This window comes from Electrophorus electricus, chromosome 20, assembly GCF_013358815.1.
Source record: "Electrophorus electricus isolate fEleEle1 chromosome 20, fEleEle1.pri, whole genome shotgun sequence".
NCBI lineage: Eukaryota > Metazoa > Chordata > Actinopteri > Gymnotiformes > Gymnotidae > Electrophorus > Electrophorus electricus.
Genome location: NC_049554.1, coordinates 4,455,315 through 4,525,052, shown reverse-complemented (window position 1 = coordinate 4,525,052; position 69,738 = coordinate 4,455,315). Strand labels below are relative to the sequence as shown.

General features: G+C 48.4%; 3 protein-coding genes across 13 annotated transcripts in view; 2 read left to right on the top strand and 1 right to left on the bottom strand.

The window, feature by feature from the left end:
• Positions 1–9,195, top strand: part of srpk1b (SRSF protein kinase 1b) — a 22,800-nt gene extending 13,605 nt beyond the window's left edge. For 5 of the 6 annotated variants that reach the window (XM_035520418.1, XM_035520415.1, XM_035520420.1 and 2 more), the window contains 14 exons: positions 643–761; positions 892–1,000; positions 1,380–1,467; positions 1,748–1,835; positions 2,194–2,300; positions 2,636–2,801; positions 3,531–3,556; positions 3,775–3,991; positions 4,392–4,832; positions 5,741–5,841; positions 6,125–6,232; positions 6,796–6,865; positions 7,384–7,476; positions 7,783–9,195. In XM_035520418.1, the coding sequence (XP_035376311.1) occupies positions 643–761; positions 892–1,000; positions 1,380–1,467; positions 1,748–1,835; positions 2,194–2,300; positions 2,636–2,801; positions 3,531–3,556; positions 3,775–3,991; positions 4,392–4,832; positions 5,741–5,841; positions 6,125–6,232; positions 6,796–6,865; positions 7,384–7,476; positions 7,783–7,967 (1,918 nt within the window). In that variant the 3' untranslated portion in view covers positions 7,968–9,195. The remainder of the gene's footprint in view (positions 1–642; positions 762–891; positions 1,001–1,379; positions 1,468–1,747; positions 1,836–2,193; positions 2,301–2,635; positions 2,802–3,530; positions 3,557–3,774; positions 3,992–4,391; positions 4,833–5,740; positions 5,842–6,124; positions 6,233–6,795; positions 6,866–7,383; positions 7,477–7,782) is intronic. The other variant, XM_035520419.1, reaches the window with a different exon arrangement.
• Positions 9,196–10,268: 1,073 nt separating this feature from the next.
• On the bottom strand, positions 10,269–12,697 carry lhfpl5a (LHFPL tetraspan subfamily member 5a). Its single transcript, XM_027023093.2, has 3 exons — positions 12,271–12,697; positions 10,815–11,054; positions 10,269–10,456 (listed from the first exon to the last, which is right to left on the bottom strand). Exons 1-3 carry the CDS (start codon positions 12,680–12,682, stop codon positions 10,446–10,448), a joined length of 663 nt encoding a protein of 220 aa, XP_026878894.2. The 5' UTR covers positions 12,683–12,697; the 3' UTR covers positions 10,269–10,445.
• Positions 12,698–18,427: 5,730 nt separating this feature from the next.
• On the top strand, positions 18,428–64,710 carry kif21b (kinesin family member 21B). 6 transcript variants are annotated; one of them, XM_035520185.1, is made up of 35 exons: positions 18,428–18,777; positions 33,711–33,933; positions 34,162–34,344; positions 35,065–35,214; positions 35,716–35,850; positions 36,087–36,278; positions 36,809–36,924; positions 37,640–37,835; positions 39,709–39,898; positions 40,082–40,145; positions 40,295–40,522; positions 41,549–41,681; positions 42,040–42,178; positions 42,346–42,534; positions 42,652–42,851; positions 43,175–43,282; positions 44,222–44,529; positions 44,916–45,066; positions 45,267–45,467; positions 45,572–45,673; positions 45,830–45,995; positions 46,264–46,324; positions 46,418–46,466; positions 46,752–46,957; positions 47,082–47,156; positions 47,339–47,452; positions 50,303–50,341; positions 54,472–54,608; positions 55,261–55,441; positions 55,701–55,865; positions 56,255–56,372; positions 56,594–56,764; positions 59,891–60,090; positions 60,419–60,570; positions 61,353–64,710. In XM_035520185.1, exons 1-34 carry the CDS (start codon positions 18,737–18,739, stop codon positions 60,516–60,518), a joined length of 5,031 nt encoding a protein of 1,676 aa, XP_035376078.1. In that variant the 5' UTR covers positions 18,428–18,736; the 3' UTR covers positions 60,519–60,570; positions 61,353–64,710. The 6 variants fall into 6 exon arrangements, with proteins under 6 accessions (XP_035376078.1, XP_035376077.1, XP_026878861.2 ...); XM_035520184.1 differs by having other exon boundaries at positions 44,913–45,066; XM_027023060.2 differs by lacking the exon at positions 50,303–50,341 and having other exon boundaries at positions 44,913–45,066.
• The last annotated feature ends 5,028 nt before the right edge of the window (positions 64,711–69,738 follow it).

Sequence of the window (69,738 nt, the reverse complement as noted above, 5' to 3'; positions counted from 1 at the left end):
GTATGAGATAACTAGGTGCACCGATAACAAGTCAGATTCGCCGTAACGGTACATTTACACTCCAGTGAAGTGAAACGCTTGTCACCAAGCAAGCAACTTCATCGGTCCACAGCAAGTGTGTGTGTGTGTGTGTGTGCGCGCGCATGTGTGGAGTTGTAGGCAAATCCTGTGTCCCATATAAAGCCAGGTCTCTGCATTTGTGCAGAGTCGTGTTGAGAAGTACAGGAAAACCTGACACACCAGTGATAATCCCCATCCACACAGCACAGATTTAAGCCTGTAGCATGACGGAATACGCTGTAGAGCCAATTGGCTGTTGTCCAGTGAAGTTTTCTTGTCATTTGCATAGAGTTGAGAAAAGCTCAACTTTTCAGTGCTCTCTTTGCTTGTTTCACAGTGCGCTCACTCCCATAATGCTTTTCTTCCCAACTGCCGCCTGTCTTCACAGAAATTACTAACGGCTGAACCGAAAATGGGCTGGGATAGCTGTTGTTTTTAATGTGGTGAAACCCGCTGGAAACCCGGCTTGAGCTGCATGCAAGTTCTCTCCGAGCTCTGCTCCTAACGAACTCTGATTGCCTGTTGGTCAGGACGTGGCTGCTGGGGTCGCTGCGGTAATGATGTGCGCTCTCCGCCCTGCAGGACCGAGCCCCACCCACGGGGCACCACCCAGCCGCTGGATTCCACTCTGCAGGAGCAGGAGGAGGAGATCCTAGGCTCGGACGACGAGGAGCAAGAGGACCCCAACGACTACTGCAAGGGTAATGGGGCGAGGAGGAGGAAGAGTGTGGAGACACCTGATCCTTCAGACACCAGGCCATGTTAGATGCACTGTATAAGACACAGAGGTGGGCTTCTCAGTAGTTATGATTTCATGGTGATCTTCTGCAGGCGGTTATCACCATGTGAAGATTGGTGATCTGTTCAATGGGCGCTACCACGTGATCCGCAAGCTGGGTTGGGGTCATTTCTCCACTGTGTGGCTTTCATGGGACATCCAGTGAGTTCTAATTCCATTTGTGAGGATCTGCTGGTTACTCTGGTCTCTTTCGGTCAGATCCGTTTGCACCAAAGGACTGTTTTTGTTTAGTTTTTTCTCCCCCTGTACACTCTTAGTCTCTGCATACATTAAAAAAACCAAACATTTTTATTACACACAACTAACTTTTATCCTGTTGTACTGATGGCAGTTTACAGTGCCTTCATTTATGTCTATGTAAAGTAGCTAACGTACGTTTTAGGAATTCTTTATGAAGTACGCAAGTACTTCATAAAGTCTAAGGAGACCCCTTACACCAAGGGGATACCTTATTTTAATAGTTGGACAGTGAGTATGGACTTAATTAATAAAACTATGGCCGCCTGTGTATGTGTATTAGAGCAAAGCGCTTTGTGGCTATGAAGGTGGTGAAGAGTGCAGAGCACTACACTGAAACAGCCCTGGACGAGATCAAACTCCTGCGTGCGGTGAGCAGCTTCCAACACCCTTGCTGCCATGGTGATCGTTGTGATGAATCACTGTGTTACATGCCTTTTGCGTCAGCACATTTCTAGAAAATATTCCACTCAGGTTTGGAAGTAATAAATGATTTTTTTTTCCCCCCCTCCCCACATAACTGAAGGGAGGCAATTTCCTCTGAATAGAAAAGCTCAACATTTAAGATGTAATAAAAAGGAAATTGTGTTAGTGTTTCGTGACTTGAAAGCTGTCTGAGAAATGTCTGAACTTCCTGTTGGCCTCGGTTAGGTGCGAAATTCCGACCCCAACGATCCCAGCAGAGAGAAAGTGGTGCAGTTGCTCGATGACTTTAAAATTTCAGGCGTCAATGGTACTCGTATCCTTTGATTTGCATATATGACGACGCTTGCATATTAAGTGCGCTTGTAAGTCATCTTGCACAGATGCTGCACTCGCCCATCATTTGCATAGGAAACACACACTACGAGAAAACGGCTGTGGTGTTTGTATTTTTGTTTTTATTTGTTGATTTTGAGTGTTTTGCATGCAGCATCTGCTCAATCAAGCCACTATTACGGCAGTGTTTCCAGAGACATGCTACCACACCAGTGTACCACTCTTTTGTGCGAGATAAGAAATCTACTTTATCGTTTAAAGTATTGTTGTCGCCGCCCCTTTCCTGGCGCTCAACGCTGTTTGTCTGACCTTCTGACCTTGACTCTGGCCACTCCCAGATGTGTGCATGGTGTTTGAGGTCCTCGGTCACCACCTGCTCAAGTGGATCATCAAGTCCAATTACCAGGGTTTGCCCCTCCCCTGCGTTAAAAGCATCATCCGTCAGGTACTGAGCTCTCACACCTCACGTCCCGTAACGCAGCGGTACGGTTTGGAGAGCCACCTCGTCATAGCCTGTAAAGACTCCTCATAGCACTGGTCACTTAGGCCTTTGGAGAGCAGTGATTAGAGCATTTCAGTATGACAGTACAGATACGCACTGGTGTGAAAAATCCCACCCCCCCACCTCCATATACAATATTTGATGTTTTGGCCTGCAGTGTATTTGACATCATTTACACGAAGGCTTTAGCTTCATAACTACTGACTCTGTTGACTATGGAGTGTAAGGGTCTTTTGCAGAGAACAGGTTCCGATTTAGGTTCAACCTTTCTCCTGTAGGTTTTGCAAGGCTTGGACTACCTGCACACCAAGTGCAAGATCATCCACACAGATATAAAGCCGGAGAATATCCTGATGAGCGTCAACGACTCGTACGTCAGGAGGCTGGCGGCAGAGGCGACTGAGTGGCAGAGGTCCGGAGCCCCGCCCCCTTCCGGCTCTGCAGGTGACGCCCACTCGCATGTATTTGCCGGCAGTGCCCTGCGTCCTGCTTTCGAGGCTCCAGGGCCCTGCTGAGCTTGGCTCCAACCCTACTGCAACACCTCCAGTGGGGCAAAAGGTGTCATAGTGTGCTATTGAAGGCAGGTGGGTGAGGTCTCGCTTGCTGGAAGCTGAGCCTTCAGGAGCAGAGCTGGGCTGTCCTGTAATTTTTTTTTTTTTCGTTTTCATTTCCCTTTGTTAATTATTTTTTATAGTCAGCTTGTACGTACGTGTTTGTGTTGCCCTTCACAATGGGCTCGGGGCACCTGCGGAGCTACGTTTGTGAGATCGTTACTGTGCCGGCTAAGGAGTTCAGACAAACTCCCCACTGTGCCAGCATTTTGATACGTTGTTTTAATCAGCGAAAATACCTCATCACGCCTCTGTGGAGAGAACCAGCCAAACCACCCAAACATTAAATTCGAGTGTGCACATCTAAAAAAAGGAAGCTGTGAGTCATTTGGTTGGCTTTAGAAATAAACATGTCCCCCAGACAAGTGCATGATAATGAGTCCCAGTGGTCTGAATCTCTGCAAAGAGCTACAGTGAAGTAGCTTTCGAGCTTTTTCAAGGCTGCCTCTCAACATGCTAATCACTATAACAGCACTTTGTGTTTGTTTTGTCTGACCGCATGGTGCTAAGCTGAAACTGATAGCTGGATTTTTTTTTTCTTTTTCTCTCCCTTATTTTACAGTAAGCACGGCTCCGGTCCCTAAGCAGGTAGGATTGGTCCATTTTCAATTTTAATTCCTTCTTTATTTTTGTTATTTGTGACTTGGGTTTGATTTTCTGCTGGAAATGCTCGATGGGCTAGGAGGTTTGGCTGTAGCAGAAGGGTCTTGCATGCATCAGAGGACAGTTTGTGCTGCTGTGTACCTGGTTGCCGTTACGTAACGAGCGGAGGTGCTCTCACTCACCCCCCCCCCTCCCCCAACCAGGCAGCGAAGATGTCGAAGAACAAGCGAAAGAAGCTGAAAAAGAAACAGAGGAGGCAGGCGGAGCTGCTGGAGAAACGTGTCTTGGACATGGAGGGGCTGGAGAGAGCCAACAAGGGGGCGGAGGACGAGGAAGACGAGGACACAGAAACCCCAGACAGCACGCCGTCGGCTCCCAGTAGTCAGACCCTGCAGGAGATCCCAGCTGAGACCGCCCTGGGTGCGTGGGGGAGTAGAGAGGGAGAGAGCAGGTGCAGAACGGAAGTTAGCACAGAAAGCATTCAAGTAGCGCGTGCTGCTAATGAAGTCTTTGTGGTGCTATTGACGTGACGGTGACATCTTGGGACGTCTGGCTTGGATGACAGAAATAGCACTGCAGCACGCAGCTGCACCTGAAACCTGTTCAGCTGTGAAGTTATTCAGCCTGGTGACTCACAGCTGGCACGAACAAACCCCATGCATCATTTGTGTTGTATTTTCACATTAGTAGCAACTACTACATATTTAAGTGGGTTACTTTAGAAAAAGGGCATGTCTAATATATAGAAATTGGTTTCTGATATACTTATTGGCTCGCAGCCAGAGTAATGCGATCAATGCTTGACTCATGCTTAATGCAGATGGCGCTCCAGAAGGCTGGCCTCAGCACAGAGAATGTGCCATGGATGGCAGCTGCCTCAGCCACAGCAAGGCCCCCGATGACGAGAGAGCCCCCGACTCTCAGCAGCAGGCGACGAGCGAGACCCCCACCAACCCTTATGACAGCGGCGCTGAGGGCTTGGACCCGCATCCCGTTAACCCTTACCCAGCATGCAATGGCACGGCACAGGGCGGGCCCGACTGCCCCGCCCCCACCGCAGATGGTAATGGACCTTCGCGTTGTGATGTGCTTGAGTCGCAGGGCCCCATGGTACAGCAGGAGCGGGCTGCACAGGAAGGGGAGGGCCCCACGGCGAAGCTGGGCCCCGCAACGCAGGAGCCCCTCAACGAGGAGGCGGTCCCTACCATGGAGCTGGACCCAAGCTTGCACGCAGGCGCAGAGAAGGAGAGTTTGAAGGACGGTCAGTGAGGAGACCAGTGGGAGGAAGCCCCCTGACCCCCATCTTGCCTTGTGTGCTCCGTACTAACCTCCGCCTCTCTCCTGGTCTGTGTTGTGTGTCTACACCCCCCCCCCCCCAATGGAGAAGGCCTCCAGGTTTTCTAACTGTCCTTGGGTCTCGTGGGTTTTCTAACACACTTCTAACCGATTCCTTGTTTTCTGTTTGTGGATTTGTATTGCACTTTTGTTTTGTCTATTTGTGGTGTGCTCGCAAATCATTCAAAGGGGTAAATTAAACAAACCTGCCTTCTCAGGAGTGGGTCTACATGGTTAGAAATCAGCTCTGTTGTACTTAGGCCAATGCCAGAAATCATCTCGTCATTGTTGGGGATTGGACGTGCTTCACTCTCCTGCTTGAACGAAATAATGCAGCCTTTACTGGCCTTGTAATTGATATTTATTAATATGGGTGTTAATTATGTTGAATGCGTCACAACATTCATCAGCACGTTTCAAGATCAATATCTTCTACCTGTCAGTGTAGTTAATTAATTAGTCATTGTGCTGTCTCATTTATGCCCAGGGATTAGACGTGCTATCCTTGCTTGACCCCTTTTAAATCTAATTAGAAACTGGGAACCAATTCCTAATAGTCTTGTAGAAAAGAACTTGTCCTATCGCCGATCTCTCATACGTGTGCTTTGCTGAGTCTGCCGATTCTGCAGTGCCCGAGTCCTAGACGGCCAAGGTATCTGATGCCTTATCGTGGCCCTTCGCTGATCCGTGTCATGATTGGCAGGAAATTTCGCACCAAAAACTCCCCATCTGATTTTAAACTGCGGACTGTCCCGCAGTCCTTCTGTGGGTGCGTGTAGTGCGGCACTGATCGTAACTGTGCCTCTGCCCTCTCCTGTATGTGCTGTCCTACAGCGAAACTAGCAGCAGGGAACCTGTTGGTCAACCCCCTGGAACCACTGAACGCAGACAAGATCCAAGTCAAGATCGCTGACCTGGGCAACGCCTGCTGGGTGGTAAGTGGGGCAGCCAACAGTGTTCCTCCTGCAAGACCCTGTTCTCCAGTCACTCCTTTAGAACCTTTAAGACCCCCTCCCCCTGCTTGAGGGTCTGTGTCTGTCTCTCAGTAGTACCTACAGCACATTGGTTTTGTTTAAGGTTTTTTCTCTCACACTCACTCTAACTCTTACACACCCACTCTCACACACTCGCTGTCTGTAACCCTCTCTAACTCACTCTCACACTTTCCCTTTCTAACTCTCATTTCCTCCCTCGCTCTGCCCTCTCGACTGTGTTCAGCACAAACACTTCACAGATGATATTCAGACACGACAGTACCGCTCTCTGGAGGTGCTGATTGGAGCAGGTTATGGCACGCCCGCAGACATCTGGAGCACAGCATGCATGGTGGGCACAGCACACAACCCCCCCCCCCCCGCCGCACATTATACACACACAATCACAACCTTCAAAAACCCCCCCCCCCCCCCCCCCCAAAAAAAACCCCACCATTTCCAGTCAGAGTGCAACAGTAACGTTATTTCAGTTAGCATTGTTGTTGTTGTTGTTGTTATTGTAGTTCAACAGGGGCCTCGTGCGGCCTCGGCCCACGCTGCCAGTCTGCCTCGACTCGGTGCCCTGACTCAGCACTTTCCCTTGAACAGTAACAGGCGTCCCTTAGAGGGAGCCGAGTCCCCCGGCCCCGTCTGCATTTCAAACCCACTCCAGATAACAATGGAGAGAAAACAATGTCACAACCTCGACGGGGCGGACAGCGAAGGGCACAGAGAGCAGGCTGAACGTCAGCTCGCTGCCTACCAGCGCATACACACACACGCGCGCGCGCACGCACAATCGCATCATGCTGTCAAACGTGTATTTTTTTACTTGTATGCATAGTCACGTGTTTTTATACTGTAATACATGTGAACATAGAGACTGACTGGTAGTTTGGTCGTGCGTGTCTCCAGGCATTTGAGTTGGCGACAGGCGATTACCTTTTTGAACCGCATTCTGGAGAGGATTATTCCAGAGATGAAGGTAATTTAACCCTTTACATTGTTCTGCCTGCTATGCCCCTGCTCCTTTCCTCGGTGTCGCTGTAGTTAAAATGGCAGAGGCCCTTCCTTTCCTTCACTTCAGTAGTGAACATATAACCCAGAAAACCTGGCAGGCAAGCCAGCTCTGATCCCCTCTCGCTGCTCAGCCCCAACTGCACGGTCCACGCTCGTTTGTCATCCCTGACCCAGTCCTGTCCGTGCGAACACGTTCCTGGGTCGGGCGCTGGGTTCCTCCCAGCTGTGGAGCAGCCTGCAATGGTGGCAGAGCGCCGTTAAATATTAAACCATGTTGTGCTCATTAATTAACACTTAGGCGAGAGTCATGCAAGTTTAATAAGGGCACTTAATGCATAAACCCGTGGGCCTGTGAAGCCTTTATGCTGTGTGTGCTTGTTGTTAGGGACAACACGTGCACGTGTGTGCGCATGCGTTAGATTTATTAGAAAGGCTAAAATATCTGCATCATAATCATTATTTTTGTCTCCCTCTCATGAACAGATCACATTGCACTGATAATTGAACTTCTGGGAAAAGTTCCACGCAAGCTTATTGTGAACGGCAAATATTCCAAGGAGTTCTTCACCAAGAAAGGTGAGCCCAACTCCTGCCCTGTCTTCACCTGCATATAGCTCTAATAGCCCAGCTAATAGCTGCTTCACCTGCACGGTGTAGGTGTGTGATGTGTGTGGCTAATGATTTATGAATGGGCTCTGCGATGCCAGTCTGTCCTCTTTGTTGTGTGAGTGCACCCGTATGTAAGCGTGCAATATCCAACTGTCCAAGTGCGTGCCAGCTGCTAATTAGCTGCTAACTCTTCTCTGGTTGTGCATGCATGTGTGTGCGCGCATGTATTTGTGTGTGTGTACCTGTGTATGTGCGTATGCGTCCTGGCCCCAGGCGAGCTGAGACACATCACCAAGCTGAAGCCGTGGGGTCTGATGGACGTCCTGGTGGAGAAGTACGAATGGACGCAGGACGAGGCCCAGAGCTTCACCAGCTTTCTCCTCCCCATGCTTGACCTGATCCCCGAGAAACGTGCTACAGCTGCCGAGTGCCTCCGCCACGCCTGGATCGCCCCCTAGTGGCCAAAAGCCTCCAGCACAACTCGTACACATATGTGCGCGCACGCATGCACACACACACACACACACACACACAATCTCACAATTTCTGTAATGACCTGGTCAGACTTTGAGCTCACTCTCATAGGTACCTTTGTTAGAGACTGCCAACCCTAGCTGCAGAGTCTGGTGACGTGGCACATCCCGGCTAGTTGAAATGTGAGCAATTCAAACGCACCAATCTATCTATTTATTTCTCGTGTCCCTTTTCCATGTGCTGGGTGTAACTCGAGTTAACCCGCTGTTTCAATCGATTGCTTTCTCTCTCTTTCTTCTCTGTGTACCAGTAGTAAGTGTCTAACCAGATGTTGATTTGTTGGAAAGGTCTCTTGGCATAAAAGTGGTCTCTTCCTTTTTGATTTGTTTCAAACGCTCATGCTCAGATGGCAGTACTGAAGGATGCAGGGACCTTGTGATTGCTCTGTGCTCTTTTTCCAGAAAGAGTTATTAAACCACTGCCTTCTTTGAATATGTTTTGCTCAATTCAAGGCAGGTAGGCAGGTTGTCAGACATGTGAATGATAAAAGCCTTCAGAGATGGCACGGCAATTTACTGGACATTTATAAGAGCTCCAAGAACCTGAACTGCTAGTTTACTGACAGACGAACTGTTGCTCAGCACAAGGAAAAAAAAAAATCCATTTCATTGTTAACAGCATAATGTGGACTAAGTGTTTATCATAGAAATTCTATGGCATTTTCACCGAAGACAGACAGTTAAATCTTTAGATCTCACATTTTGTATATAATTGTTACAAAGTTGGCTCTTTTCTTTGCACACAGTGTCCGAATTGTACAGTTTTAAGGAAACTTGCTTTGCATTTTCTGCCAAGGCTTTGTTGAATGGCTAGAGGGCGACGTGTGAGTAACCCAAGGAAAAATGAAATGTGCTTCTGTGAATTCGTGAGATGTTTTCTGCTGATCTTGCTTGAGGCAGAATCAGTTTGGCTCTTTTTTAACGTCTAAATGAGGGCAGAGGGAGTCGTTTGTACTGTGAAGGGCCCTGGCCTCTGGTTGCTCTTTTGTATGAGACACTTTCACCTTTGACCTTTTCCAGTCCCCACAAGCACAGTTCTTCTTCTCTTTTCAGCTTTCTCTTTTTCACAGATGCTCTGCTGTTGTTACTGCTGAACTAAAACCATTTCTGTAATTATTCTGTAATTATTATGAATAAAGGTTTTGAAAAGGTGCATCACTTGTGGCGCTTATTTTTTTATCGTTATTTGCTGGCAGCCCACTCAGTTAGCCCATGAATGAGCTTCAACCAGTACATAGTAGCTTTTAGTACTACAGGGACCGAGACATTTGACTAATGTTGAGACCAACATGTGTACCGTGTGTTTTGGTTGTATGTTCAGGGGTGTGTGGCCAATGCTGCCTGTTTCCTCATTACGCAAGTGCTGATTACAACCCTAATATTGCATTTTGTGTGTAGCATTGTTGAATACTTGTTCCATATATTGAACTTCTAGAATTTAGTTTTGAAGAACATTCATTGAGGAACATGACAGGAACAATAATCTTGGTTAAGAGTCTATGACATGAACAGGAACTGACTGCCATTGAACGCTACTCTAATCACAGTTAAACACATCGATAGTCCGAGCAGTGTAAAAACAATGGGAACATTTTGCTTCAGTGTGTGTTTGCTTTGGTGAGCTTTGATGTAAAAAAAACCCCAAACAAACCTGTAATTCACTTTTATGAAGCATAAGCACTTTGCATTGTAATAAGCCCTTTACAGTAGTATATACAGATCAGCTACAACATGAAAACCATTGACGGGTGACGTGAATAATAATATCCCAGTTACAATAGCAGCTGTCAAGGACTGTGATATATTAGGCAGCAAGTGAACAGTTCTTGAAGGAAACGCAGTTAAGACGTGGGCAAGTGTAAAGCTCTGAGTGACTGATGAGGGCTAAATTGTGATGGGTCAGAACACCTCCAAAATGGTGGGACTTTTAGGCTCTTCCCAGTATGCAGTGGTTAGAGCCTACTACCAAAATTGGTCAAAGGAAGCTCAACTGTTGAACAGGGTCACAGGTACCCAAGGCTCACTGGTGTGTGTGTGGGGAGCACTGGCTATGTGAGGGCACAACTCGCAGTGCAGCTGCAGTTTTTGTGGATTGAGGAGGACCTACACAATATCAGGCAGGTGGTTTTAATGTTATGGCTGATAAGTGTAGGATAATATGTACAGTGTGAGCACTGAGTGATCATAAATTTACATTTTCGAATACACTTTTGGCTAGTCAAAAGTGACATTTCCCAAATCCACAGACGATACTCAAAGAGAGAACCAAGGGAAAAAGGGGGACATTTGGGCTACTTAATCCCGTTACGGTTCAGGTGTCCATTATGGTTCAGATGTCCTTTTAGTGTTCAGATAAGTTAGGGTTCAGATGTCCCGTCAGGGTTCAGATGTCCATCAGAGGTGTCATGCTTCTTCTGAAACAGAGCATTTTGCATCAGTCTTGCAAACCACATTTGTTTACATCACAAAAGTTTAAAAGGTTCTTTGTGGATCAGCAGACACTTCAAAAAAGCAGCAATGCTTTGCTCCCTTACATATATTAGCTCTTATGTCAGGTTAGTTGTGCTAGATAATAATGCAGTACATAAATAAAATTTAAATGATTTGTCTGTGCTTCAGATTCTCATCTAGATATCAGTATTAAATAAGTGGCTGTAGAATGCAACCAGCCATTTTGAACTGACTCATCTGGCCAAGGTAAAGCATACAAATGTGTCTTTGCCTTGGTCCTACAGTATATGAATCCCGTACAGTGCCTCGGTATTTTGCTACCTTTGTTCTCTTCCACCTGGAAGTCTTCTGGCAGCAGTTTGTCCTGCCGGTTGCCCAGTATGAAGGCCAGGATGGAAAGGGTGAGCGAGTCCACGATGCTGATGATGGCAAGGATATAGGCCCAGCGCACCGTGCAGTTCCCCAGCGTGTACTTGTCCGTGCGCTGGCCACACATGCGCTTCACCTCCTCCGAGTCCCAGCCGTCTGGGTAGATCATGCACCCTATCACCATGCACGTGGCTGGGGAATGAGGGGACCAGACACGTCGCTGTTTCTCGGACAGGGAGAAGCGATTTCTCATGGCATATTAAGGTAGGCCCGAGAGCACAACGAGAGAGATGTTATGCATGCTGTTGGTGTCTTGCAGAGTTTTGCTCTCGGACGAGCCTTGAAACGCGTGTCCCGAACTAAGGCCAAAAGGCACTTTGAACTGTCTAGAAACAACTATTAAAGAAACGTGACTTGGATGGATTCTGTCATTTTTTAAATTGCTGTAGTGCTTAATTAGCTGCTTGTTATTTATTTTGTATAAACAAGAAATGGAGCCTTGTGGTGTGTCCCCAAAATTAACTTTATTTCTCTCAGAGTTGCCAGGCAACTCTAGTCAGGCATGCATTGCACGCAGGGAACTGGATAAGCTGTTATCTATTATTTACCTAGTGCACTGTTAGACTATATTTGTTACTCTCTCCGTTTACCAGAATAACCGCCTGGGCTTGGGTGTTGTCTTACTGGACACTTTGAGTCTGGCTTTCTCCTAATAATGCCATGCGATGTGTTGTTATGGAGTTCCTAGAGATGTTTCACACCTAGTCTAAACATTATTTATATGGCTTTTGCAGGTTTTGTGATGTACGTTTAGGTTTTTCTCTCTTGTGCAATGTTCTGGACTTTGTCCTGGGATTTGGCACAGACTGATTCTGGTTTCCAACACGGGCAAAACACAGCAAAATCCCCAGTGCTGGAATAACGCCTACAGTACATCCATTTCTTGAATAAACATGGCAGAAGTTAATGCAAGATTGCATGTGTTCAACGGTGGAGATTTTTTCACTTGCTTGAGTCAAGGGATCAGTTATCTAACCCTTCAGTTGTGTGGCTCCACTGGGAAAATGTTGCTCCTCAGAGTAGAACAGACAGGGTCCAGTAAGCAGCTGTCTGTGTAACATTTAAGTCTAGATCCAAGGTCTTTACTAAACTGTTAACTATTTTTAGAAGATAGCAAGCTATTTTTTTAATATCAGAACTGGAACTAACCATGGTGCTGAATTTCAAAGGCCTAGTTTCGTGTTCTCTGTAAAAGAGAGTGTTTTATTTCACTCGATTACTCTTAATTTGGCATTCTTACCTATTTAAGGACATCATTTTAAGGCACTGGACAGCCCACGCCGCATATAAAACTGTCAAAGGAGACCGTCCGCGTGCCAGGGATATGATAAAGCAGTAAGCAGCTTACCAGACGCGAGCTGCATCCACGCGCAGATCTTGTAGACACTGGCGGCATTGCAGAAGAAGAATAAACCAAAGCAACCGATCGTACCAACGATCAGGAGGAACGAAATACCCACAAAAAACATAGCAGTCTTGAATGCTCCAGACGGAATGGAGCCGAAGTCCAGCGCGCTTCCTTTGCATACCAATTCTCCAGTGATAGGGTTCCCAATACAGTAGTGAAAGAGTCCGAAGTAGCCGGACTGAGGGGTGTCCACGCTGTCTCCAATCCAGTAGGGCTGAATGAAGACAACCATGGAGATAATAGCGAAGCAGATGGTGAAAATCGTCCAAAGCACGCCAACCGCCCGCGCGTTTCTCACGTAGTTCGTGTGGTAAATCCGGGCGGCCTCTTGGGCCGGGATAAGTTTTGGCATTTTTGCAAGTGATGGGAGCGCCGAAGCGTGTGCAGTCTAATGAAAAGCAAAACAAAACAAATAAAGAAGCAAAGATGAAAACTAGGCTTCTTACACTGTTGCTGCGTCCGTTCGTTTCTTTGCTCCTAACCCATGCACTCAAACTGCCACAGCAGCCGAAGTTCATTTCTCACTACACGGCGGCGCGCTTTTTAGTGGACAGCTCCTGGTTCTGAACGCGTTTCCAAAGTAATACCAGCCAGTAGCCATTTTCCAGAGGTGTCTTTATTCTAAAAGTGGCTTAGAAGTAGCGATGAGCAATCAGCGTCCTACCAGAAGCGACTGATTTTAAATTTGTGGAGGCTCGTTTCTTATACACATACAACTTTCACTGTGTCACAACTTTCACTGTGTCCCTGTTAAGAGGAATGACTAATTCATGGTAAGCCTAGCCGAAGAATTCAGTTACATCTCGTATTATCCAGTCGCCGTTGAGCCGGGTGGTGTGTTTGCATTTTGAGGAGGTTTTCGTTGTGGGTTAAGGGGTTTTGTAATGGATGCGCTGTGGCTTGTTGTTAACTTGCAATGATCATGATTAATGCTTTGTTTGTTTGCTTGTACGTATACTCAAAATCGGTGTTTGACAGCATTAAACAATTCTAGCCCCATTTCTGTATAGTCAGTTTCTTCGGTAGGACAATACGAAAAGGAATTACGTATCTTTAAGTTCCAAACATTTTTGTCTTACCCAAAACGTTTAGCCCAAGTTAAAAGGGACCTAACAAAATCACTGGAGGCATTTGGGGTCAAAAATGACAATTATTTTCTTATCCTGTATCCTGTACCGGGGTTTAAACATGCCGAGATTCTTTAGGCTCAAACAAAAAATGTATTTAACCCAAATGCGATACACTGTCGCGCGAATTGCTGGTTATAGGCTATATTGGACGGTTAATAGGCTATATACTACAGTCTCACCATGTAGTCATAAACAGATCTGGACTATTCTCTAGCACTTACCCATTCCCACAACGTTTTCTTTATCGCTGAAGAAAAACGCCGCAGTGGTTAAAACAGCGCACAGGTCTAATTGCCGAACTTATCCAGTAGGCGGCGCTGTAATATTGTAAGAAGCACAGTAGCAGTACACGAACGGAGCTGTCGTGTTTATATTTTAAGGTTCTAGCCACTTCTACCGTGGAAAAGCTGAACATTACTACAAAAAAAAAAAAAGCATTACTTCACAAATCTTTTCACCGTAGACTTGTAGCGGGAGTCTGAGCTGTACTCACTCTTCGACTAGTGACTTTAAACCCAAGCTGTCAACACAGTTTCAGTCTCGAATTCCATTTGTCTCATCATAAGCTACCTGACTGTGGTATATTGTTTGGCTATTGTATGGTGTAATTACATTACATTCACTCATAATCATTTGATTCCGCGTTGTGAAGAATCATCTTGTCAGTTTAAATAATTGTTGATGCCGGTACCATTATTAGAAAAATAAAGGGACAAATAACATTGACATTTAGGGGGAAGTAATGTCACAAGTGCTGCCTCCATCACCTGCCACTGCGCATAATTTCTCAATAATTCATGATTATAATATGTGAATCAACGTCAGTTGGACAACAGGACAATGCAGTGGTCTCGCGGGGTCGCCTAAAGAAATCAATGAAGCGCTCATGGGCTCAGTTGAACTGTCTCGTGGCCTTTGTCATCAGTGAGCGCCCAGCGACCATCTGTTTCTGCTGATAGCGTGCTTTCTGTAAGCGAGTCACTTTATGGCTAATTAAAACTAAGTGGCTATCTGACACGTTACGGATGTATTAGGTCTAAACGACGTATCAGCATATTATATCTAAGTGACCTGTCATTACCTGTTATTCCTGAGTTCACCACTTCGGCAGTGGTTTAAAACTGCACAGTAGCTGTGCAGTAAGTAATGTCTGCTTCTACCTCACATTTGACACAACTGTACCAAACTCATTTTGCAGATGTAATGGCCGGCAGTAAGCCGAACTGCTGCGGCTTACTCATTACCACAGAGCCTGGTGTGAGGACCTAACTTGCCATAATGCAAAGCAGTTGTCCGTCTACCAGCCTATTGTATAACAGTTTTATAGAGGGACCCCCCCATCTGACCTCTTTATCTATATTCATGTAGCTCCTCACTAAGCGCGTGGCACACTGCCACAGAGTTTTATCCCGCAATGATCCAGTGACCCAGTTTATAGAATGTACCCACAGGGGTGAGAAGTGTCAAGAGAGGCTGTTATAATTAAAACTGTTATGATTAACAGTTAGGATAGTGAGTTTCTTAAAACCACTCAGACTCAGCAAAGGCTGATGAATTATACAAACATCACACATTAACAGCAGCAACCAAATATGTAATCAGGTTACTGGGTAGGGTTTGAATTGTAGTGATTATAAGTTAAATATTCATTCACAAAATGGGCTGTTTTTTTTGCAGTGCTGGTCGGAAGTGCCTGCATACACACTAATCATGAGCTCAAAGATCTAAGACGAGAATGCTGTATGTGGAGGTTTGGTATCAGTCAGCCCAAACAACGGAAACCTTTCTGCACTGCTACGCTCCAGCTGGTTCAGCTTAAAGACTTCGTCGACGACCCTTAACGAAGAAGAGCGCTCTCACGGTGTTTGACACGGCTATTTACGGAGCTTTTAAATGGCGACTCAGAGTGTTGCTGAACGTTTTCACCCAGCAGCAGACTGTTCCGAGGATGTACCGTGTCTCAGGTGGAACAAAGACTCGGTCGTTGAGACTGGCCCATGTGCCAGACATCCTCAGGATAAATGGGTAGCTTTAAAATGGCTTTCACACAAATGAGCCACAACAGCCAATGAAACAGTGGCAGATATCAGCTCACAGCAAAGGTGTGTATGATCCTAACCATACACTAACGGAGGGGCTGTGAATTCTTTAAAGATGATTTTCTATTCTTTTAGGATATTTTGTCTTTTAAGATCTTAACAATGCATGATATGTGTAGTATATGTTTCACTGTGTAATGGTAGTGCTTGCCATTTTTACTTATGTCCCCATCATCATAACAAGCTGTACTTGCGTTCTGGCTCTGGGAATGGTCAAGGGAGTAGTGTACATCACCCTGTCGTGGTCCACTGAGAGTCCAGCAAACGTCTGCTTTGCCCACTAGAGCAGATCTATTAAAACTCCACAGCTGATCCTCTGTGACCTCAGAGTCCCACCCCTTCCATATGTGTCCTCTTTATCCGGCATGTTGGAATAACCTAGTCAGTAAGCCCCACCCTCTGAAAGGCCCCGTGGAACGCCTCACCCTCTCTGACCGCAGCACAGACAAAGCAGACCTTCGCGAGCCGTGCCTAAAGGCTCTCGGTCATCCAGCACCTCACACATCAACCTCACGTCCACTGTCTGGGTACTGCTGATGTGAGTTTCTTTTGCTGCAGGTTAAAATAATCCCTTATGCATCGAGGAAAAGCAAATAACACTCTAATAGAGACAGCCTCCCTGTAAAAAGGATACCGATAAGAAGACCTTTACCCGGGGCCTGTGCATTCTAACAACATTAGAACATTTTGCCACATTAAAGAGAACAAATTTATGGACTGATGAAGCACCTATTTGAATGTCCTAAAGCAGAATGTATCATTTGTATATGTGCACTAATTGTAGAAACTAAATGGTTCAATATTCACACAGACGAATGCAAGGAAGCAGTAGATAAATGATATGTAAATAGTGCACTGAACAGGCAAAGTGATGAGTGCTGGCTTCAAACCTGCACCTACTGGTGGGGCTGTCTTCCAGCACAGATGGTGGTATGGATGTGTGAGACAGGGTGCGTGGGTGTGTGTGTGTGTGTGTGTGTGCGCGCACTCTGGAGTGTAGCCCAAGGGCGCAATCATCACACAGATGACCTAGATGAAATCAGAACCAGCTGACCCTGGGCCTGCTGCCACTCTCTCTTGTCTCTTGTGTTTCTGAGCTCACAGCAAAGCAGCAGACAGACTGCTGTAATAATGGTTGTGAGGCTGGTTTGTGTATTCTATCCTCCAAATACGCTTACACACACACACACACACACACACACACACACACACTTTGTCCAGCTTTTTAGTCTTGGTTATTATGTAACTAACTTGGTGATGCAGAGCACAGCAGGAGATGTCCACTGCGCAGAGTAGAATACGTTATTGTTGCTATTGTTGACCAGTGGTTTGGAAAAACACACACACACACACACACACACACAGACATGCAATGAGCCAAATGATGGTACAGTAAAAGGCTTTTGAGATATTAGGTATTTGTCCCATTCCCATGTTTATTCTTGACCAGTGATTTGGCAAAAAGCAGTTGCATCATCTAACCTAATTCCATTTAATTTTGAACAAGGTTGATTAAAGAACGTGAATCTTAAAGCCAAAATTAGAAACTCTATGGGGGGATTATAGGAAGATGAAAGAAGGATTAAGTAAAAAAACGCTACACTGTCTGTGCTCTGCCACTGCTGCTCCTCTCTGCGTATCTTTGTGCTTGACCTTCTCAGCACAGGGCTGTAGTATTGCCCCTTCCTTATTCATCCATGGCCTCCGACACCTTCCATCCACGCAGATCCTGAACGGGTGCCGCATTGTATACAAATAGACTCGAGAGAAGTACAAGACGCAAATTGGCTGCTGGCTAACACCTTCAACACACTGAACAGCTCCAGCAGACGCTCAGCGACATGTGGTCAGATGCAGACACACAATATGTAAGGAGCAAAGCCGCAATGTTCTCCAGCTTCTGTTCTAAATGACCAAGCACACTGATTTCAAAAGATGCCCTCAATAGCACGTGTGTGTGTCCACGCGCGCACACACACACACACACACACACACACACACACACACACAAACATTATTTTCCTTCAATATGTTGTTTAATAATAGAACATTAAGGTAAACATCAATAACCAGCCTTGAGCCCTAGTTAGTAAATCCTGAAAACCACATGCCTGTGGGTACATCCGCACCATGGTTTCAACCTGAGTTGGCTAAACAGCTCTGTGTGTGGAATGAAAATTTATCCTAGCAAATTACTCTGCTGGGGAATTTGGTATTCCCATCACCGTGTGAACCAGGATGCTGGGCAGAGCGCAGCTCTGGATCTTGCAGCAGTCAGCTAAAGCCCCGAGCCCCTCAGGTGTTGCAGACATTCACATGGTAACCTCATTTATGGTTACAAAGCAGAGTGAGTCATGTTGTGAAGCTTAATCTTTTATGGCATGTTTGCTGGGACTATCCTGCTTTTGCTACCAACAGGAGTGAGTCTCCACGGAACAGGCCTGGCTGTGAGCTTGCTTAGAGGTACTTTGTCAAAATGCTAGTTTTTCAGAATTACGGGTTGTAAAACCTGTTTTACTGTAATAGCAGCAGAGAGCTAATTTCTGTTCCATATTTCTTTTTGCATCCAGCCCTTAGACCCAGAAGGTGTTTTAAATTCTGACCTTTGAACTTTCCTACTTCTCAGAGGCTTTCTCAATTTCCAGCCGTGAAATGCGACTCAGATGCTGGTTGTGCTCAATTCATGACTACTGGGTCTGGTTCCTCTGGAAAGCTGCTGCGGCGCCTGATTGGCCAATTGTTCCTCGGAGTGGGCGGGAACAGCGGGCATGTGTGGCTGGACGACCGTCAATCTCCCGCGTATAGACACGCCCACTCCGCTGTCCGCACACACACGCGCTCTAGGCGTGTGCAGACGCCAGACGACGGGTGAGAGGTTTTGGTTGTGGAGCGGCAGCTCCTCTCATACTCGTACGACACGGCGCAGCGAAGGAGATAGGCAGAAGGAGGATGTAACAGGCCCGGCGCAATGCTTTAGAATGCGCCATTTACCGAATTCCTGCAGCGACAGTGTTTACAGCGCCAGACGATGCCAGGGTTTGTGTTCGTGATCGTTGTCCCGACGTGACCGACAGATGCTGTGGTGCGTTTGTTGGGCACAGCAAACTATCTTTCTGCGAATAAAAATAAACAGACTCGCGGCACTTCTCTGAAAGACGATCTGTGCAAGCGGAAGCTATGGCAGCGCAAAACGACTGCTGTGTCAAGGTCTCCCTAAGGTAAGGCAGACGCGGTTTTTGGAAACTCTGCGTACTAACGCACCGGCTGCACTGGCGGCGTGCAGCGAGCGTCTCTTTAAGTCCGTTGTACAATATGACCTTATACACCTTAGCGGAGTGTAGTACTTATACAGTCGCGAAATTGCGCAATAAGGGGTTTCAAAGACAGGCGGTTGCTGCGCAAGGTAATCCGTGAGACGGGGGGTTGTAAAAGCGTGCGCGGGTTGAAGCCTGTGTCAAATGGCACATCATGGACTAGAGAGAAATATTGATCTAACGTCCTCCTGCAGTGTTTTCTCATGCATAACCCCCCATAGACCGTTATGCCTAGTGGCGCTTCAAATCATTGCAGACTTCGCCTGTTATATGCACCTCATGATTTTAGTAATGTGTAATGAGTTGTTGTTGTGTTTTTTTTAAACTGATACATATTTGGCAGTAATGAGTTGCAGTGTGAAGCGTTGACACATACACTGTTCGTGTCCGTTTGTGGGGGACAATGGAATGTCCCATCCTTTGTTAATGCCCGGTAGCTCAGCAGTGTCCAGGATTGATCCGTTATTGAACGGTGTACGATGTAATTACCGCTCCCCGCTTTCGCCACGCGCCAACGTCTGGGTGAATATATGATATGAACTGTCGTCGCGTTTGTATTTCTAATCAACTTAGTAAACCGGGGTGGACGAGTTCATAAATTTGCGTGGCATGTCAGCCTCCACGACACGAACAGTTAACTAGAGTCTGAAGCTGTAGACAGGAGGCGGTGGTCTGTCTATTGTGTCCTCTGAGGTCTGGCTCGGGGGAGAATTAGCGCAGTTTAGTCTGTTTTGTAAAATGAGGTGTACTAGTCTTTTGAAGCGGAGCGTGACGGACAGCCCCGCGCCCCCGGGCTACAGGCCCCGTCCGTGGCTCCCTTTGTGCAGGGATCAGTCCCTGCTTGCTAAACGCAGAAAAGGCAGAAAACGCTGCCCCGCGTCCGCCGCCCTTCTAATTCGGAAGCGAAGGCGCGGGCGCTCGCACGCGGAGGAACTGCGTTTGTCTGTGCCGCGCGCCGCACGCGGCGGAGGTCACACCTGCAGATGCGCGGGGCTCTGTCCGCTGCGTCCGCTGCGTCCAGGCACGAAGAGGGGCTCACGTGCTCTGATGGCTACGACAAAGGCGTGCCGGTGCCGCTCAGCTTAAAGGTTTACGTCATCTGCTGTTGCATTCTCGCGTACACCGTCTTGTAGAGGAGAGGGACCGCGGTCTCGTGTAGTCGTAACCCAGACGTCATCTGTGATGAATAACCCAGGAGTTGCATGTTCGCCGGTTCTGGTTGTGGTAATATCTTATCGGGACCAGACCCAGAAGGATGTTGGTTAGTCGGACTGTTCACATCATTTGCTCTTTTGCGTTAAACATGTAGGCTTATACATTGCAGTGTAATTGAATTTACAGTTCTTGCAAACGTCTGCCAGGCCTCGCCATCAGGAGGTAACAACCTCCCTACAATCCCGTGCCCTACATTTCAAACTTCCCCCAGAGCCCCTGTCTCCAGAGCCATGCATGCTTATCGCTGAGCCAACCCTCTAGTGTGTAATGTAATGTAATTCTGAGTGTAAATCTCCTTCCATGTTTTGCTAAATTCAGCACTTTCTCACCAATCTATCTGTCACCAAATACAAACTGAATTTGCTCTGCCAACCCCAGAACCCCCCCCCAACCCAAACCCCCCGGGATGGGTTATTATTGGAGTGTGTGTGTGTGTGTGTGTCCTCTCCCCAGGGTCCGAACATTTAATGTGCCATCACCCTCACTGTGTACATGACAGGTTCTACAGAATGCGTTGACTCGGCAGTGAGTTTATAAGCAGACATCAGAGATAAATGTGTTTGGAGGGAACTATGGATGATTCTAAGGGATGGTGGGGGTGGTCCATAGTGTCTGAAGTACGAGACTTCTCTCTGTCTCCAGAAAAGCCTCTGGAAACCAGATATAAAAGTGTATCCCATGATTCTTTTGGGAATTGTCTAAAATGTATAATCATGTATTGCTAAAATAACCCCTCTTTCTTGACACAGATCCTAGTGTAACATTTGTGCGATGCCACATATCAGTGATGAGGGCAGGGGGCTGTTGAAAAATGCATGTCCTGTTTACGTGTCCTGTCTGCTTCCTTCGGACATGCTCTGAACTTCTCTCAGGCCAGACTGAGAGTGCGTGGGGTGACCTTGGGGGAGCTGGTTTTAAGAGGTGGACCGTGTGGGAACCAGCCTCATAATGGCCCCGGTTATGGGAATGGCCCCTTCCTCAAAGCTGCAAGGCTGAAGATGAAGGATTACAGCTCGTTAAGATCTCCACTTGATTAAGGGCCCCGTGGTCTTTACGGACACACTCTTTATTTCCTCATTGAAGTCACATGTTGAGGCCAGTTCGGAGCCCTGGGATTTCTCTCTCTCTCTTTTTTTAATTAGTATTTTTTTTTTGTTTGTGCTGACCTGGAACCGGCTCGAAAGCGAGCCAGATTCCAGCCTTAACTATTAGAGAAAAAAAAACTGGCATGGCCGTTTTCATGTGGCCACGGAGGGCCGCGACCTGTGAGCACCGCATTGCGGTAAAGATGTCTACTGGGCTGATTTGTTGTTTAATCTTCAGGATAATGTGCTTATGTAGCTGTGCCGCCCAAACACAGGAGCAGCAGAAAGAGGAAAGGGACAGAAAAACGTGTATTTACAAGCATCTGTAGCCCTGGCAAACCTCAAAGCTCGATAGTCACTCGTCAGGGCTGTGCCAAATGGGGCGATTAGGAAGTCGAAGCGTAATATAAGATGAAGAATTAAGCCACTCAGTGGGGCACGACTCGGTATATGGGTCAGACCTTTTTTTTTTTTGAAGGGGGGGTGGGGCTTCTTTTTTAATGCTGTGTAATGATACGTCTTGTGGCACAGTACATTGTCTGTCGAAATCTCTTTTGTAGATTCATAAGTGATTTTGAACTGTGTGCGCAAGCAGAATGACTTCCCCTCGGCCACGGGGCCTGGAACCACTCCTTAGCGCTGCTTCCTGTTGCCATAGCGTTCCGAGTCATCGCGCCTGCTTCGGGGGCAGGAGGGGCGGAGCTTGCCCTGAGCGTTCTGAGAGCTTGGGTTGCCTTCTCCAGAGATGGAGGAGCTGCTTCTGACGCTCAGCGGCACCCGTGTCAGGGGCCGTGTCAACAGCGAGTCTGACACAAGCATCGCATTTCAAGCTGGAGTTCTTCCTTTAAGACAGTGGAGGTTTATGTCTTCGAAAAGTCCCAGTAGTGGTCTGTAAAAACCCTTTGGTACTAAAACACTACCAGTGATCGGACAATACGGCACATTCTGTGTCTTTAAAAAAAAAAATTTTTATGGAGTGCAATGCAGCGTGCAGGAAATAAAGGTCAGAGGCCCAGGGTTATGTTTTTGTGAACTACTTGTCACTAATCTTTCCTGTAGTGCGCGTCTACTGTAGGCAGCTTTCCTGTAGCCTACAGCAGCCGCGCAGGCCTTGTGTAGTGATGGAGGCTGCACAGTAACCAGCTGCACATACATGCGCACACACACACGCACACATACACACACACACACACACACACACACGCATGCACACATATACACACATACACACACACGCTCATACACATACACGCACACGCACACACATGCACACGCATACACACACGCACACACACACACACACACACACACACACACACACACACACACACACACACACACACACACGCACGCACGTACGCCAGTACCGGCAGGACCGAATTTGCTCTCTTTTTGAATGCTGATGTAAAGTGACCTCCCCTGGCGTCAACACTTTCAGCAAAATGGCAGAGGGGAGGAGGAAAAGACAAGCAGGAACAGGGGATGTGTATGTAGAGAGAGAGAGAGAGAGAGAGAGAGAGAGAGAGAGAGAGAGAGAGAGAGAGAGAGAGAGAGAGAGAGAGAGAGAGAGAGAGAGAGAGAGAGAGAGAGAGAGAGAGAGAGAGAGAGAGAGAGAGAGTCAATTGATGATGTCCTCCTGCTCGGTTAATTAGATGCTGTTCTTTTGGAGTCTGCTGAGTGAAGATGAAAAGAGCAGTTGTGTTTTGAAAAGGGAGCAGGGTAGGGGGAGGGAAGGAGAGAGAGAGAGAGAGAGAGAGAGAGAGAGAGAGAGCGAGAGCAGGAAGTCTCTCTTTCAGTCAAAAGGTTGAGTAAAAATAAACATTTAGCTCGGACTGCAAGCAGACAAAGAAGATCATTTTGTTAATTGTCATAGAGGACAGACGTGTGTGTGTGTGTGTGTGAATGCATAGATGACAGAGATGTACAGCTGTGCCTCCCACAGACAGTGAGACACAGAGGGCAGAACAGTACAGGACTCACTACTGCAATCTGGAAGCAGGTGGCAACCCCTCAGGAGACCGATCTCGCTCTCTTTCTCTCTCTCTCTCTCTCTCTCTCCCTCCCTCTCTCTCTCTCTCTCACACACACACACACACCAGTAGATGCTCCTAGGTGATGATGAAGAAAACAATGTTTTAATTTTGTGGTGTCAGACTCTAGTTTCTGTATTAATGGAAGGCTGGGTATATGTGTGTTGGGGCTACGCAAACACAGACTGGATCTGTGTGTGAAATTTCGAAGCTTGTCCTTCTGAAACACACGTCCTTCTCATGGAGGCAGTGACCCCTGCCGTCTTTTAATTGATCCACACTCTCCCTGGCGTATGACGCGCCACATCTCAGAACTGTTTTGCTGACCGTGGCCCATTTGCCGCAGCTTTTGAAGGTTCGCTGAGTTTCAGTGAGGCCTCTCTTATTGGAAATTCAAATATGTTCCAATATGGGCCATTCTCCTGCCTTCACGCTTGGCTGCTGGGGTCCAGAGGACTGTGATCCCACAATTTCTCAGCATGGCACCTCCACTCTCGCCCCTCAAAACAAACCCTGATCCCCCCCCAACTGATTCCTGCTTGCCCACCGCTGACCACCGTTAGCCCCTACTAGCCCTGACGCCTTCCTCCAGAAACTCCATCATTCTCCGCCCGGTGCCGAGATTTTGAACAGCGGGACGAGGGGTGGCGCCTCGTTGTTGGCTCTACACACTGCGTAACTGGTATGACTGGCACGGCGCAGGGCCAGCCAGAGCTAGCCCGAGCGGGTCCCCGCGTTGCATTACAGGTAAAGAACAATAAGGGGCTGGTCTCTGGCAGCTGGGTGACCGGGTGGTAATTTAACCCTTTCCTGTGCTAAGAGGCTTGCGTGCTTAAACAGAGCTCAGGCTTGAAGCGGTGTGATCTGTGGGGGAAGGAGCGAGGGGGTAAGTGTGAGTGGAAGTACTGACGTAGTCGCTGGCTGCCGCATGCGGGTCCTGCGTGCTCTGTGTTGGAGCAGTTCGGGCTGGACTCACTTCTGCCTCCCATTTATTCTGAATGTAGAGTTTGCCCATCTCACCTTGAACCACTGTACCAGACACGATGTTTTGAATAGTGTGTGTGTGTGTGTGTGTGTGTGTGTGTGTGTGTGCGCGCGTGTGTGTTTCTCATTTCATTGCCACTTAAACCAACATAATAGACTCTCTTCATCGCACACACGCACACATAACTCAAATCTCCGGCGCATATACAGAGTCGGCGTTTAGCTGTTCTGGCAGGTTGTCCCCCAGGGATGTGCTGCAGGTCGTCCTTTGTCTCTGCGCCTCAGAGGGGGCCATCCCGGGCCACACAGCACAGCCGAGCTGGAGGGTGAACGCATGCAGCGGCGGGTCAAGCGCAGAACTTAATTACTGTCTGTCCGAGACGTGCTTTTCCGTGTTTGATGGATTGAGGCTAGCGCATAGCTTAAGACTGACTAGCTCTGTCTTCTTACAGGGACAGCGAAGCTGTTTCGCTATAGTTTAGGCTAAACATCTTCAGAGAAAATGGTTGATTTGGATTAAATGTTTGGATTTATTTATAGGAGATGCAGTGGAAGGACTGTGTTGTTCTTTTTACACCCTGTCACTCACACACACGACCATGCCCACAAGCGCACACACACACTGAGTGCCATGCCTTACTGTAGTTCAGTGGCAGTCTGACCTTGACACAGGCGGTGAGAGGAGTAATTGAACTTGGCCACAGGGAATTGCCTGAGGCTCCTTAAATGTGGTTGTGTGTGTGTGCGCGCGCGTGTGTGTATGGGAGCGTTCTTTTTCTGGAATATGCATTTCCATAAATTGTTTCCTGGTTTAGCCTCCACCTCATGGGCTGTTTACACACTGGCTGCTCATGTTTGTTTTGAGTCTGTGCATGTCTGTGCTTTGTCAGCATCTTGGAGCAGCTCTGCTGAAAAGGATCCTCTGTTTCCTCAGAAGGACCCTGTTCTACCCACTCCTACCCTTCCTGTGGTGTGGAATGTGTGTGTGTGTGGGTGGGTGTGAGTGTGTGGGTGTGTGTGTGGACAAACCCTCCACTCTGTGCTTTTATCGTTAACAATTAATGAGACTCATCTCTAAAGTGGCCAAACCAGGTGGAGGACACTGCGAGTTTGGATTGTGTGCGCTTATCTCCTTCCGCAGTGCAGGGAGGTTCTTCTCATATACACACCTGCGCACACACACACACACACACACACACACACACATACATGTCCCCATACACATGTGCGCACACACTTATCCCAGCACATATAGCACACACATGCTCTTTCTCTCTCTCTCTCTCTCTCTCTCTCTCTCTCTCTCTCTCTCTGTCTCACTTTCTCCATCACATCCTCACTTCCACTCCAGTCCAACGGCCGTGACCAGTCTGACACAGCGTCCGTAACATGCGCCGCTTTTGCACTCTGTTTAGATCCCTGTAATGGGCGTAATCCCATCCTGTAGAGCCTTCTCGGGAATCAGCCGCTGAATGGTCCTCTGGGAGCTGTAGTTCGCCAGAGTCTGAGGGTGTGGAGTGGGAGCAGGTCCCCCGTGGAGTCCAGTTATTTGATTGCGTTAGACAGAAGGAAGGACTACTGTATTGAGAGTGAGGTGAGCAGGGTGTGTTCTAGTGGGAAAAACTGCTAAAAAACAAAAAAAAAAACCAAATAAGCATTAATAGGGGTGGGTAAACATAAAGGCCTTGTAGGTGTTACTCAGGGAAGCAATCATTTTAGTTTGTGTGTGCGCGCGTGCATGCCAGTTTGATGTCTGCAGGTTTCGTGTGTACATGCGCTAGTCAGCCAGTGAGTTATGGACACACGACAGTGCAATCTAACAGAGTAGCTCACAAGGCAGAGAGGACATGTCTGGCAATCTTTTCAATTGGAGCCCAGCGCTGTGCAGTAAGACTTACGACCAGATCCCACAGGCTGTCGTGCTTCACGCAGGTATCGGGGAAACCTGAGCTCTTCCCTTTCTTTGTCTCTCATGTTCGCTGGTCCTGGCATGAGCTGGGCACAACAGGCAGGCGGCGGTACAGACCCCCGGGGCAGTCCTGGCCACCGCCCGTACCATCCGACTGCCTTCCAGCTAACGAGCGCTATCGGCCGTCTACCTGCTGCAGCCTCCGCCACAGACAGAAGACGACCTGAGCCCAAAGCATTTCCTCCACCTCCTCTCGGTTCATCAGAGAAGTGGCCTGTGTGGGTTTTTGTTTAATTATTATTATTATTATTTTTTTTTTAAACAGGTTTACAATACTTTTTCAGCACCTGAAAGTTCTCTTTACTGCAGCGTATCTCTGCATCTGTACTCCCTGCTCGACTCCGCGCGGTTCCGTGACCGCAGGTGTAGCGAGTGCTGAGATTTCGTCCAGGCCACGGAGAAGCAACGACTCTCTCACCCTCCGCCCTGTGCTTCGGCGGGGTTTGATGTCTGCGTTGCGCCATAGAGGGCGTGTGGTGAAACGGTCCCACTGACTGACCTCAGAACAGCCCTAACTACACGGTCTCTGTGAAGAGCCGTGAGAAAGCAGACTCGCCCGAGTGTACGCGCGAGACGCCCTGCTCTCTCCTGCGAGACACACCCTGTCACACATGTATGCGTCACTTCTGCATTGCGAGGTAGAGCCAAAACAAATCTAAACGACAGCGCCCACCACACACACACACACACACACACACACACACACACACACACACACACACACACACTGAGCAGTAGCATAGGCTGGTGGACTATTCTTGTCTCTGTCCCGAGTCTCTGATTAGCACTTCCTGAACGGTGTGCCTGCGTTAAGTGCACCACAACGCCCTCCACCCCTCTGTGTGTGAGTGAGAGTGAGAGTGCACGTCAGAGTGTGCATGAGACTGCCTGCGTGCGTGTGTGTGTGTGTGTGTGTGTGTGTGTGTGTGTGGATGCGCGAGTGTGCTAGTCTGTGTATTAATGTGCTCATGTGTACGATGGAATAGACTAAACCTCTCAGATCCATTTGTATCGTCTGCCTGCGTTAGAAGCATAATGCCGGGACCCACTTTTCATTTCATTAAAAGAGAGTGCGTGCGTGTGTGCGTGCGTGTGTGCATGCGTGTGCGTGTCTGGGTCTATGAGAGAAAGTGATCGCGAGTGGAGAGAGAAATCTTGGGTCGGAGAGAGAATTCATTGTTAACATGTTCATAATTGTGGACACACAACAGTAATATTAAGTAATATTAGTAATATTTCATTTCTACTTCTTGCACACACACACAGCCCTTAGACACAACCATGCCACATGTCTCCTGTTACTTTGGGAGTCATCGGTAGCTCCAGTGGCTGTGTTTGGAGGGTGTGGCCGGTGTCCCAGTCTAGGCCGTGAGGGCAGCTCACACACGTGTTTCTTCTTCAGCATCCAGAAAGAAACCGTCACGTCCCCTGTTGCTCTGCTGACAGTTAAAGCACTTTATGGCCTGGTGCCCTCGTCTGAGTGCAGTCACATGGCAAGCAGGTTCTAGACTTCCCTCCTACCTTCAGACACTCGATACGTTCACGCCATCACGTTCCAGTGCATTGCAAGCTTAATATATCACATTTGTATACTTTATTAGCACCATTCAAACAATATATATATATAAAAAAAAAAAAACCTGTAGAGTTGTTTTCTTTGCCATTATTGGGCAGTTATGATGTGATGTGTAAGTTAATGGCCCTGGCATGGCTAGTGTCCCCCGCTGCCCACCGTAGTGCACGCTACCAGATTACTGAACTGTGCTTCACTTTGTGCAGCTGGTAACACTGGCTGAGTAAAGTACAGCCTGACTGGCCTTGACTTCAGAGACACAGCCAAGAACGAAAGGCCTGCCTCACTGTCCTCCACGGGCGCCGTGCCCAAAAAGCGCCAGGATTGATCGGCTGCTTGTGCATCGGAGCGGTGTTTGTGTTGGTGTGTGTGTATGAGTGAGAGCGCAGTAGCTTTTCTATGATCCTGGTCAAAACGTCACGCCTTGGAGCAGTTACAGTAACACACTGTACACACCGGCATACAGACTCACAGTGTCTTAACAGGACGTGTAAGTTCATTTTAATGATTGGGATCTGTGCGCACGCTCGCGCACGTGTGTGCACGTGTGACTCTGCATGCTCTTATTAGTAATGTGAAGCTTTCCCATGGAGCACAGTGGCTACGCTCCATCATAGTTCTATGCGAGAGGAAAGCAGGTTGGTTTCTACGGTTTCAACAGAAACCCAAATAAAAATAAAATGCCTTTGATCTGCACGTGGAACTCTGTGGAAAGGGAATGAACAGCCTGCTCAGACCTAGATGCCGAGGCCTGGAGCTCCGAGGCGTGGAGCGTCTAAGGGGAACCGTGGGCCGTATGCAAATCGTCCCCTTCGCTGTGCAAATCGGCGGCGGGTGAAACGCCGATAACAAACTGGGCGCAAGCGGCCAAGAGAGCTGGCACCATGCGACCGGCTGGCAATTTCAGAAGGGTAAGTGAGGACGGCGTAGGAGGCAGGTGGATGGTGTTGTGGAGAAACGCGATCGCCATCTCTCCTCCCCACCCCCACACCAGCCCGTTATATATTCTGTGTCGTGATGGGGAATGTTGTGATTTATTTATTCCAAATGTTTTCCTGGTGGGAAATCGTGGATAGGATATGGCCGTGTCTCGCACCCTCAAAGCGTGTGTGTGAGAACATCCTCACACAAGCACGAGGAGGGTGGGAGGGCTGGTCTCCCTGTCTGGTGTCCGTGTTTGTTGGCCTGTCAGCACCTCCGCGGTGTGCCCAGCAGCACAGTCCTGCGGTCCTGCTGGTCCTGCTGAGCGATGAAGGTCCCGCCGGCAGTCGGATCCCGCTGTAGATGCGGCTGAGGCGATATCATCGCCATTGTCTGGTGCGATGTTCATCTGTGTGTGTGTGTGTGTGTGTGTGTGTGTGGGACAGGGTACAGCAAGGCCAGACTGTGGCTGGCAGTGCATGTTTACCTTTTATTAGGGACCAAATGGCTCCCTTTTAAAAAAATAATAAAACAAAAGCGCAAAAGGTCAGAGAGGTGAATTTGAGGATTGGGTTTAGGTGCAGGCTTGGCATTTTATAGTTACAATAAGACAATGGAAACACGTCACCTAAATAGGAATAGAAGAGTGTGTGTGTGTGTGTGTGTGTGTGTGTGTGTGTGTGTGTGGAGGCGGGGCTGCAGAGACTCCCAGATCAGGAGGTGCTGGCCTGTATGAAGTCTGGGTGCTCAGGCTCGGAGCGTTTTCCTTGGCAGACGTACACACACGTACACACACCCCTCTCCTCAGTCCTTTGTCGCTTCCTGAGTCTGTTTTTAAAGAGGTGCTCTTGTGTGTGATCACCCAGTGCAGAGAGAGAGAGAGAGAGAGAGAGAACAGGATAGGGAAGAGGAAACAGAACAAGACAGTCAGCGCTAAACAGATGCAGAGAGAGAGAGAAAGGCAATAACTAGTCAAATGAATGAAAAGGTGAAGAACAAAAGGCTTTTAAAATGAGTGTCTGAGTGTATTTTTGTATGAGAGTGTGTGTGCGTGTGCGTGTGTGTGTGTGTGCATGCATATTCATGTATGTGCAAGATAGAAGGACTGTGTGACTCATGACTGTTCCAGTGAAAGGAAATGAATGAGGTCCATTTCCTGTGCTGCAGCCCCTCCCTCCTGAACTACTGATCTTTTTTTTCTTTGTTGGGGGTTGGGCTAAGGGTGGAGCTAGGGCAGGGGAGGAGCTATGGCATGGGGAGGAGCTAGGGCAGGGGTGGAGCTAGGGCAGGGGTGGAGCTAGGGTGCCAAAGGAGTGATGAGACAAACTCACTTTGCATCTTGATTACAGCTCTGCTTATACTGGGCACGTTCCAGTATAAGGCAAACCAGCGTACTGTCAAAGGCCGTGTGCGTGCGTGTGTGTGTCACACGCGTCTCTCGTCATGATCTGCGATGATGATCTGTGTGGAAATAAGGATGTGATCTCTGTCTCTTTCTCTGAACTCGTCCATGACTGAGGAGGATTCTTTCTGGGTGTCTGGGCGACCCAGAACTCTGATGGGTTTAACATGTGCCCTTAATCTCAGTTCCGCATTAGATTACACCAGAGATCTGCACCGTGCCCAGAAAGACAGCCATGCATAACATAACATACTAACTTTTTAATAATTTAACTCCTATTCTGTACACCAGAGAGCTGCTTCTGCTGGATTTTATGACCATACTATTGTGGTTCAGTTGTATTGAACGGCCTGCTAAATCTCCTGTCAGGACTACTGTCTCTCATCTGGCTTTTGGCTTAGTTTGAGTGGGCGGAGCCCTTTATAGTTCTTCCCCTCCCCCTTCTGGAGTGGGAGGTACTGATTCAAGGACATAGACTCAGTTCAGCCATCTTTGGCCTCTGTGCATGTTAATGGTACTGTGTGTGTGGGTGTTTGATTAGGGGAAAAAGATTAGAATTGTTCCTCTGTGTGTATGTGTGGGTGTGGTTTTTACACTCTGATCATGCCTGTATTTAATTTGAATTTAAATTCTAAAAGCTTTGTTTTAATCTGGGGACACACTGATCCAACTATAGGCCATGGAACAGTGCCAGGATGTTGGAGCACCTTGGTGACCAACCATCCTTTGTATTCGGTGCGGTGTGTTCCATGCCTTTGCCTGTTGTTGCTCCTCGTCAGTGCTATTTTGTGCATGTTGATTGGCCGTAGGCGACGAGGGAGGCTTTTCTGATTGGCTCTTCGGTCTAAATTTGAAATGAGATAACATGATGTATAAACTCGGTAAACCGAAATGCGACCAGAAAACAGTTTTTTTTTTTGGTCACATTTCGGTTTGGTCTGCTGAGGCAGTGTGCTATGGCAACACCATGTTTTGCTATGTGTAAGGTAGTTTTCTTGTGCTAACTGTAGAGAATGTAAAATATTTGCCATATGCCATCTTTATTGATGGAAGAATCTCAAGAACTCCCTGCTAAACAAAGACTTCCTGGCGTGGGAGAGCCGTGTAAGTGTTTATGCAGAAGTACAACGTACACGTTTGTACAAGCTCTAGACTCTTTGGTGTGTTCAAGCGTGAAGAGATACTCTTAAAACATCATCTAACAACAGTGTGGTTCTCATAGTCTGTGGGCTAACATTTAAAATGCATCGTATTTTGTAAGTCAGTTTTCAAAACTTCACTTCAGGGGGAAATGTTATTGTTTTTTTTTTTCTTTCTTTCTTTTTCTCCCTTTGAGTGTGATTTGAGCAGGAAGCTCAACTCAACTCTGTGGTTTCCATGGCAGCACTGCACCGTTAGTCAGCTCACAACAAGGAAGTGGTGAAAATTGCAGCCTGCAGGCCAGAAATGCAGAAGGAGTGAACTGATGACACACTAGCTGTTATTTTATTTCCTCACACGCACGAACACACACAAGCACGCATACACACATGCACATGTAATATGTCTGACAGTCTGGCTCATTTAAAGGTGTTTATATTTGGAACTTAATCCTCATGAATAATTACAGTTTGATAATGAGATAGATAGCAATGGCTTTTCCTTAATCAGAACCTTTATTGGCCTCCCCCGAGACTTTCTCACAAAAAGCATATATTGAGCTAAATTATCAAGGAATCTTTGTATAAATTTTCCAAGATCTTTTGTATCATACTTCCAGCCAATTAGCAGCCTCACTAGATTAACAGATTAGAACCAGAGGAGTGGGAAGAAGTTACCATTCCCATTTGTTCTGAGATCGGTTTGGTCCAACATGCCATGCAGGTTTTAATTAGCCTCTGGGTAGAGGAAGCTGTTCTGGGATCAGCTCCCAGAAAGCTCAGAGTTCAGAAGGAAGGATCACGTTCATTCCAATTGATTTCGGCTGTCTGAGGCAGGCGGTGTGGGTGTCTGAGTGTCCAGAGCGGGGGGTTTATTTTTAGTTGCCGTTGTAGCTGGTGGAGTGAGTGTTGCGTGGGGTGTTTGTGGTCCAGATCAATGTCCTTTCCGAGGCTGGGGGTGGTGTGATGGACAGGCCTTGGACTGGGAGCCGGGCAGGCGGGTGGGGGGGGGGGGGGGCGTCTCATGGGCTTGTTAGGGAGTAGGAGGATGTTTGTGAATGGGTGTGTGTGAAGCGGTGGGAGTCTGGGCTACTCTCTGGGGTTTGGGAATGTGGGCATGTGTGTGCCTGTGCACGTGTGCAAATTGATTATTTGTGGCTGTTTTGTTTCCTGTGGCATTAGGTCAGTTTGACAATCTCTTAAGCTCTGTAATGGAGCGCTTGAGTTTTTCTGTTGTGATTGTGTGTTTTGTGGGGTTTTTTCAGTGCGTGCGTGCGCGCGCGTGCGTGTATGTGTGTGTGTGTGTGTGTGTGTGTATATGTGTGTGTGTGTGTGTATATGTGTGTGTGTGTGTGTGTGTGTGTGTATATATGTATGTGTGTGTGTGTCTATATGTGTGTGTATATGTGTGTGTGTGTGTGTGTGTGTGTGTGTGTGTGTGTGTGTGTGCTTTGTCTGAGCATCCCCTCCCATGCATTTACAGCCCTATAAAGCAGAGCTGCTGTCAGTGCAATATAGACACACTACTTATTCCACTCATGCGAAAAAGCTATAACTCACTCTAATAGCAAGTTCTTCTTTAATATCAGATAAAATATAATAACTTTAATCGCCTCCATCTTGGCCATTTTATTATATATTTGTCATGCCAAGGTGTCTTTAGAAAGTTCTTTTTAATCTTTTATCTTATTAATGAAGATATTATTATCTAATAATAGTAATATACTGTACCAGGAAAACAGTGGCCGCTGGCACCGATTCTCGGAGCGCTGGTCGCCTGGGAACAAAACTGCTGAAGTCTCGTGTGTGGGGAGGTGTGGGGACTTTGATTGTGTGGATTCTTTTAACATGTGCTTGTCCATCGTGTCACTGTACGGTCAGCACGCGTGTCCCGTCTCATGTTTTTATCCAAGCCTGATGGTCATTTTCCTTTCTGTTGAAGTCATTACATCACTTCTGCTGCAGGCCCGAGGCCATAAACCACAGTACAGGCACCTTTAGTCCTCAGGGTGCAGTGTTTTCATGCGCGTGTGTGTGCGCGCGTGCATGTGTGTTTTCTTTGTAGATGCATGTGTGTGCATGGTGTGTGCTTGCACTCAGCTCCAGGCTGCAGACCCCTATGGTGCTGTAGGGGACAGTGCTATATCCAAACCCCCCCCAACACACACTTAGAAGGGGCTCTGGCCTCCTGCTACCGAAAACTGCCCTAAAACACTAAAATAACCCAGATGGCATCATGCCATCTCCCTGGTCATCATTTTTTCAGCTTTGCATAAGATGATTTTTATTTCAAATTAGTTTGACATTTCTGAAGCCAAGTGCTGAACTTTTTTATTATTATTTTTTTATTATTTTAATGGAAACATTACATACAGTTAAAAGAATATAAATAAAATAATTGGAGTGATGGAAAGTGGAAGGTGTTTAAAGTGTTTGTGGGGTTTGTCTTTGAAACATATCCGTGTGAAGACGTACCCTGTTCCGGCCGGCAGTAATGAACACGTCTGCGTTTGTGGTAGGATCCGGCCGCAGATGGCAAAGGAGAAGATCGAGGGCTGCCACATCTGCACATCAGTGACCCCCGGGGAGCCCCAGGTGCTTCTGGGGAAAGACAAGGCGTTCACGTACGATTTTGTGTTCGACATAGACACCGAACAGCAGCAGATCTACAACGCTTGCGTGCACAGGCTCATTGAGGGCTGCTTCGAGGGTTACAATGCTACAGTCTTTGCCTATGGGCAGGTGAGGTGTATATACACACACACACACACACACACACACACACACACACAAGTTTTAAAGCATTTATTTGTAGAAAATGATCAAAATACCAAAAGAATACAGGGCTTTCAGACCTCAAATAATGCAAAGAGAACATGTTCATATTCATTGTTATACAAGGCAATACTAATGTTTTAACTCTGAATCAGAAAGCAATATTTGTGCCTGGCCTCTCTCTTCTGGCGCTAGACCGGCTCGGGGAAGACGTACACCATGGGCACGGGCTTTGATGTGAACGTGGGCGCCGACGAGCAGGGTATCATCCCGCGCGCCGTCCGCCAGCTCTTCCAGGGCGTCCAGCAGCGCCAGCGGGAGGCGCAGGAGGCCGGCGTGGCCCCGCCAGAGTTCAAAGTCAGCGCCCAGTTCCTGGAGGTGAGGGCATGCGTTAGGTGCGCGTGCGTAGCGCAGCCCGCAGCGTTGACGATGCGAACTGATCGTCATCACATCGCCCACCGGGCTGCAGTGATGGGCACGTCCAGTGCAGATGACGGTACAGCACAGCTGAAAGCTGTGTGATCTGCGTGGTAATGGTGTGTGCGGGGCTGATCGTGGGACAGGAGTTTTTCTCTCTGATGCTGCCTGTCTCAGCGTGACGGGGGGGGGGATTCTCCAAAGCGCCCGTAATTGAATGGGCTCTCCCCGGTGTCAGCCTTATTCTTTCAGAGGGAGCTTCTGTCAGACTCTCTCTCCAACTCACCACACACACACACACACACACACACACACACACACACACACACACATACTTTTCTCTAAGTGTGTTTCTTTTGTCCTGTCACTTTTTCTGGCACATCTTCCGCTCCCTGCCTTTCTTTAACTGTCTCTTCTTCGTTCTCCCTCTGACAGAGACACACACACACCACACACGCACACATACATACCTGCTTGTGCAGGCACACACACAGACACACACGCACTGTGTTTATTCAGCTGAGGTCAGCATGGTTATCAGTATTTATCATCGTCACTGTGTCACTAGCTCTCTGTGTGCTTCATGGGACCCAAAGGCTAGCCTCTTGTTCTCTGGCCTTTTGTCCTCATTGACCTTTGGTCAGCAGCAGGTCAGAGTGCGTGTGTGTGTTTCCCCTGCAGCTCTATAACGAGGAGATCCTGGACCTATTTGACAGCGCGCGTGACCCCGAAGCCCGCGGCAGGAAGTCCAACATAAAGATCCATGAAGACAGCAGTGGAGGAATCTGCACATCAGGCGTGACATCTCGCCTCGTCGCCTCGGAGGAAGAGGTCAGACGCACTCGCCATTCAGACTTTAAAATCCTGTGTTGAATAGTTCGGTCGTACGGTATTGTCTAAAGTTGATTAAAAAAATTTTTTTAAACGTTCCTTCCTTGCATCTTATTCTTTTTTTTAATCTCTTTGTAAAGCACTTTGTGAATTTTTTTTAAAAAATTGCTACTTTTAATAAAAGATATCATTTATTTTTGTGTATGCGCGCGTGCGCGTGTGGGTGGGTGTGTGAAGCTGCTCAGATTTCATTGATTAGGTATATTTAGGTGGGCCTGATGCCAAGTGACTTTGGATGTATTGGATAAAACAGCAAGTTTATATTTGCCTGAGAGAATTGATGAGATACTTAATGATGTATTAATTATTAATGAATAGAGTTTATGTACCCACAGCTCACTGTATGAGTAGATTTCCCATCCGCACTCTCACACTCACAGGTTCGGGCTCACACTTCCTCTGCGTGTGTGTGTGTGTGTGTGTGTGTGTGTGTGTCCTCAGCTGTTGCAGTGTCTGAAGCTGGGTGCTCTGTCCCGCACCACGGCCAGCACGCAGATGAACGCCCAGAGCTCTCGCTCCCACGCCATCTTCACCGTGCACCTGTGCCAGATGAGGGTGTGCACCCAGCCGCAGCCGGTATGAGCCGGCCGCCTTCATTCACGAGCCTGAGGGCGCGGCAGTGCCGTGCCGGTAACGGGCGTGCGCTGGCCACGGGCTGTGTAAGGAGCAGACCGTGCGCCTGCTCTCGTCACAGTTCCCATCCTCCTCTACAGAGAGTTTTGAGAGCGTTACTTACTGTAACGTTGCCTGGAGTGACCAGTAAGTGACCTGGAGAATCTGACCTGCTCCTGGTCTTCTCTCTCTGCTCGAAGGCAAGCAGGACGGTGAATGGGGGCGGAGACAGAGACCGGAGCGGGGCCGCGGACGGCTCCGTCGCCCAGCCCGAGTACGAGACCCTCACGGCCAAGTTCCACTTCGTGGACCTCGCCGGATCGGAGAGGCTGAAGCGCACGGGTGCCACAGGGGAGCGCGCACGCGAGGGCATCTCCATCAACTGCGGCCTGGTACGTGCCCCTGGCCTCTGCGGGATAGACCCGCAGGCTTCTAGCGCCAACCTCACCTCTAGCGCCAACTCCTCAGGTTATATAATGCAGCAATCTTACATTGTCAGGACTTTTTTTATTTTATTTTATGTTTTTGAATCGTTGATTAATCCTTAAGGTGCGATCAGCACTTTTCAGTGATGCGACGATGCTTAGGCCAGCTCTGGGATTGTTCTGGTCGTCATGCCGTCAGACATGGCGGATAGGGTACAGGTAATTGCGCCGTGAGCAGAGAAACTACAGCGAGCTAAGATTTCCTGTCATGGAACAGAACCAGGCAGAGCTTTTCTTTCTGTATGTCAGTTGATCTATGGCAAGTGGTGCTGTTGAAAAGAGTTTAATCTCACTTATGTAACAGTGAGCAGGGAATGTGATGGAGTGTGTGTGTGTGTGTGTGTGTGTGTGTGTGTGTGTGTGTGTGTGTGTGTGTGTGTGTGTGTGTGTGTGTGTGTGTGTGTGTGTGTGTGTGTGTGTGTGTGTGTGTGTGGCAGCTGGCTCTGGGGAATGTGATCAGTGCACTGGGAGATCAGAGTAAGAAAGCTGGCCATGTGCCGTACAGAGACTCCAAACTTACTCGCCTTCTACAGGACTCACTGGGGGGAAACAGGTAATCTTCCGCAATGACCATTGAGCATGTTCTACACACACACACACACACACACACACACACACACACACAGATGAGCTCTAGTTTCTAATGTAACGTGTGGTTGAGCATGTTGATACTGTACTACTGTCCACAAGGAAGGCTTTGTTGCTTCGCCATCTCGACAGAAGGTTAATGCATGCAGGCATTGCAGTTAATTACTTTGACTGTGTGTGTGTGTGCGTGCGCATGCATACGTGCGTACGCACATGTGTGACTTCAGGGTGCAGATATTTATCCCACAGTGCAGGCTGGCCACACACAACACATGTTTGTGATTTGGGCTATGAGGGGGCATTCAGAATTAAACATGAAGGGTCTGTAGACACAGATCCTCCTTTCACACAGCCTGGAGTGTGCAAATCTGTCCTGGGAGAGAGAGGGAGAGAGAGAGAGGGAGAGAGAGAGAGGGAGAGAGAGAGAGGGGGAGAGAGAGAGGGGGAGAGCGAGAGAGGGAGAGAGCGAGAGAGGGAGAGAGAGAGGGGGAGAGAGAGGGAGAGAGAGAGAGGGAGAGAGAGAGAGGGAGAGGGAGAGAGAGAGGGGGAGAGAGAGAGAGAGAGAGAGAGAGAGATTGTGTGCACATCAAACATCAATGTGTGCTTTTGGCTATGAGATGTTTCAGTAGCAGTGATTTAAACGTTAACCTTCTCCCCTCCTCTTGTGGCCCCTCCCCAAGTCGGACGGTCATGATCGCCTGCGTCAGCCCCTCGGACCGCGACTTCATGGAGACGCTGAACACTCTGAAGTACGCCAACCGTGCCCGCAACATCAAGAACAAGGTGGTGGTGAACCAGGACAAGACCAGCCAGCAGATCAGCGCCCTGCGCGCTGAGATCGCCCGCCTGCAGATGGAGCTCGTGGAGTACAAAGCGGTGAGGGAGACCGCCACGATGAAGGACACGTCAGCCAGCCAGCCACGCTAACCACGCCTTGCTAGCGCTCGGCTGGAGTTGGCCACGATAGCGGGTTTGGTTGAAGTGTTGTCTTCTGTGATAAGATTAATGAGAGAGATGGGTTATGTTAATGAGGGAGATGGGTTATGTTAATGAGGGAGATGGGTTATGTTAATGAGGGAGATGGGCTTTATTAATGAGGGAGATGGGCTGTATTAATGAGGGAGATGGGCTGTATTAATGAGGGAGATGGGCTGTATTAATGAGGGAGATGGGCTGTATTAATGAGGGCGATGGGCTGTATTAATGAGGGCGATGGGCTGTATTAATGAGGGCGATGGGCTGTATTAATGAGGGCGATGGGCTGTATTAATGAGTGATGGGCTGTATTAATGAGAGATGAGTTATATTAATGAGAGCGATGGGCTGTATTAATGAGTGATGGGCTGTATTAATGAGTGATGGGCTATATTAATGAGGGCGATGGGCTATATTAATGAGAGATGAGTTATATTAATGAGAGCGATGGGCTGTATTAATGAGTGATGGGCTGTATTAATGAGTGATGGGCTATATTAATGAGGGAGATGGGCTGTATTAATGAGGGAGATGGGCTGTATTAATGAGAGCGATGGGCTGTATTAATGAGAGCGATGGGCTGTATTAATGAGAGCGATGGGCTGTATTAATGAGGGCGATGGGCTGTATTAATGAGCGATGGGCTGTATTAATGAGGGCGATGGGCTGTATTAATGAGTGATGGGCTGTATTAATGAGTGATGGGCTGTATTAATGAGTGATGGGCTGTATTAATGAGTGATGGGCTGTATTAATGAGGGCGATGGGCTGTATTAATGAGTGATGGGCTGTATTAATGAGGGCGATGGGCTGTATTAATGAGTGATGGGCTGTATTAATGAGTGATGGGCTGTATTAATGAGTGATGGGCTGTATTAATGAGGGCAATGGGCTGTATTAATGAGAGCGATGGGCTGTATTAATGAGCGATGGGCTGTATTAATGAGTGATGGGCTGTATTAATGAGGGCGATGGGCTGTATTAATGAGAGCGATGGGCTGTATTAATGAGTGATGGGCTGTATTAATGAGGGCGATGGGCTGTATTAATGAGTGATGGGCTATATTAATGAGTGGTGGGTTATATTTGAAGTCTTCTATCCAACATCTGGCACTACAGATAATATTGTTAACTTCTGTAGTTTGCCTGCCCATTGTCTGAGTGTGTGTGTGAGTGTGTGGACAGGATCTAGAGTGTCAGGTCAGTTGGCACTGTTTTCAAAGAAGCGAAGAAAGCAGGAAGAAGTCCTGCTTATTTCCTTTACCATGTGAAATTGAGGCACAATTCAACAGAGACTTCAGACGTAATTTGTCCATCAAAATAACAGCTGTTGTCCAGCAATATTGTCCATGTGCGGTGGTCTTGATTAGAAACGGCATTAATCTGGACTACCGAGCAAAACCTCCTCGAGGGGTTGGATGTTGCTCCTAATTCTCTCCTCGATTCTTTCCTCCTTTGTGTGTGCAAGGTCATAGGTCGTGGAGGGGGTTGGGTTGTTTTTGTAAGAGGCCTGATTAGCAGCGTGTGGCTGCATGGGGCCTCGCTTCAGTGCAAGGCCCCTGGAGAGCAGCAGAAACTGAGCACCACGGCCCTGTGGTGACCTGGACGAGGAGCCTGGGTGTAGCGTTAGCGGTTAGCGCTTTGACATTACTGAGGCAGTACTGAGAGCTAGGAGCTCAACAGAGCAGGGGTGATGGAGTGTGTGATAACTGACAGCTTCAGAGGGGCTTTACGTCTACTTGGAATCACTCACACGTTGTGTCTCTCTCTCTAGGGGAAGCGCGTAGCTAGCGAGGACGGCTCGGAGGGCTTCAGTGACCTGTTCCAGGAGAACACCATGCTACAGAGGGAGAATGACACCCTGCGCATGCGTGTGAAGGCCATGCAGGAGACCATCGACCACCTCAACACCAGAGTTACGCAGCTCCTCACCAACGAGATCAACCTGCTTCTCACCAAGACAGGTCCGGCAGAGAGACGCGCGCGCGCACACATGCACACACACGCGCGGTGCTGAGCTGCGTTTGTTGCATCGGTTCTTCATGTCGCAGAGAACAAAGAAGATACGATGTGGATTGCGTCAAAGGCTTACTGACCTTGCCCACTACGTGAGCCTCCGGTGGATAAATCTCATGCTTTATTTTCAGGGGAGACAAACGAAGAGATTGGTAATCTGATCCAAAACTACATCAGAGAGATTGAAGAACTCAGGTGAGAATGTGTCCTTGGTCTTTACATTTTAATGTATTATTTCCTTTTGTTCTACCTATAGTAACGCAGGACAGTAATATCAGTTCTATCCATAATGTTTGTCTTGAAGTCTTTCTCGATCAATCTCTCTCTTCCTCTCACTCCGTCAGGTCTAAGCTTTTGGAGAGCGAGGCCATGAACGAGTCTTTGAGACGCAGCCTGTCCCGCCTCTCCACCCGCTCTGCTTACCCCGCCGCCTCCCACGCGGCGCTTCCCGGACACTCCCTGGGTTCCTCCCCCTCGGTCTCCATGGAGACCGAGATCACGGACGTGATTCGTCGAGCCAAGCTGGACATCGAAAGGCTGAAGAAGAAGGAGAGAAACCAGAGAAGGAAGAGGTAGGCACAGGTTTACTACGCTTGATGAAGTAACAGTTGCTTCCATAAAGGCATAATCATTTGTATGGCATATATTATGACGCATAATGACACGATATTATGATGGTGTTTAGAGACAAGTCGCAGTGTGCCGCATTTTGCTGTCTTATTTTTGCTGGCACGTGCCCTGTGTCTAGTTTCGGCCATAAAATGCGCCGCCTTTAGATTTATCACACACATTTGTGTGCGGGCATTTGAGAACGTGTACGAGACTGCCATTAAGGCACAAGGACTAGAAACTTGCACAGACTCAGCTACCCCCATAACTCTCTCTGTAGGGAGAGCGCCGGGATGACCTTCGCTGTCCGCGAGCGAGGTCACTAATTTGGCTCTAATGGGGAAGGGCTCTCCATAATGGATAAGCTCTCTGATCCTTGCAGCTCCTGCAGTTATTGTAGGTCTCGCACTGCCACCCCGGTTTGTGTCCCTCTGGTCCAATCAAATGCGTATAAGAATTCTGATTGCTCAAGTTTGCTGGAGTTATAAACCATACGCTGGAGTTGCGCGTTAAGCGATACGCATCACCCCATGCACTTGGTTAGTTGTGAGTGTGTCCTGTTAAGACCTATCCACAAGGTGTTAGGAACAGCCTAATTCTACGTCGTTCCCAGATCAGTTCAGAGTTTTCAGTGTCCACAGTATCCATATTTCTACCAAACATTTCCACTTGATGCACATCCACAGTAGGTTAAAGACGCTGTACACCGAGTGTCAGTTGTGTTTCATGAGTTAGTCTGATGTTGCTGGCGGTTTATTCGTTGGTCTGGTGGTGATCGTTTCTGGTTACGTGTTTGGACGTTTGCGCTACCCAGGATTCCACACTAGAGTAATTACAAAGCGTCCGCTTTTCATTTAAACGTTGGGGAGAGAATCTGCATATCGCTCTTGGGGACGTGGGTGGCTGTACTCCGTCGTTCTGGGCGACGGTGCGTTCCGCTGCTGGAGGCACGGGGTTTGACTTGCCGGCCTTTTCCTCCTCGTGTGCAGCCCGGAGAAGGAGAAGGGTCTGAAGAAGAGAGCCAAGCTCCACGCCACCGAGAACGGGCAGAACGGCGCCGGCGGCGAGGCCACTATGGCCAGAGAGAACAGAGACGACGACTCCGACAACGAACCCGAGGAAGTCAGTGCGGCCTTGACTAAACGCTCCTTCCAGGGCTCTTGGATGAACTGTTCGGTTATGACTTGTTCAAGATGGCATCTTAGTGAACTTTGCCTCTTCTGACAAGCATTTAAATAACTTTCCTCACAAACATTGTAAAGTTTCCTGAGCAGTTTAAACATAAACCTTGTTCATTAAGAAAGGTATTGGATATTTGACCAATTTATTCTCTGTTTATTAGTTATTTGACTAATTTGTTCTCTGCTTATTGGTTATTTTACTAATTTATTCTCTGCTTATTGGTTATTTGACTAATTTATTCTCTGCTTATTGGTTATTTGACTAATTTATTCCATGTTTATTGCTCATCCTTGTTTAGGATTCCATGTACCCTCTCCCTGAGGAGGAAAGTGGCTGTGATGAAGACGAAGAGGACGAAGAAGAGGAGATCAGGGAGGAAGAAGAGTTTGAGAGCGACGAGAGCCTGGTGGATTCAGACTCGGACTCGGACGAAAAAGGTTCGGGGAAGCTTCCTTTTACAAAAACTCGACATCACCCTTAACACCCACCAAGACACACGCTTTAAAACGGCCAATCGAAGAAAGCCGGCACTTTAGCAAACCGCACCCCGGCTCTCGGGTGTCTGTTCTTCTGGCCCCCCCCCCCCCACCCCTCCCGACCCCAGCCAACTTGCAGGCGGACCTCGCAGACCTGACGTGTGAGATCGAGATCAAGCAGAGGTTGATCGACGAGCTGGAGAGCAGCCAGCGGCGCCTGCTGACGCTCAAGCTCCAGTACGAGGAGAAGCTCGTCCTTCTGCAGAACAAGATCCGCCACACCCAGCTGGAGCGAGACCGCGTTCTGCAGAACCTCAGTGAGCAGACCGCCGTGCTCTTTAAGAGTCTTTAGGCGTAGTTCCCTCAAACAGCAGATAGCCGCGGCTCGGCTTCCGCAGGCGTTTTGACAAGCCTCCTGTGTGGTGTGACGCCAGTGTCCATGGAGAACTACACGGAGGAGAAGGCCAGCAGGATCAAGGCCGAGTACGAGAAACGTCTGAAGGAGATGAACAGGGATCTGGCGAAGCTTCAGGCTGCGCAGAAGGAGCACGCTCGGCTGCTGAAGAACCAGGGCCGCTACGAGCGCGAGCTGAAGAAACTGCAGGCCGAGGTGACGGAGATGAAGAAAGCCAAGGTAGAGTGGCGACGAGCGACGTGTGGCGCGGTGCTGCCCCCTAGGGGCGAAACGTAGATGTTGACGTGAACACGCAAGTTACCATAAGACAGCTAAGTGAACTTTGCATAATGTATGCTTCTGTAAATGGAGATTAAGTAAACTGACCTTAGTGTTGTCAAACGCCTTCTCAGGTTCTTATCGTTTGTAATGGGCACCTTTCTGAACCGACAAAGCGCCAGCGCTAGTGTGGCGTAATTAAACTGCAGCCCTGGACTGACTCTGACCCACGGATCGGTGTGCCGACCACGTTCTCAACGCGCTGTTTGAACCTCCTGCCACAGGTTGCGCTAATGAAGCAGATGAAGGAGGAGCAGCAGAGGAGGAGGATGATTGAGGCCAAGAGAAACCGAGAGATCGCACAGCTCAAGAAGGAACAGCGTCGGCAAGAGGTTAGTCACGGCTGGGCGAGAAGCGTTCCGGGGTTTTCAGCGTGCCTGCACGGGATTTGCAGCTTGCCAGTTCACTCCAGTTTATTTGTGTGGCACTTCACACGTGTGTTTTGGTGTCACACCATCATCTGGTATTCATTATGGTTTTTTTTTGTCATCCTGTAACGTCCTTTTCTGCACGTTGGCCCATATTAATCAGGCGTAATCAAATCTATATGGAAAACAAACACGTGCAAATTTCAACTGAGTTTTGTTATTCCTTAATTTGTGTTTGATGTTTTTGGGCAAATGTGTGGTATTTGCATGTGGTATGAATGTCTGAAGATTTGAATATCTGCAAATTTGATTGTAACAGTTTAAACAACCAGAGAACTGGTTTGAGTTCGAGATAATCATCTAATCAACATCACTGATATCAATGTTATGAAAAAAAATGGGGAAATTAAAAATAATAATGTGCACCTGAATCATTGTACTAAAACAGTAGACATTTCTAAATCTTTGTTTTACTGTCACTGGATTTTACAGACCAAGATGTTTATCAGTTTAAATCAACTTAAAACTGCTCTGGAAGATTAAATTCCCCTTGCCCTTTGTTGCCTTACTAGTACTACACCTGCAGGAAAGGCATGTTTAATTTTGAATATTATGCTTATAAAGACAATTAGGGCGTGTTTCTTGCAAATAATATGTAAATGAGGTAACAGGTAACAGTTTTTGGTTGTTTTTTAAAAATTTTCATCTGTTGTATTCAAACCACTGCTTGTTTCGATGTTATACGAAGTTTCGTTAATCAGACCTGGAGTAGTTCGTACATTGTTGACGGCAGTCGCAGCTACTCTGGTTAGTGTGCAGCGTTGGTGAAGAAGGATGCCCGCGTGTGTGTGCGTGTGTGTGTGTGTGTGTGTGTGTGTGCGTGTGCGTGTGCGCGTGTGACAGTATCAGATCCGCGCGCTGGAGTCGCAGAAGCGGCAGCAGGAGCTGGTTCTGCGCAGGAAGACCCAGGAGGTGACCGCGCTGCGCCGCCTCACCAAGCCCATGTCGGAACGCGTGGCGGGCCGCCTGGTCCGCCGCGTGCCCAGCCTGGACTCCGGTGCCGAGCTGTCGGCCGGCACCACCACCAGCACGGCCTCGTCCGAGCCCGAGACCACGCGCACGGTCGCGGGCATTGTGCGCCAGTGGAACGCCAAGCTGAACGGCTACCTGGGAGAGAGCGAGGGATCGGGTGGAGGACCCCATCTGGCCAGGTGCGTTTGGACCCGGGCGGACCACACAGCTACCAGCTTTGTTTTGATTATGATGTTTCATGGGTGAGACTATCGCAGGTGTCGGAGCACGAAGATTGTTGGAAGACGTTGGAGAAACTAGCTACATGAAGGCTCACACAGTTTTCAGATGATTTCGATACAGTCAAGGTTTTCATGCAGTCATTCTGAAGCTCAAAACCCTTTAAATACAGAGCTTGAGTTTTTGACGGCTGCTTCGTTTCCATGTGACAAAATCGAGAGGTGGGGAAGGGGTGTGTCAACAGGCCAAACATCTATCGACAGTAATTACTGTTTGGAAACGTGTGACGGTCCTGTGTTCAGGGACGCTGGGAGTTCTTCTCTAACCGCCCCTCTGCATGCAGTAGCAGGAAGAAGTTCCAGAGGAAGGGGGGGAGCAGCACTTCCTCCAAGACGGCGCGGCAGAAGTGGCAGGCCCTGGAGAGGAGGGTGCTGGACATAGTGATGCAGAGAATGACCATCTCCAACGTGGAGGCTGACATGGACCGTCTCATAAAGGTGCCGCCCGTACACCCTGACACCGATCCTAACTCCAAACACCATGAGTTGCAGCATGGGACAGGACCTTTCCTGGCGCTCGTTCGGTCGTCCAATTTTAGTTTTTCTTTGTTTTTTTTTGTTTTTTTCTCTTTCTTTCCCTCGTTCGCCATCTCTTCGGATTCCGCTCTTGGCTTTTTCTGCCACTCGCTGCCTGTCAGAAACGAGAGGAGCTGTCCGTGCAGCAGGAGGCGCTGTTGCGCAAGCGCGAGAAGCTCCTGAGTGAGGGGCCCCGGGAAGAGGATGACCGGGTCGTCCAGGAGTTGAATGAAGAAATCGAGGTCCTCAACGCCAACATCGATTACATCAACGACAGCCTGTCGGACTGCCAGGCCACCATCGTACAGATCGAGGAGTCCAAAGTTAGTGGACCTTACCTAAATGGCTTGAATTTAGCGGAGCTGGTATCAGAAATGTCTTCCTGTGCTGCCACTATGAGGCCTAAAAGCCTGGGTGTTTCTCGCAGGATGAGCTAGACTCCGTGGACACCTCGGTGGTCATCAGCTCCTGCTCTCTGGCTGAAGCTCGACACCTTCTGGACCACTTCCTGAAGGCTTCCATAGATAAGGTGAGACATTTTTAAATGCGGAGGTAATACGGTGTACTGAGTTCTCCTTTTTTTTTTACCTAGGAGAACATGTACAACTGTGGACTTGAGGAATTGCAGAATGTGATGGATGTGTGCATGTGTCGGGATGGGGGTGTTGGGTGTATGTGAGCTCAGAACTTACAAGTAGCTCAGAAGGAGGCCCAGATTAGGCTGTTGGAGGGTCAGCTGCGTCAGACGGACGTGATTGGCTCATCCCAGAATCACATGATCCTGGACGCGCTGAGGGAGAAGGCCGAGTGTATCCCAGAGCTGCAGGCTCTCATTCACAACGTACAGCAGGGTGAGTTCAAAACGTTCCCAAATGTTCATCATTCCATCCATTCTCTTCCATTTGCCGAGCATGCTGTGTTCGGGTCTCTGAACGAAGTTAACCAAAGCCGGACACCGTCTGGTTTCTGAAGAGGTCTTAAGATGGGTTTTGTTCAGCCACCGTCAAGTGCGTCATCTAGAGTGAAAGGGTTTTGTGTGTGTGTGTGTGTGTGTGTGTGTGTGTGTGTGTGTGTGTGTGTGTGTGTGTGTGTGTGTGTGTGTGTTTCTGTTTGCTACAGAGAACGGCTACGCCAGTACAGATGAGGAGGTGTCAGAGTTCAGTCAGACATCGGAGCCCAGGTCAGGCTCCTGCTGTGATTCCCGCACCTCGTAATGATCATGTATATCACAACTCTCAGCAATTTTACGCATCTGTGCATTTTGTTGTCACAGTTACTCCAACATGAAATCGTCGGCCAGTCAAGATGACTTCAAGCTCAAGGTAAACCTGTGACATTAACAAAAGCAGACAGTTAATTGGTGTTAATTGTAATTGATGCTTAAGACATGAGTCTGATCTTTTTAACTCAACACAGGGCCTTTTTCCATGCCCACTGCGTGTAACAGCGGAATGGCCACTAGATGGCAGGAATGTATAATTCAGCATTTAGTCTAGAAGCTTCCATACAAATACACTGGCAACCTTCTGATTACTAGTCAAGCATCTTAACCACTGCCATCCAAAACTGATCCCTGACCAGCTGTCCTGCCTTGCGTACCACCCCAGGCCGAGCCTCGCATCTCTGGCCAGATGAAGGCCATTTCAGCCGAACACTTGGGCCCCGTCCTGGACTACGCCACTAAGAACATCACCAAGTCCCTGGCCTCCCTGTCCGAGATCCAGGAAAATGGCCTGGGTCTGGCCCTGCGTGAAGCCTACTACCGAGAAGGCACGTCACGCGCCCTTAGCCTGCCTGTCCGAGGACACACGTTGTAAGTAGCAGTCAAATGTCTTCTGCACATTCGAGCACTCCTGGAGTGACACCATAAACGGAAGGAGGTCTGCTCAGAGTGCGCTGGGGGGGGAACGTCATCACCTTCTCTGTGTGCTTCTCAGTCCCAGGCAGTCCAGAGGCTCAGAGGTGTCCCCGTTGACCAGGAGACCATCTTATGACCGAAGCCAATCATACAGGTGACCAACCAACCAACAAATATGCTTGTAAACGATAAACTATGTGAATATAAAACATATTTAATGCGTAAACGATGTCATATTATGTGATGATGGACTTGGTTGCGCATTAGACCTGGTGTTGATGTCTGGGCTGTGCGGCTTGGTGCTGATGTCTGTGTCGTGGTGTCTGCTGTGTGCAGGCCTCCTGAGGTGATGTACACGCCTCCCTCCTCCCCTCCCCTCCGAGCACGCAATGACCGCAACGTTTTCTCACGCCTGACCAGTAATCAGAGCCAAGGGTCTGCGCTGGACAAGTGAGTACCCGATGATCTCTGCACTGAGATGCTGGTTTCAGATGTTCACCTTTGCAGTTCCCCCTCCATCTACTGGTTTTCTTTCCTTCTGTCTGAAGACGGCGTTGCGCTATGGGTAGTTGGTGTGGAAGTGAACTGGGAGTCCGTGTTCTGCGGCTGCCAGTGATGTGAGGGTTCACGTGTCCAGTGTCACACATTCTTAGTCCCGTGACACATTGATAAACTGCTGTATTTATTGGTGTTCCCAATATTTTACGTGATGAAAGGGCACGATGTGTATATACTTCTGTTGCACATTGTTGTTGACCCCAATGTAGTGTTGTAGAACTGTTATGGAAGTGAATGAGAGAGAGAGCGAATTGCATGCACACGGCTGGCGTCTTCTCGGAGTGTATTCACGCGGCTGCAGCTCACGGTGCGTCAGGGCGCCCTGCGTGGCCTGTCATCATGCCAGCGGGGGCGCTGGGATAACGAGGTTGCCCGTTATAGAGTGGCAAACGGGCGGATCAGGGAAGGGCAACCAATTATTCCACCTTGTGGAGATGGCCAGTCCAAGTCTTTGCCCCCGCGTCATTGGATCGGCGGCGCGTGAGATCACGGCGTAGGCCCGACGTGGCCGTTGGACCGGATTCCCCCACGCCGCCTTTGTTGGGTCACGGACCCCACTGCTTCCCTTCTGAGTTTTTGATAGGCCATTGTCACGGTGATTTGATTTTTTTAATTTCTTTTTCTGGTTGGATGAGGTGTGAGGGTGTCGTTTTCTCTCCTGTTTTCTGGTGCTGAACATCTTCGCTTGTGACGTTCCTTGTTTTTTATATGCATATTGAATTTAATACAGGTGTTTTTGTTTTTTTTTGCGTGTGTGTGTGTGTGTGATTAGAACATTTATTCTTTCACATAATCACTTTGTTTGACTCCAGATCATTTAATCTGACTACCATTTTTTGCTAAATCTCAGTGTCACCTGTTACCATAATCCACACTTGGGGTTTTCTTGCGCATTAATGTACATGTCACCTGTCATTCCAACCTGGATGCTGGGCTCCATATATCTTTGCAGTGTGTTCTGTTGCTTTCTCACCACTGTACTTTATTCGTGTCCTTAGGCTCAGTAGATGTCCGTACTCTTGGGTTAGCACAGGAAGGGAAGATGGAATCCAGATAAACGTTTGGTTTTGTGTAGGATTAGTGATGAACGAAGAACCTGGATGTCTCCGTATGAGTAGCCGTGTGTCATCACCGCGGCCGGTGTAAGACGGCAGGGAACAAGAACTAACCTATCAACACATCATACAATGACTCCGCTCTTCCATGGTGTGGGTGTGTGGGTGTGGGTGTGGGTGTGTGTTGATTTACCTTTTCACTCAGTACTGATCACTGGTAGGAGCCTTGAGGCGAACATTGAGTTCTGGTTCAACCAGCTGTCGTTAGCCCCCGTCCAAACTTTGAACAGTCATCTACTCTGCTTTAGTTGCCTTTCATAACAGTTTACACTATGAATGAGTTCAGTGAGGTAGCCCCTCATTCCAGGGGTCACCATGCACTGACTTTTTTTTGACTGAGAAAATGGCCAATTATTGGCGAGAGTCCTTAAGCTCTGGTTTCTGCAGGACTAGCGTTCAGCACATGTGGTCAGAGTCACTCCAGAGATGCGAGGTGGCATGTTGCAGTTCATTGTGGACCGGGGAGCTGTGTGCTGAGAGCAGAACCTGTATCGACAGACCAAATCCACTGATGACTTCAAATAACGCTGAATCCGTTGATGCGATTGGCTGTTGGGTGATACTTCAGTGTTTTGTTCCTCAGGTCAGCCATGTTCTGATTGCCTCACATGCTGTTAAGTCTCACTGTTTTTGTGTCGGCTGTGCTTCCTCTGTAGTTTGTCAGAACAACCTAATGACTGTGAAATGTTTTTTGGTTTTTTTTGGTCTCGTGCTCACTGCCAGGCACCGCGCCACCAGCGTGAACGTCCAGAACAGAACGCAGAATTTGGCTGTAGATTTAGGAATGGTGAGGCCGCAGAAAACCAGGAAATGGCAGGACCGTCAATCTCTTGGAAAAAGAACTGTCAGGCTCTTAGACAAAATGATAAATGCCCTTCCCAGCAGTTAAGACGAAAGTGCTGAAATGTTGTTGTCGTCGTTTTGTTTTGCTGCAAAAACACACCACATCCACAATAATTGTTCTGGAAAACATTTGCTCCCAGTTTCTCTGTTGCCTGCACAACTCTGGCTCTGAGAGATACTTCAGGTTCAAACCTCCCCAGTGACCATTTCAGCATTTTTCAGGCTCATATGCTTCTGTGTTTGGTGATTAGTTGTTTATATCTTTTTAGTTAACTGTTCTGTTCCATTTGATGATTCGTAATTCTTAGCAATAGATCTTGAATGAGCGTATCATGCGTTTATCGCGGTAGTGGAGTTTAATGAAAAGGCAGGAAACCATTTCAAGCACTCGAGTATTTTCAATAAAGTAGTTCACTTTTTAAAATGACAGCTTTGGGAATCTCAGTATAAAATCCTTATTGGAACGGGGCACGGCTTTGTGAAACCGTAGTGCTCTGAAGTGCTTGTAATGGATGTTAGCAGAGCTGGAGCAAATGTTTTGAAGACTGTAGCCCTGAGTAGACTCCTCCACTTCCTGTGATGTTCTCTTTGGACATCGTTTAACCCTCCTTGAGCAACTCTGCATATTCTTTCCTGTTAACTCCGCCCCTGTTTTTCCTGTCCTACTCCTGTCTGCTGCCTGCTTCCTGAGAGGATCCCCGCCCCCTCCCCACAAACCCCTCCCCCTCTCTGTAACTCACTCCACCCACCCTCCCCTAACCCTGCTCCCGTTCTGCCCCTTTAGGTCTGATGACAGCGACTCCTCACTCTCGGAGGTCCTCAGGTAGAGATCTCTGTCTGTCTGTCTGTCTGTCTGTCTGTCTGTCCGTCTGTTTGTCCGTCTGTCTGTCTGTCCGTCTGTCTGTCTGTCTTTCATTCTGTCTCCGTGTCCTGTTGCCTGATTTAGGCCGTGCACGTAGAAGGCGTGGCCAACGTTTGAGCATGTCAAATTCTCACTGGCCCCCTCCCCATTTTTCATTTCTGTTTCCGTGTTTGCTGCGAACCCCAAAAGCTCTGAACGAACCTTATGGTCTAATCTCAGAAAACGTGCATTTAGAACCCATTTGGAATAACTTCTGTGCAGCAGAAGGAGCCGGAATGATGTGAGACTTGCTTCCGTAGTGATTTGCTTTCCCAAGCAAAGCCAGCTCAATTACTGGCATGCTCAGCTGGGCCCAGACCAGTTCGAGTCGGCCTCTCCGTGAATGTCTTACAGATAGCATGTTAAAACATGTTATTTGACTGCAGCTTGTGAAATCGTCAGCACAGTCGTATATTTACTGCCGGGTTTGCGCACTGACGGGTCTGTCTGCCTTCTGTTAAGGCGAGTTCGTTTTTGGCAGCTTGAACCAATGAATGCAGGCCGATGAATGCAGCTGCAGGAATTTGTGCTTTCTTGGGAGTTTTGCCAGGGGACTCGTAAACATTTGGCGTAGGGGAAGCCTGTAAACGGCACCTCGGGCGCTGCTCGGTTCGCTTCGAGGCCGCAGCTGCATTTCTCATTATCCCATCACGTTCTCACGGCACTGCGACAGAGGACGTCCGTCTTTCGGCCAGCTCCTCTCTTCCCCACGGAGCCCCAGACGACCGCTCGGAGCCCGTTAAACCGCGTTTGCCTGCCAGGTCCGCTCTTAGCTATCGGTGGCCCTCCCAACACGGCAATTGGCAGCGCTCTTCCGTAAATCCCATCACGGAAGCGTTCCGATAAAGGTTCATTCTCACCAGAACACTCTGCCACCCCACACCTCGCTGGTTACCCCCCCGAACATGTCATCGCCCTGCCGCCCCCCGTGGTGGCAGCTCTCCCTCGTTCCCGGCCCCGCTGACGGCTCCGTACCCACAGCTTCCTTGCATGCATTCCCTCACTTGCTGCATGGAGATTTGATTTGAGAATGTTCTTGTTCCCTTTCCCTTTTTGTTCGTATTTGCGTGACTTTTGTAGACTTTTGCTGTGCTGTGGATCTGCTGTGTTGTTTTGCCTCCATTCTCGTGGGCGTGTTTCGTTTTGGGGGCGCGGGGTTTTTGTTTGTCCGTGGGCGGGCGCATGCGGGGGTTGTGTTGGCCTGGGCGGACTGCCTCGGGGCCCTGGGGTGTGTGGGCGTGATCGTGCGTGCGGTTCAGAGACTCACGGCTACTGAAGAGAATTCCACTTAGCCTCGCTGTTCTTCCCCGCCCGAGGTGTCGGGTCACTGGTCGACCGTTCCTGCCCTGTGAGGGTCCACTATTGGACCACCAGAACACCCGACAGACCTCACTCAGACAGACAGCTGTAATCATAGCACCTGATATCAGCTATGCAGTTCTCGATGCACTGCACAACTGTATCTTATGAAAACTGTATACAAAGCTTGACGTGACGCCCAGACCTGTGAATACTGCAATGGCCTGTTTTCTTTTCTTTTCAGGGGTCATTCTTATAATTTATTTGGCTTTTGAGATCTTTACGTAGGGGGGAAAATGCAAAACATCACGTGAAGTGTGTGACTAACATTACCAGTCAAAGACAGCGCTTTAATGTCCCACATCTCTCTCCAAAACACACACACACACACACACACACACACACACACACACACACAGGATTGGCGTTTGCCTGCGCTCTTCCTCCCCCGTCCAGCCTACTCTCCAATCCTGTCCCAGTTTCCTCTTTAATCAGCCTTCCTGCTGTCACCTCTATGAAACCGAGCCCAAGTGCTTGCTTCGCGGTTACAAGGACCGGAGGGGTGGCCAGGCCGGACACTCGTCGGCTGGAGACCAATTTTCCCTTCTACCCGTGAAACTCCGTCTCACTCGGACAGCTTCCCGGAGAGAGGGAGGGAGAGCGCGCTATGGCCGAGCTCGCTGGGAATGCTGGAATCCTCATTATTTTCTGGAAGGGAAGGGTTGTTTAGCCCTGCCAGACTGTTGATGGATTTCACGGAGTTGTGTGGACTAATTGGCAGGAAAGCATATAGCAGGGGAGACTCGACGCCTGTGGACCAAGGAAGAGTCGGAAACAAAACACCACCACCACCAAGTTTTTTGTTGTTGTTGTTGTTGTTGTTGTTGTTTTCTTTATTTTTTTCATCTCATAGGATGGTAGTCGCACCTGTTTGCAGTGAGAAGTTATTTCTCCTTCACCCATTAGGGGGCAGTGGCGAGCCACGAAAACTTTGCCTCATCGCTGGTGCATCATTCACCATGCAAAACTGAAATGTGAAAAAGCTCATCTTTTATTGCCTCTTTGGACGGAAGCAAGTTCCAGCTGGTCTTGGCCAGTTTGTAGTCAGGATCGCGGACCGCCGTGTGCCACCGTGCGGCATGTCTGTTTGGGGTTCTCTCTTCTCCTTTTGAGACAGATGAGGAGGCTTGGGTTCCGTCCATTTCAGAAGCTTGCCAGAGCTATTCTTGGCTGTGGCGGAAGGGAACAGAGACGCTCGCCTCCACCCAACCCAACCCCTATGCCCCTTTGATGTGAATGAGTATGACGGGCGTCATGCGTCGTCCTTACTAATTCTGTCACGCCTGCGACAGAGTGACATCACAGATCGTATAAGAGGCGAATGACCCTCGCTGCCTCCCGTCCAGCTTCTCCGCCTGGCCACGGCCACCGCCCGGAGGTGAAACCTTGGGAGCCCACTCAGAGGGGAGGCTAGGCTAGGCTAGGCAGAAGTGGAGGTGTAAGACCGAGCAAGCGTCTTCTGAGCCTGGCGGTGGTTAATTGGGTTGGGGGGGGGGGGGGGGGCGTCTCGCTGAAGGCGAGCTCGTGAAGGAGACAGTCTGGTGCTTGGCTCCAGCAAAGCTCCTTCTGAGCTCCTGGTGGATAAATAAACAAACAGATAGATAGACACATAAATAAATAAGGCTTTCAAGGCCCCACACTGTTTCTTGTCCTGAGATGCTTATCTATCACTGAAGGAGCACAAGAACTTCTGCCAGTAACTCACAAATGCCTTTACACACACACACACACACACACACACACACACACACACACACACACACACACACACACACACACAAATGCTCGAGCGCCCAGCCACATGTCCACATGGCTTAGTTGGCCATGACAAATGTGCATATAAATGTTTATTTCATAATCCTTTAAACTAACACGTTTTTTTTTTCGCCAAGACATTTTTAAATAGATACTCCATGTGATCTGCTTGCATTAGTTTAATTCTGCAGCAGGAAGATCCTCAGTGTCACCGTCAGTCCTGATCTCTGGCAGCCTGATATGCTTAGAGATTATCTTTCTCTCAGTCCCAGGCAGACGTGCACAGCTACAGGCAAACCCATAATGCCTTATTGTCTGTAAAAGTTACTGTTCGCCCAGCGCACAGCCTGCAGTGATTTGTTGGTAAGGTTTGAGAGATCATCCCCACCTCGCTTTTAGATGATTCGCTGCCCGGATGTTCTCCTGTACGGTCGCTCTCGCTCGCCCCACGTAGGGAATCTGCGCGGCAGGCGTTAATTAGCACCTGCTCCGGATACGGAGCCACTTCCGTTGTTTTTCGGGCGACTTTAACCTGCCGTGCGGCTTGCCGGCGGTATCCTGGGTGACGTGTCGTACCCCACCCCCACCGATCGCGATCGCGGCCGGGGGTTTGATGAAGCTGATTAAGGAGTGCCGTACCGATAATGAACTCAGAGACAGCAGAGGAGGCAGTGGAGCTGCAGCGGATCTGCTCAGGGTCTGCAGCTGTGAGAGGAGAGGGAGAGAGAGAGAGAGAGAGAGAGAGAGAGAGAGAGAGAGAATGGCAGTCAGCGGCGTGACTGAACGGCCGTGCGCCAAAGCAGCCGGTGTTGAGGGGGTAACACTTTGGCAAGCACACCTTCCATTGGGAGGGGTGGAAGGTCAGTACACACTCGCTGTTAGTACAGTTTTGAATTGTTTGTGTGTGTGTGTGTGTGTGTGTGTGTGTGTGTGTGTAGGGGAGTGATAAGCCCTATGGCAGCGTTGAAGGGGGGGAGAACTGCACCTCTACAGTGTATAGCAGTGGCAGAGGGACACTCTAAACCTGTACTGTGCCTCGACGCCACCGATGAACTGCTCTTCACCGGATCCAAAGGTACACGCACGCACGCATGCACACAGACAGACAGCAGGAGTGAGTTGTGAGCTTATCGTCACTGTTCTATCGGGTTGAGCTCAGCTTGCCTAGTCGAGCCTTTTAACAGCCTCTTACAGTGCAGCTCAGACCGAATCACAGTGGGAACTGGCACACACAGCAGACCCAAAGAACCGCCTGACTTCTGGACTCTTACATTACGGGCTCTTTATACAGAAAGGAAGCGACAGATTCCGCTGAAGCTGCAATATTCCTGCCCCAGTCAAGCTGTCACCTGCTGTATATTGGCTGGTTTTGAAACTGCGTGTCCAGGCCCGAGGGTAGCCTGGGGTGACATGTATTCTGTCCCCTGCTCTTGGCGTCCTAGTGCTGCTAATGGCATCCTGCAGCCCGTGTGGAGGAGACCGTGCCCCTAATGAGGCTTGTTGGTTGAGACATGAAGGGTGCCCGAGGAGGTCTCCGTTAGCAGCGGCCATTGAGGGCCGCTTATCTGTGGCCTGTAAATCACATGTAGAAATGGACAACATGGACGGTGAATAGAAAGGCGTATGCCTAACGAGTAAAGGTGGTGCAGTGTTTGCCAACAAATGTGCTTCTTGACATTGCGGTGTAGTCTAAACGTAGTCTGCCTCGGTCCCCTCCACGTGGTTAGACCGCACCTGTAAGATGTGGAACTTGGTCACGGGTCAAGAGATCGTGACGCTGAGGGGACACCCCAACAACGTGGTGTCCGTGAAGTACTGCAGCAGCTCCAGCCTGGTCTTCAGCGTCTCCACCTCCTACGTCAAAGTGTGGGACATCCGCGATTCGGCCAAGTGCGTGCGCACCTTCACGTGAGTACCTCCGTCGGGCTTGCCCTGTCCCGGCTGCTCGGTCAGCCTCAGCGATCCCCAGGTGAAAGAACCAGAACTTGGTGTAAAAATAAAACTAGTCCTATTTTTTTCCCCTAGGAGTTAAAAAATAGTCAGATTTAAAAGAAAACCAAAAAAAAAACTTCTTTACTAAATGTGAAAATTTCCCAATCAGCTTTGAGGCTTTATTTTCCTCCTTAGCGTCCCTCTTCTTGCCCCGCCCCTTCTTCTTCATCCCCAGCTCCTCGGGCCAGGTGGTGTCGGGCGACGCATGTGCAGGCACCACCACCCGCACCATCAGTATGGCGCAGGGTGAGTACCAGATCAACCAGATCGCGCTGAACCCGTCTGGCTCCGTGCTCTACGCTGCAGCAGGCAACACAGTCAGGACCTGGGACCTGAACAGGTACGGACACGCCCCCAACGCCGCCCCGCCCCCAACGCCGCCCCGCCCCTTAACGTTACCACGCTGCCAACACCTCACCCCCAATGTCAGAAAGCCCATATTACCCAAACCCAACACACTCCAATGCCACCATGCCCCCAACACTACACCCCCCAACGTCACCAGTTGTTTCTTACAGGAGTACTCTGACAGACCTCATAAAGCTCATAAAGCTATCTCTACTTACACTTCATGTGCTATTAACTAACATTTTTAGGAGAAAGACCTGAGTGCTTCTGGTCATACCATTTGCATATCAATAAACCTTTAAAAGCTAATAATAGCAAATGGCTTTTGTAGTGTGAGCTCATAGAGACTGAATGTGTATGTGCATGTGTGTGTGTCTGCAGGATGCAGGCCACTGGTAAACTGACGGGGCACATTGGCTCAGTTATGTGCTTGACAGTGGGTTACTCTGCTGGAGGCAAAGACCAGGTCATCACTGGCTCTAAAGACCACTACGTGAAGGCATGTACACACTTACTGCTTGTGTTTGTCTTTTTCCTTTTTGGAGCACCGTTGCACGTGTCTTGCAGGGGAACAAAGCCGTGACCGTCAGTCCTGTAGACAGAAAAACAGAAGCCACGTTCACACACGGTGCTCCTTTTGCGCGTGAACCTCACGGGATGCCAGAAATATTCTGCCTCGCCTGCAGCGCACGCGGGCTAACCGTTGGCACATTCCCGCAGGTGTTCGATGTCGCAGAGGGTGCGCAGGGCAACGTTGGCCCCGCCCACAACTTCGAGCCGCCCCACTACGATGGCATCGAGTGCCTGGCCATCCACGGCGACGTGCTCTTCAGTGGTTCCCGTGACAACGGCATTAAGAAGTGGGACCTGGAGCAGCAGGAACTGATCCAGGTACCTGAACGTTAGCGCTCCGGCTGGCCGCCTGCGTAAAGCCAGCGCTTTTGTGTTATTGTTTCTCTCGTCCTCTGGCTTGTTGTGACCGGCGGGGTTGCTCGTTTGAAAATAGAGGAAAACTAACTAAAGAATGTTCTGTGTTGTTATATGTTTACGTCTCTGTTCTGTCTGTTCTTTTGCAAGTCTACACATCTACATCATAAAAAGATACTGCAGTCTTTTGTTTGCTTACTTACAGCTATCAGATCAGTAGAATCACACTTGTGTTTTTTTCTTTGGCATGTGAAAATAGATACTCTGTGAAAAACCTCACAGGAAGCAAACTCATCTGAGAAGTCTTCTGCCCAAAGAATGCCAAAGAACACAGCCAGTAGCTCAGGCCACAGCACAAGTTATGCAGCTGTCTGCGAATATCTCTACTTCGCAGCTTCTTGACTGACGGGGACTAAATTGAATTCGGTGTCTGATAAAATATTAACTTGCTCCTTTTTCCCCCCTGTGCTTTTCCTAAAGTCAATTACGCGCTTAAGGAGATACTCGGTCCATTGTTGTTGGCTGGAGTAGAGGTGATGCACGACGGCCGTCGGTCAGCCGCGTCTATCACTCGTGACGGCCTCTGACAGTCACGGACTTTGAATGGCTTCTTAAGGTTAAAGCCAATCACCCGAACTTACCATATTAGACGCTCAGCCGCACCTCGCGTGTTCGAAAGCTGAAAAGGGCAGAAATAATTGCAGATTATTATGCGGTGAATTGAAGACTGCTTTGTCGAGAGTCAGCCACCCACCTGTCGGGGGAAATCTGAATCGTCTCTCGCTGGAGATCTTTGGAGGAACATTAGCTGGCTAAGCTGGTGAGATGCAAACAATATGGGGGGAGACACAGTTCGGTTTATCTCCTCGTATATCTTAACTGCTTTAAGCTTTGGTAAATAAACAGGACTGCAAGCTTCAGTTGTCGGTCTTTCCACATTTTTTGTTTAGCTCTCAAAATGTTCTTATTTTTAATAAATATACAGCAATTATAAGGTGTATTGTACGTTCAGGCTTCGACACTTTTTAATTCGGGCGTTATTATTTTAAATGATTTGCCTTCGTTCCGAAGCACAGACAGCGACTGGGCGAACGTCGGTATTTAGAGCTGAGGCTGACCTTACAGCTGCCGGCTCTGGGCCACGAAGCAGACGCACACTCCTTAAGTTTGGGGGAACAAAGTACGGGAGGGGCAAGGAACTACACTGGGCTATTTATGGAAAGCTTTTCCGTTCAACTGCTTAAATGCGTAGACAAACCTTTAATCGAGATTCCCATATTGCCACCATTCCGGACGACATGACAGAATTCCCCCTCTCTCGGATTCGGTGGCGCTACTGAGCGTTGGAAGCTCTGCTCTCGGTGTGTGTTTGCTTTCGCTATTACCTGCCACTTGCTCTTTGCTTACACGGCTGGGTAAATTTGCCCAGCTAAAGTGGTTTAGCGTTCGGCCTTTTACACGAAGGGCCCCTGTTGTCCCGCGCACTTCGGCTGACCCTCGGAAGGCCAGAGCAGCAGCGATGGTGTTTTTCCCTTCTGTTTATCACTGGGGTTTTTGAATACACCGTTAAAGCATTAACACATGATGCATCATACAAGATGTCTGTGATGTATGTTACTGTATATGAAAATAAGTCATAATCACATAAAAAGATCGGATGTTTTATAACGTAAAAATAGCATATGTATGTTTTATAATAACCAGTGTATATGAACTTATGGTCATAAATTTCTCTTATGAATATACACTTTGAATATTTAGTGAATTGAAAACAGATTCAGGCCCCTTATGAGGCATCAGTTACAATTTCATTGCAAACCGGCATGGTCTGAATGCACAAATTCATTATTTCCCAGCAGATCTTAAAAAAAAAAAAAAATACTGCTTACACCAGTATTCTTCAGACTAGGACTTGGTAGACCATCTTCAGCTGCAGTAACAGCGTTGTCTGGGGAGGACTGTTTGGAAATTACTTGTGTAAATTTTTGTCCTGGCTGATTTGCTCCAGTTGTTCTTGTTATGTGGACGGGCACTCAAGCCTCTGCTTCTCTCTGGCTTCAGGTTTCCCAGCTTTCCTCCACAGTTTGCCCCACACTACATTCCTTAAGCGGCCTTTTGCCCAGAAAATGTGAGCATTTTTAGTGACTCCCAGCCAAACGTCACCAGTAAGCAGACTCTGTCTTTAGGGCGATATCCGTCACAGCACAGGGGACGAATGCTTGTCCGAACTGCGTTAGTCAGATAGTCATTTCAGTCAGAGAGCATTTTCTTACATAAAACCAGTATCGCTTTAAATTAATTAATTCTGAGGGTCAGTCTTATAAAATCAAAAATAGGACAGCATAGAATATCAAAGCAATCCAAATTAATTAGATGATTTTGAAGGTGGTTGAATTCTTTTGCTGGAGACACTGGAGCTTTTAAGCACACACTTTAATGCCCACTTTCTTATATTTCTGTGTAAAATGTAGGCTGTGACTGATCAGTAATGTATAGTAATTATTAGCCCGATGCTGTGTGGCCATGATGGTGTCTCAGGTGTTCTTGGCATATGCTGTGCTTAGGCGTTCTGTGCTTAACAAATGTAAAAATCTTCCGTAATCAGGTTGTGTTAGCTTACATGCTGTTGGTTTATCTGTTCATTAGTAAACAACAAAACCTGCACCTTTTCAGCAGGTCTGCGTGATATAATGCTTGCTGTTCGTTATGGTGTCTTTGCCCTTTGCAATACTGAAATCCCAGAAGGCTGCAGTGTGCAAATGAGTCTAATAAATTTCTAATTTAATGTGCTGTCAGCATCTTGACTAATCCCTGATCTTATATAGTAGTGTTTTTTGGGTGTTGTAATAAATTCATGTGATTAATTAAATATTTGGTGAAAAATACCGCAGCGCAATCTTTAAACATGTCACATTTGCTGTGACATGTGAGCACTTATTGAAATGCAATATAATACCGACATTAATCACGTAGTGTTTGTGTCCATATCGTGCAGTGTGTCACGTTAAATCAGAGCAGACAGGTGCAGTCGTAAACCCAGACCTCGTCCATTCGCTCCCATGACGAACTGTGTCCTGTGCGGCTCGACAGCAAATCCCGAACGCCCACAAGGATTGGGTGTGCGCCCTGGCGTGCCTGCCGGGAAGACCGACGCTGCTGAGTGCCTGCCGCGGGGGCTCGCTGAAGGTGTGGAACGTGGACAACTTCACCCCCATCGGTGAGATCAAGGGTCACGACAGCCCCATCAACGCCATCTGCACCAACTCCAAGCAGATCTTCACCGCGTCCAGGTACGTCCAGGTCTCGGGTCCAGGACGGCTCAGGGGAGATGCAGGGGGTCGCGCGTGAAAGACTGGTGGTTAATAAGATGAGGCCTCCTCACTGATCAGTGCATAAGCAAGTGTGGGCTTCTGTGAATGCCCGCGCCATGTCCACCGAGCTGTCACTAACGGAGCACTCCTCTCTTCTGTGCTCTTTTTATTTCCTTTGGTCTTGTTTATTTCTCTTCTTTCCCTCTGTTTTTCTCCTCTTTTTTTTTTCTCCCTACACCCCCCCCCCCCCCCTTCTGCTGTTGTTGTTGTTGTTGTTTTTGCTTTGTGGCCGCGGGACTGTCTGCAGCGACTGTCGGGTGAAGTTGTGGAGCTATGTCCCGGGGCTCACGCCCTGTCTGCCTCGCCGGGTCCTGGCCATCAAGGGCCGGGCCACCACCCTCCCCTGAGACGACACTCGCGCGCCCTGCCTCTCGCGTGCCCCGCCTCTCGCGCGCTCGGGTACTGCCTCTTTCTTTGTTACTTTCCTCTGGGCTTCCTAAACTTCCATCTTTCTCATAGCCTTTCTCTCTTGAAATCTCCCTCCTTCCACCTCTCTCTATCTTTCCCTTCTCCGCTTTCCCTCTGACTCTTAAATCTGCTTCTTCTCACCAGTCCACTTCTTCTCCTTTGATTGTCCCCTTCTTGCAGTGCCTTTTGTCATTCTCTCTCCAGGGCCAGCAAGGAACTCGCCCACTTAGGCTAGATGACATCTCTAAGCTTGGGTTTCTTCCATCTCGATGTGTTGAGAGAATTCTTCTTTCAGAAGAACCAAAACCCATTGCAGTTTTAATTGGGCATAACCCTCGTGGCATAAATCCTCTTAATTACATTCCTGCCCTGAGAGCTGCAGTCTCATGCCTACTTGAGTTCTAGTGCCTTGCGCTTCTGTTCCACTGGCACACATCTGGTATTCAATTAATTTCCTTCGTATCACACCAAATACACCTTAAGCACACAGTACTACATGTAAATAGCGTGCCATAAGGCGCAGCTATGGTCTGCGCGTCGGGGCTTATCTGAGCTTCAGAGGTATGGGTTTAATGAGGGCGTGTGTGGATGGAGGGGTAGCGAGGGCCTTCTGGGTGAGGCGTCTGGACCGGGCCCGTCTATGATGGCGGCGGGGTGGGATGGGGTTCCTGTCGACGCGTCTGAAGGCGCCCGAGTCTGTGCCTTCCCCTCACGCTCCTGTTTGTAGCCTCCCCTCGATAACGTCAACGTTTTTTGCCCTTCTGTGTCTGCAGTGACAGGACGGCGAAGATCTGGAACCTTCGGATGGCGAAGAAAAGGTGATGAGCGGAGAGCAGCGCCGTAGGCCACCCGTGCCCCCTCACCGCGGCCTGCCGCCTCGCCGTCCGAGGTCAGAGGTCGCGCTCTGCTACCGCGGACACACGAGCCTGCGTAGCATGGCGGAGGTGCAATCAAGGGACGTTCCTAAGAAGATGAAGGCAATACCGAATCCAAGGTGGCATTTTTAAAAAAAAACCCACCCTTTGTTTTTCTTCTTTTTTGTGCCATGTTGGTATTTTTGACTCCAAATGTTGCGATGCTTCTTACGGCAAGCCCTTATGGAAAGCGCCCTTCTGTGCCTATTTATTTTGAAGGTTAAACAAAAAAACCGTCCTCCTCACATCAGTAGATGTAGCTGCTGATTTTACTTTTTTTTTGGGATATTTATTATTTCAAGGATGAAAAACAGTCTGAGAGAGGCCTTGGGAAGCCACTTCTGAGCCAAGCGGTGGGGGAAAGCACTTTTATTTTTTAACCCCCCAGAGAGCCATATGTTTGTGGTCTTTGGTTAACTGTATAGAAACAGCACGATAGGGAGTCAGTATCCAGAACATTCTGGAAGCGGGAAGAGAAAAGTTTTTCTCTTTTGCCATCTGGTGCCATCAGTGTGTGGGTCCAAATGCAGTTCTGGAGCCGGTACTGTGCAGTAGTACTCGCACACTCATTCAACCGCCACCCTCCTATGAGTGCATTTCAAACTTGTTGTGAACTTTCTGAGGTTTGGAGTCCTAGAGTCCCCGCCCCCACCGTCGATATCTCGAACCATTTGACAAAACGTCCGGGTTCCTTTGCATTCAAAGAACATTCTCTCTTGTGGTTTCAATGACCTTATATGTCCTCTACCTCAGGCTTGGGCGATTCTGTTGGGTCTGTTTTCGGGGCTGCGGTTTGTGTAATTTTCCCCCGTCTTGCTACTGCTCGTCTGGGTCTGCAGTATTCCCCGACCTCCAGGGGTGTCCGCGTGGTGCCGGGCAGGCGCTTTGATGACCAGGCTCTTCTCTCTGACCTCCAGGGCTCCATAGCACTCCTCAAAGGGTGCGGTACTTAAGCAGGGAGGGTGAGACTCCAGAGCGTGCAGAGGGCTCGAGGGAGGCGGGGCCATCTGGGAGTGGGCGTTAGGTCATTTCCTGTCCACCTCCGCTATGAGGGGGAGTTCCTTTGTGACTGACCTACAAACAAAACATTGAACACGGCAGGCTGTTGAACCGTGCTGTGGTCTCAAGGTAAAAACTGCAAAAAATCTGTCCCTGATTATCCAGTCAAACAGTGAGTTTAGAAATTCGTCCATTGTTATTGATGAAACCCATATTTGTGCACACAAAAATCTAACACATCAAGTAGCCTGCCCTACACAACATAGCGTGCTAACAGCAAATGGGTAATGAACATTTTGTTGGGTCAACACAGTTCAAATGATTGTTAATAAATTGCTGCTTCTTTTGTGTCACCACGTTGTCTCAGTGTTGGAGGATGGCATGTAACACCCAACGGTGCCAGTCATGAACTAATCTGTTAAAAGAAAGGAAAAATATAGTGGGCTAATTAAACAAACAAAAAAACAGCTTGTTCCGCACTTGTGATGACATCTCGGTGAGAACTAAGATGAAGTGTAAAAAATCCCTACAAAATATTGATGTTCTGCAGGACTTTATGAGTATCTGCCAAGAACCCAGAAACCTCCTCCCTGAAAATGGCTGAAATATGAAACAACAGGAACCGAGTCTTCGGCAGGACATCAGATGGTTTGTTCGATCCTTTGGCCACCCCACCATCCAAGTACTGGGTGGCATTTAAATGCGACTTCATCCGGAATGATCTCATTGGATCCTTCCCAGTTCCTGATGCCTCTCCTACCTTTACCAGCTCCCTTTTGTTAACAGTCAGTAATGCACAGTGAATTGGCGTTGGGGAGTAAGTCGGGATGGGGGCGGCTTTCGCGGGCATAGCCTCCTCGCCCCCGTGGGAAACGAGCAGGGATCTCACGCCGTGTTAAACAAAAGCGAAGGTAGCCCGGCTCCCACAGGAGCAGGCAGCTTGGCTGACAGGCGCACGTGGGCGACGGCGGGTCCATCCTGGCGCGCGGCGCTGCTACGCGCCGCATATTTTTAGACCGTCAATCATCTTCTTCCAGGGGCTGCGCTTGGCGCTTCCAGCCTCCAGATTTACTGTCTGATTTAATGAAACATATTTATCACCCTAATCTGCCCGACGTTTCCTGGGCGACGCCCGGTGGCGTTCCGTGGCAGCTGTCCGTGGGTGCTCCGCTGTCATGGCGATGCTGCAGGTTTCCAGCAGTGAGGGATAGGTGCGGCTGTGAGGGCCCAGTGCATGCGTGACTGCACATCGAGAGGTGTTACTGCTAAACCTCCATACCGGTTTTCCTTTTTCTTGTGAAAAATGAGATTATATAATGCGTTAAGTAAGACCCTAAAAATCTCTTGTCTGTAGCTGACGGTCATGTTAACGGAGAACTCTGTGATCTAGAGAAACCACTGCCTTATTTTGAAGTTCACGATTGAAGTATCCCTGGTCAGTGTTCAGAACACGCAAGACTCTACAGGCAGTGCACAGCTTAAGCCAGTGTGAGTTCTTCCCCTGCCAAAGCAATTTGTCCTCTTTAAAGGTGGATTTTTCATACATTTTCATTATAAACGTGTCCAATAAATGGTGGACATTGCAAGCTATTTTGGGCCAGATTAACCTCTGAAATCCTTCCAGGCCCAGACCCTGGGAGGGTCTAATAGTACTGATGGTGTAAAGATTTACAGGAGAGACTGAAGAGTCTCTTTCCATGGATGTATTTAAATTTTTTTCTCCTCAAGTTTTACTGTGGCTACAGAATGAAGGATGTACACATTGTTAGTCATTGCCAAAGGCTTTAAACCAATTATCATTTCTGTGTATATGTTAAATAGTCTGATTAATTAATTTATTTTGCTTTGTTTTCCCCATTTTCTTTCATCTTCATCGGTCCTCCAGTATTTCTTTAGCGGTGCTGTCGGATAAAGCAAACAACCTTTTACACTAAAGTAAATGCACCCTCACAAGAAGTGCCCCTCGTTAGTGAGCTGAAGAGACCAGACAGTCTTTATTCATTTCATTTTAGAAATGAAAGCAATCAAAGCATTTCTTTTTGAATAACATTTGCTTTTTTTTTTTTTTTTTTGCTTTTTTTTTGGGACATTTTTGCTTTAAGTGATCATGGTATAACTTGTGATGAGAGAAAACTTGTGAAATTTACTAGTGCTCAAAGGCTGTAAAACAGGACTGTAGCCTCCGTTTGTGTGTATTAAATAAGAACAGTGATTTGAATGGCTTCTAGTCTGATATCGTCTTGGAACGTGTCCCAGTATGAAGCTCGCTGGTCTACTCGCAGCGACGCAGCTCTGCTGCAATCTTGTCCCTTGGTGCTCAACTCAAGTGCAGCCTTTCCACCCACCTACATGGTTTACGGTGTAAATAAATCCTGTTCTTTTATCTTTTCCCAGCATTCAGCTGGGCCATGGCTCTTTTTCAGATCCTCCTTCGTCAACGGTGCTTATTTGTATGCTATAGACCAGTAAGGCACGTGGTAGTTCTATAAACCATACCTAGTTAGTACTTGTCCACGTAAATCCACCTAAGGAAGACAGCGCCACCTTCCTGCCGGCGTTTGTTAGTACATGTGCACTAACCAAGCTCTGCACTGCTGCTGCCGTTGCTCCATGCTGCGTAACACCAGAGGCGGGCGGGCGGCGGCCCGGCCACCTGCGCCTTACCCTTCGGTTTCCTCTGCCTCCCCGCCTCAACCCCTCAGCCATCTGTGACCGTGCACGGAACTTCGCACCAGAGAAGGCGGAAGTGCGTGAGACTGATCGACTCAAACAGCCGAAGCCCATCGTCCGCCTTCGCCAACTGAATTTGGTTAAAATTCAACTAACTGACTTTTTTTTTTTTTTTTTTTTTGCATTTGTGCAGCAGACTGCCATGACTCATGTTTCTGTTGATCTTTGTTTGTAATAAAGGCATGTTCGAGTGGGAGGTTTCCCAGATATCAAATCAACAGACACATGAGCTGGCAGACCAACAAGCACAATGCAAAGTTTAAAAAAATGGCCTGACACGTGGCCTGACATTTCTGTCGAAGTTCACCTGGTGTAGTTGGCGCTGGGTGTTGCTGGCGGGTTTCACAGACAACGGGTGAGGCGTGTGCAGAGACAGCCTGCGCCCCGCGGGAGCGGCAGAGCGGGGTCAAAGGTGATTTTTCATTGCACAGACTCCTGAGGATATAAGTGTTTCTGCAGTTTCGTTTGTCTGTTTTCTTACATGTGCATGTGACCAAACTGCGTGTAAAATACTTGACTGTAAATAATGTATTAAAGTTTTATTTAAAAACGGATCAAGCATTCCTTCATCAAAAATGGTACATTTTTGGAATGAGGTTTTTTGTTTTTTTTTATGTTCAGACATGTCTGTCTATTGTCCGTGTGGGGCCACTGAACCTTTTCCATGCTAGGTATGGTGATGAATACATATAATGACTTTTACACTGAAACTCAGGCATTGCCAAATGTCACAATCAACCATTTGCAACATTCCCAGCGTTTGCCAATGCTGTGAATGTTTTGTGCATCTTAGCGAGTTTGATATTTGCACGATTGATTGCAATGAGCGTTCGAACCTTCTAATTGGCATTGATTGGTTTCTTGTTCCCCTTTTCATTACGCTTTTGAAATGCCAAGAAAATTCACATAAAAAAAGTGCGTGCGCACGCACAAACTCACTCACTCACTCACTCACACACACACACACTCCCTCTCTCTCTCTCTCTCTCTTCATTGAACCCTCAGGCACTGCAGGGTCTAATGTTCTAGGGCGTGCGTGGACTCTGGCACTTGCTGAGATAGCAACACCGCTCTTGGTGATGCGTCTTCATTCCGCTAGCGCAATTGTTATCGTTTAGCCGCTGCGGACATGACAGACTGTGGGGATCAGAGGCATAAGGGCAGAGTCAGCGGACCTTCCGGAGTTGACTCCAGTGTGCGTTTGCAAGGAAAACCAAAACCCATGGTAGCAGGCAGACCTTCCATGGCTAGAAGCGCTAAACCCTACGTTGGATTTGAGTGAGCTTAATGTCTGCGGTCGTATGTATCTAACTCAAGAAAAAAGCTGACCTACACTACTGTAGTAGCGATGATGAAAACAATAACAATGCGCTTTACAACATGAATAAAATGATCGAATAAGATAAATGTAAAGCAAAGAAGAAAAAATGCAATGGAATAAATTCAGATAAAAATAAACGGTAAACTATTGGAAAAATCAAGAAATAACTTTTATGGTTAGTTCAAATCTAATCTAGTTAAGTTTTCCTCTTAGAAGTGCTGATATCGTCAGGAGCACACAGACCTCAGCCAAGGTGGGGGAATGCACATCTTGGGTCCATAGCCAAGACTGTTTCCCTTTTCTTCACCTCTCTAGTCAGGCAGTGAGTATTACCTGCACGTTACTGCTGGTAGATGTGTGAGCTCGTGAGGGACCTAATTATCAATTCTCAGAGACTGAAGACATTCGAAGGTCGTTTAGAATACCTTAAATTCAATTCCGTAAGACCCAGGTAGGAAGTGCAGCTGTCTGAGAACGTGTGGAATAACCACCTTCATTCTCATGGGTGTCAGAATTCTTTGCACTCTGTACAAGCCAGAGATGGAGTTCTCTGGTCATCCAGAAAGAAGAGCGTTAAAGTCCAGACAGTTCAACCCAGAAAAACGTACGTGTTTTTCACTGTCGGCTGTTGAAAGAATGTCACAGACGTTTGAGTTTGCTGTCGACAGTATTAGCCAGGTTTTGGACAGTTTTTCACCTTTTGCACATAAGCACTTCAAGTACACTAGTACATTTATCAGTTCTCCAGTCCCACAAAGGAATTTGGTTTTGTCTTTTTCTGTTTAGCTGCAGAAAACTGACAAAATTGCTTGAGTTTCTCAGGCCTGCTCCATGATCATCTCTGCTGTGCAAATTTCTAGTGTTTACCTTCCTGGAACACGTATTTTAGGACCAAGATCATATTAGTATATGAAAACCTTTCCCTGACAAGTCTGGTAAATTCAACTGCAGTTTTCCCCTTTTCGTTATACTTTACACTTTTATTGTAGATGCACCTCTGCACTCTGCATCCACTGGCACGTGCCTGGAATATCCCAAACTCATTTCCTTATACTCTAGGGTTGCGTATATGTGCAATAATATTCGCCTGCACACCTCAGCAAGGGCTGCTAAACTCACCTGAGGCTTCGGTGAGTTACAACAGACTAAAAATATGGAATGGCCTACTTTAGAACCCAGATTCAAGATCTAATCCAATAGCTGCTGTCCAGTGCCACATATTTGCCCTCGCATTGGAGCGGGCCGGCCCCTGCTGCCGGTGTGGCGGGGGCCCGGAGCCGTTTTCCATTGGGGAGCCTGGGGAGGAGCCGGTACGAGTCCGCTATCGGAGCCGGCTGGGTCCCGATGCCTGTGTGAGGTGGAGAGGAACCCCCAGCCATGGCTCGTTTGAGCGGTGTCGGGGGGGGGGGGGGGACTGGAGCAGAACTGGAGCAGGTTCATGGAGCTCTGCTGCGAGATCTGCTTCTGTTTCGATTGACTCAGTGGGGCGGCGATCCCGAACGAGGAGGCAACAGCCTTGCTGGGGTTCACGGCAGGCTTTAACGCCAGCGGCCACTAAAACCTCGAGCTCCGCCAACCTTCCATCAAACCATGGCCTGCACCAGTTGGAGAAACGCAGTACAGAGAACCTATCACAGCGCAGTACTACAGAGGCTGGGGTCCTATTCGACAGATCAGGCTGATGCTAAGACAAAGCACACCCATTGTACGTGGATTACTTTTTTGTTATAAAATTCTTACCTTTTTATTCGTATATAGATTAATTTTAGTCCACTCTCTCTTTTTTTTTAAGGTTCTTATTCCTTGTTTCCTAGCAAATGGTTTTAGATTGGAAATAATTTCTGCTGTAAAAAAAGCTGCATAGTAAGAGTTGCAATACAGAAATAATTTGGATAGAAGTGGAAGAGGGAAGAGAAAAGAATGCTCATGTTAAAGCAGTATTGCTCTGTTCAACCTAAATGTATTTGTATCCTGATCAGGAGCAAGTCAGTGGGCAAAAGACTCCATACAAACAACTCTGATTGATGTACACAGAGATCCATTTAGATGTTGTCATTCACAAGCTGTATTACAGTTCTGATTCGGAAGGTCTCAGTTCTGATTTGGAAGCTCTCAGTTCTGATTTGGCAGTGTCTCAGGAGTCTCCTCGTTCTCTGTGGTATGAAGTGAAGTGGATCGAAGTGACCTTACGGAAAGCTGCAGACTTTACCGGCCAGTCGTCTGCTGGGGCGGAGGGACACCAGTCAGCATGTGCGGGGTGCTCGGATGACGGCCACTTTTATCACAGGATTTTGCTTTGTTCAATTCCTCTGGATGGTAATGCACCGTGGAGAACGAATTGCGGCATCCACCTCACGGAGGAAACCACATGGAGTCTGCTGGTACCCGAAAACCATCAGAAAAAACCAGAATAATCCAGCCTGCCATCTTCTGCGGGGAAGCCACACAGATGCTCTCAAGACCAAGCCATTTGTTTTTGTGTTTGCGCTCTATTCCCATGTGCACAGAGACCTCGGGCCTAATGAGCTGACCAAATGCCTTTTTAATTAGCGTGTTTTTTTTCCCTGCCCCTTGTTCTTCTTGTCTGCAGGCTCGGCGTGCTCCCCCGGGCTGCTTGCAGGCTCTCTCCAGTGCAGGCAGTTGTAGGAGAGGATGGCGGTGATCAGATACACAGCCATGCCCTTGTACCCGCTTATAAGCAGACACAGCGGCTGCATCAACACGAACAGGCAGAAGACATTAACGGAGGCGCTCTGGGGCAGGTCCACGCGGCCCTCCTTACTCGCCTGCAGCACGCCGAAGAAATAGATTAGCGCCACGGCGGGGTAAAACGCCAGCTCCACCATGCTGCTGTTCTCCTCAGAGGCAAGACGCACGGCGCCACAAACGCTTCACGCAGGCAGGCGACACGCACTCTGTGCAGAGTCACTGAGAGGGTGGCGTGAACTCTCCCCAGGCGGAAGGCGGAGAGACTACAGTATCGCCTGCGACCTTTAATCTCAGGCGGAGGTAAAATATTAGCCTCCCGTGGCTTTATCGTGCAGCAGGCGTGTTAGCAAAGTTTCACTCCCAGTATTGTTTGGCCCCCTTAGCTCTGACCTTTGCACCGCAAAGGATCTTGTGCGAGCTAACGGCCACCTGTGTGGCTGCTGGAATTAACATCTAATGTATATAAAAGGAAGCAGCAAGGGGATC

Bases quoted from the DNA above. Each gene is read 5' to 3' on its own strand.
- lhfpl5a (XM_027023093.2), bottom strand. From the start codon at position 12,682: ATGCCAAAACTTATCCCGGCCCAAGAGGCCGCCCGGATTTACCACACG. The intron at 11,055-12,270 runs GTAAGCTGCTTA...CTCATTCCCCAG, and splicing joins GTGGATGCAGCTCGCGTCTG to CCACGTGCATGGTGATAGGG.
- kif21b (XM_035520184.1), top strand. From the start codon at position 18,737: ATGGCAGCGCAAAACGACTGCTGTGTCAAGGTCTCCCTAAG. The intron at 45,674-45,829 runs GTGAGACATTTT...ATGTGAGCTCAG, and splicing joins TGAAGGCTTCCATAGATAAG to AACTTACAAGTAGCTCAGAA. The intron at 45,996-46,263 runs GTGAGTTCAAAA...TGTTTGCTACAG, and splicing joins CATTCACAACGTACAGCAGG to AGAACGGCTACGCCAGTACA.